General features: G+C 42.2%; 3 protein-coding genes across 6 annotated transcripts in view; 2 read left to right on the plus strand and 1 right to left on the minus strand.

Annotated features, from left to right (window-relative positions):
* Positions 1-10,573: 10,573 nt before the first annotated feature.
* Positions 10,574-42,744, plus strand: LOC137258533 (ras-responsive element-binding protein 1-like). Its single transcript, XM_067796243.1, has 18 exons — positions 10,574-10,649; positions 18,375-18,460; positions 19,713-20,036; positions 20,627-20,834; positions 21,180-21,664; positions 21,981-23,001; positions 26,190-26,367; positions 27,304-27,709; positions 28,189-28,401; positions 28,759-29,005; positions 29,804-30,228; positions 30,526-30,682; positions 30,923-31,096; positions 31,433-31,578; positions 31,720-32,380; positions 32,672-32,836; positions 33,792-33,856; positions 34,340-42,744. The coding sequence occupies exons 1-18, from the start codon at positions 10,574-10,576 to the stop codon at positions 34,514-34,516; spliced, it is 5,214 nt and encodes a 1,737-aa protein (XP_067652344.1). The 3' UTR covers positions 34,517-42,744.
* Positions 42,745-52,282: 9,538 nt separating this feature from the next.
* Positions 52,283-53,257, plus strand: LOC137257578 (FMRFamide receptor-like). Its single transcript, XM_067794901.1, has one exon. The coding sequence runs from the start codon at positions 52,283-52,285 to the stop codon at positions 53,255-53,257; it is 975 nt and encodes a 324-aa protein (XP_067651002.1).
* Positions 53,258-55,127: 1,870 nt separating this feature from the next.
* The window catches only part of LOC137258038 (carboxypeptidase B-like), a 48,313-nt gene continuing 31,818 nt past the window's right edge, over positions 55,128-71,622 (minus strand). For 3 of the 4 annotated variants that reach the window (XM_067795578.1, XM_067795577.1, XM_067795575.1), the window contains exons 2-12: positions 67,403-67,492; positions 64,612-64,681; positions 63,626-63,753; positions 61,745-61,844; positions 61,314-61,418; positions 60,656-60,763; positions 59,124-59,219; positions 58,345-58,450; positions 57,067-57,272; positions 56,235-56,307; positions 55,128-55,447 (exon numbers count right to left, since the gene is read on the minus strand). In XM_067795578.1, coding sequence (XP_067651679.1) covers positions 55,152-55,447; positions 56,235-56,307; positions 57,067-57,272; positions 58,345-58,450; positions 59,124-59,219; positions 60,656-60,763; positions 61,314-61,418; positions 61,745-61,844; positions 63,626-63,753; positions 64,612-64,681; positions 67,403-67,479 — 1,365 coding nt within the window. In that variant the 5' untranslated portion in view covers positions 67,480-67,492 and the 3' untranslated portion in view covers positions 55,128-55,151. Of the gene's footprint in view, positions 55,448-56,234; positions 56,308-57,066; positions 57,273-58,344; positions 58,451-59,123; positions 59,220-60,655; positions 60,764-61,313; positions 61,419-61,744; positions 61,845-63,625; positions 63,754-64,611; positions 64,682-67,402; positions 67,493-71,620 lie in introns of all 4 variants that reach the window. The other variant, XM_067795579.1, reaches the window with a different exon arrangement.

Raw genomic sequence — 71,622 nt, forward strand, 5'->3', positions numbered from 1 at the left:
ATCATATGGGGTGGGAATAAAATCAGGTGGTGTGGGGATGGAATCATGGGATATTGTAGGATGGAATCGTGGGGTGGGACTTGAATCATGTGGCATGGGGCTGGAATTGTAGGGATGGAATTATGTGGGATGGGGGTGGAATTGTGTGGGGTTGGGATGAAATGTGGGGTGAGGGTGGTTGAGGAGGGTGGATGTGATGGTGGTGGGCTTGAAGTTGGGATGATGGATGGAGGTGGAGTTGGATGAAAGAAGGGGGTGGGGTTTGCGTGATAGTAGGGGGTAAAATTTTTTTGATTGAAGAGAGTAAATTTGTTATGATAGCAAAGGTAAAGGAATGACAGAAGTTGTAGGCTTTAATAGAAAAGGATAGAAGTTCTAGTATTAGTATATGTCAGGGGTTGATGATAGTAGTGATGGCGTTTGGATGATATTGGGGAGTGACGTTTGGATGATAGTGGGGTGGAGTTCTGATGATAGTAGGATAGAGTTCTGATGATAGTAGGGTGGAGTTCTGGTGATAGTGGGGTGGAGTTCTGATGATAGTGGGGTGGAGTTCTGATGATAGTAGGATAGAGTTCTGATGATAGTGGGGTGGAGTGCTGATGATAGTAGGATAGAGTTCTGATGATAGTAGGGTGGTGTTCTGGTGATAGTGGGGTGGAGTTCTGACGATGTTTGGGTGGAGTTCTGATGATAGTAGGATAGAGTTCTGATGATAGTGGGGTGGAGTTCTGATGATAGTAGGATAGAGTTTTGATGATAGTAGGGTGGAGTTCTGGTGATAGTGGGGTGGAGTTCTGATGATAGTGGGGTGGAGTTCTGATGATAGTAGGATAGAGTTCTGATGATAGTGGGGTGGAGTGCTGATGATAGTGGGGTGGAGTTCTGATGATAGTAGGATAGAGTTCTGATGATAGTGGGATGGAGTGCTGATGATAGTGGGGTGGAGTTCTGATGATAGTAGGATAGAGTTCTGGTGATAGTGGGGTGGAGTGCTGATGATAGTGGGGTGGAGTTCTGATGATAGTAGGATAGAGTTCTGATGATAGTGGGGTGGAGTGCTGATGATAGTGGGGTGGAGTTCTGATGATAGTAGGATAGAGTTCTGATGATAGTGGGGTGGAGTGCTGATGATAGTAGGATAGAGTTCTGATGATAGTAGGGTGGTGTTCTGGTGATAGTGGGGTGGAGTTCTGACGATGCTTGGGTGGAGTTCTGATGATAGTAGGATAGAGTTCTGATGATAGTGGGGTGGAGTTCTGATGATAGTAGGATAGAGTTTTGATGATAGTAGGGTGGAGCTCTGGTGATAGAAGGGTGGAGTTGCATATGTATAATGGCATTTGACATAAAAATCAATCTCCATGATGTCACTTTCTGAATGTTACCATACTTTGCAGCTTCTGTTATGTCTTCTTGAAGCTGTTCAAGATATGATTTTCATGTCTCTGAAGCAACTAAACTGATCATCAAAACACCAATTCTGATTTTACATCCCTATGGCCGACAATATGTTCACAAGTCTGCCAAATCACAATCCAATATCTTTGTTCTAAAGCATGGTCCAGAAACTTTATAAAGTTTCAGACATGCGTTGTTTCCCCATAATGGAATCTTTAAAGAAGCAAGTGTGTAGAGATATGTCATGTGGATATGAAGCAGTCAGTAGGACAAATAGCAGGGCAGCGAGAAGCCAGGAGATCAGAACATAATACCCTGTTTTGAAGATGTCTGAACCAGTCATGCCTAGGCTGTATCTAGAACCGTGAGATTAGGGCTCGCCAAAGTCTACCCGCCAACCCAACCCGTATTGGCAAGCGGCTGGCGGGTAGGCCCCAGCTTATACACGAAGGCTGAGAGGATTTCACCATGTCCATCAGCAAAGATTAACCGTACACAATCTATTACATACACGGTTCTTTGTCATGGGATGGCTTGTTATCAGAGTCTCCAGGCAGCACTGGCAAATGTTCAATAGACGGTAATGAAAGGCAGACTATTGATGGAGGTGCCCCAACTTAAGGAGGCAGTTGTTGGTGGAACAAAGCCATGGTCGGGTTCATCGCATACACATGCATGTGTGGTGTATACTCGCCACAGAAGAGCCATGATGACGGCAATTAGGCCTGGGAGCTGCATTCTACCTAGGGCAGATAATCTTTCCATGGCCACGGAAGCCGGCTTTGCTTCAGCGAGCACAATGTGATCCGTTAACCGGGTAGCAGTTACATCGATGAGAAAGCCAGCCTCAACATGAAATCACTATAAATACCGCCACAACAAAGATGTTTTCTTCGCGGTTTATTTCCCCATTGACAAAAGTAACGGGACTTTTCATATAAAGCACAGCCTGGTGAATAAAGTTTTTACTGCCAGAGCTGTGTACACACCGACAAAAAGATGGGTTTTTCGAGACACAGCTAGATGTTTCATGAATCCCATTTTAATCAAGGTGGTCTGGTGTTGTTTGTTATCAGGAAATCACAAATCCCTGCGTATTATTTAACTTGTATCATGCTATCTGTACGTCCCCGCTGTCATGCCTGACAGCAATTATGTCATTATCTTAGGGATGATTTCTTCAGTAAAAAATATTTCAAAGGTTGAGTTTCAATTGAGGTGGGTGTGTGGTTTGTTTTACACATTCAGTGGCGCCCCGGTCATTATTGAATGGATCAAGCATTGAAAAGCAGAAATGAGACAAAGGAGTGTTGTTTTTGTATTATGAAGTCACCAGACAGAATGTGAAATATCTTGCATTGGGTTGAAATGGTCTTGTCATAATGCTTATACAAACAAAACTATGCCATTTTACGAGAACATGTAATGTTGTCATCTTGTCACTTGTCCCAGCTTCCTCTCTGTCACTGACTTTGCAGGAAGACTTAATTATGTAGGCTTATTATAAACTCTTACTTTTTTGTTGTTGAACAATGACAAATATGGGAACATGAATATGAGAAATTTTAGACATGCTTATTTTTAAGAAAGGAAAAAAATATTTCTTAATTTTATTTGAGAGTGGTTTCATTTTGACCATAATTTGCCTAAACAGATATTTTCTGTAGTGTGATTTTCTATTCACTGAACATGAATGATGAGATTATGCTTTATTGAATTTTGTTCTGATGTTGTAAGAGATTTCTGTGTCCTGTATGCCATCTCTTCTTACATGTAATTAAAGAGATTTTTTTGCAAAGATACACATGAATATGTGTATAGATTGTTATTTCAGTTTTGTGGAAGCTTTAAATTTTCATTTACCACCGTCACACACTGCAGGTAATGACTTTCTGATCCATACAAGCACATGCTTTACTTCAATCTATAATTCAGCACAGAGGAATTCTGTATTCCCCATGTTGACAAATAACCACCCTGGGAGGTCCAGGTAGCCGAGATTCTGATCTTTGTTTGCGTGCAGCATGGAGGCAGAGGAGACATCTTGCTTCTCTCGTGTGCCCTTCTCCGTTAGCATCTCAGGTGTAAGTTACAAGATGGTTGAGATGCACCCTGCCACCTGGTGGCTGCTCAGGCGAGACTAGGCATGACAAATGAAGATGGATGGATAGATGTGGAGTGGGGTTAGGCAGGTGTTGCTCAACTATCTCCTGGTCAGATAGGGCCAGCAATCTGGGGCTGGGTAGCAGTATGAACTGGGATGCTTCTGCAAGATGTGATAGGAGGCTGGTGGCTGCTTCATCTATCTCAGCCTGACAATTAATGATCTAGTTACAGACAACGCTGTATTTACAAGTTCTAAGATTTAACATTGTCCCCACATTTTTAACAGTGCCTAACGTTTAGGTCTGGGATGGCGTGTAGAAGTCATGCTTTAATACTAACGACACTGACCCTAGCTCTGCACAGACATCTTAATCCTCTTGACAGCCTAGAGGGGCAGTGACCCAGGCCCTAGGAGTTTTTCAGTTCAGGCTAGTACACGTCTTGGTAGTTCTGAATGGAGGAGAGATAATCTGAATAGGTGTGATGTCGGGATGAGGGTGGTGAACTGTTACAGCAGCAGCGTTGTAAGACTAACATATTGTCCTGAAATACATTTACACATACAAAGGTTATTTATGCATGCATAGGTTGAACACACATAATTGTGTAAAGGAGCCCTCAAGTATTAGGGAACCCTGAAGTGTCTCTTAATTCAAGGAGCTGAAAAAAGGAAGAGAATTTGCTGCAAGAGCTGAAGAGATGAATAGAGGTGAAAAGTGTGTATAGACAGGAATGTTTGTATATAGCATGCCGCCATGTGTCCCTACCCTCCCTACATGTGTGTATAACCTTCAGATAAACAGTATGTCAGCAGGTGCCTCTACCCCTTAATGAACCTTCAGATATACAGTATGTCAGCAGGTGCCCCTACCCCTTAATGAACCTTCAGATATGTAGTATGTCAGCAGGTGCCCCTACCTCTTACTGAACCTTCAGATATACAGTATGTCAGCAGGTGTCCCTACCCCTTAATGAACCTTCAGATATGTAGTATGTCAGCAGGTGCCCGTACCTCTTACTGAACCTTCAGATATACAGTATGTCAGCAGGTGTCCCTACCCCTTAATGAACCTTCAGATATGTAGTATGTCAGCAGGTGCCCCTACCTCTTACTGAACCTTCAGATATACAGTATGTCAGCAAGTGCCCCTACCCCTTAATGAACCTTCAGATATGTAGTATGTCAGCAGGTGCCCCTACCTCTTACTGAACCTTCAGATATACAGTATGTCAGCAGGTGTCCCTACCTCTTACTGAACCTTCAGATATGTAGTATGTCAGCAAGTGCCCCTACCCCTTAATGAACCTTCAGATATGTAGTATGTCAGCAGGTGCCCCTACCTCTTACTGAACCTTCAGATATGTAGTATGTCAGCAAGTGCCCCTACCCCTTAATGAACCTTCAGATATGTAGTATGTCAGCAGGTGCCCCTACCTCTTACTGAACCTTCAGATATGTAGTATGTCAGCAGGTGCCCCTACCTCTTACTGAACCTTCAGATATACAGTATGTCAATCAGGTGTCCCTACCCCTTAATGAACCTTCAGATATATAGTATGTCAGCAGGTGCCCCTACCACTTAATGAACCTTCAGATATAAAATATATCAGCAGGTGCCCCTACCCTTCAGGAACCTTCAGGTAAAAAGTATATCAGATGGTGCCCCTACCCTTCACGAACCTTCAGATATAAAGCATGCCACCACATGTCCCTACCCTCCACGAACCTTTAGATATACTTTATATCAGCAGGTGCTCCTACCTTCAACAAACCCTCAGGCCTACGTTTTCGAAGCTCTCTTAGCACTAAAATAGTCGTAAGTCAACTTAGCTCTCAGAGAGCTTTGAAAATCTAGGCCCAGATATATAGTATATCAGCAGGTACCCCAACCCACCTCAAACCTTCAGATATATAAGTTTTCAGCAGATGTTAACTACTCCCCAAGAACCTTCAGATATATAGTATTTCATCAGGTGACCTTACCCCGATAGTATACCAGCAAGTGCATCAACCTTCCACAAACCTTCAGATATATAGTGTATCAGCAGGTGCCCAGATGAGTATATGGACTTAGAGCTGAGACAGTGATTGTATGTATGCATGTTCTATGGTCAAAGGTAAGTATTACGTGCAATAGCTGTCATTAAGGAAATATCAAGTTTCAGGAAACTGCTCTTTTACTGGTCGATTACTTGTAAAATCCATTGATTTTGTTCTTGATAAACAAATGTTGGGTCTCCTCAACTGATAACTGGTCAGAGATGAAAAGTTACTGGTATGGGTAGGGGAGAGGGGTGGTAATAACGGGAAAGTGGTGGGGAGTAGGATGGATCATGAGGGAAGGGAATGGGATTGGTAATGGGTGGGAGAGGGGCGGGGATTTTGAAATCGGTTTGGAGAGGGGTGGATGTGGATAGTGAAAGCGGTGGTTGGAGAGTGGACTTGTCAATGAAGGAGACATAGGGGTGGGTAATAAGTTACGTGGGAACTGAGGGAGAGGGGTGGGTAATGAGGAGGGAGGTGTGAGAGAGGGGGTATTGGTGTGGGTGGGAGAGAGAGAGAAGGAAGGTGGGAGAAAGGGGTGGTAATGGTGTGGGTGGGAGAGAGAGAAAAGGGAGGTGGGAGAAGGGTGGTAGTAGTGTGGGTGGGAGGGAGAAGAGAGGTGGGAGAAAGGGGTGGTAATGGTGTGGGTGGGAGAGAGAGAGAAGGGAGGTGGGAGAAAGGGGTGGTAACGGTGTGGATGGGAGAGAGAGAAGAGAGGTGTCAGAGAGGGGGTAATGGTGTGGTTGGGAGAGAGAGAAAAGGAAGGTGGGAGAAAGGGGTGGTAATGGTATGAGTGGGAGAGAGAGTGAGTGAGTGAGTTTAGTTTTACGCCGTACTCAGCAATATTCCAGCTATATGGCGGCGGTCTGTAAATAATCGAGTCTGGACCAGACAATCCAGTGATCAGCAACATGAGCATCGATCTGTGCAATTCGGAACCGATGACATGTGCCAACCAAGTCAGCGAGCCTAACCACCCGATCCCGTTAGTCGCCTCTTACGACAAGCTGAGGCGCCTTTTATGGGGTGGTAATGGTGTGGGTGGGAGAGAGAAAGAAGGAAGGTGGGAGAAGGGTGGTAGTAGTGTGGGTGGGAGAGAGAGAAGGGAGGTGGGAGAAAGGTTGGTAATGGTGTGGGTGGGAGAGAGAGAAGGGAGGTGGGAGAAAGGGGTGGTAATGGTGTGGGTGGGAGAGAGAGAAGGGGGATGACAGAAAGTGGTGGTAATAGGGTGAGGGAAGTGGGATAATGAGAAAGATGGGTGATGGAGGGGAGAGATAAGGGTAGGTAATGAGGAGGGAAGTTGGAGGGAGGTGGGCTATGAGAGGGAACTTGACAACATTAATCATGTTTGAGATGCCTGGTTCTCAGAAGACCGGATGAATGGAGGGATGATGGATTTGAGATGAAACAGTTCACAAATTGATTATGTCTGGTCAGTGAGCCTAGATGAACATCTGCATCAAAGTTGACTCATTATTGATTTGAGTGTCATAAGAGGAAGTACTAGAGGAAGTATTGTATCTTGATTCATCACTGAACTCCCGCGGAATATCTTATGTCGGGATGTTCTCTACTTTACTAAAAAAGAACATTGAAGAGCTCTTTTATTTCATGTGACTAAAGTTAATCTTTGCTGACATCACAGAAAAACACCAGAAATTTGAGAAATAGAGTGTTTCCTACTTCTTTTAAGTAGTATGTTTTGCACTCATTTGACCATGGAGATTGTCTTCCCTCAAGGCATACAACAAATCATAACAATGTCGTAATCCTGGTCAGCTGACCACAGGTTGGAGATTAGCAAGATTAGACTAGACATGTTTAACTTCCTTGATGTAACTGACTTATTGAATGTACATACTTGAGATTTGATGAATTGATTCATTGTTTATTAATAAATTCATATGATTAGTTTACACGGAAGAAGAAATGTGAAGATCGTTATTTTTAAGGTAGAAGAATTGTGAAGATCGTTTGTTTTAAGGTGGCATGGTATTAAGCATGATTGATATGAACAAACAGATCAGGTACCTGCATAGCTGTGTTGTTGATTTCTCCAATACTAGTATTTGAATTGTATATGGAAACACCTTTAGTGTGTGGTCCGTGCCTCATGTAATCATCATGCTACCTAGTATTGTGTAACATTCATCACTTACTTCTGGTGGTGCTCAAGAAGTTTGGAACTTTGGTTTCAGTTTTCTGATTGCACGGAAAACGGCATGTAGCCGAAACGAAAAGCCTCATGATGCTGCCTACTTTGGGTTCAGTACAATTCATGCTGTTCTATAGCTCAGTCAGCTTTTAGACATTGAACCAGGTTGCATGATTGTATAAATTCATGTTAAGATTGTTTGTTTAACCCCACAAACGGCCATAGTACCTCTTTGTGACATTGGTCTGTAAATAACAAAATCTGGACCAGACAATCCAGTGACTAACATCATGATAAATGCAGTATGATACCATGCTGTGCATGGACCATTTAGTAAGTCTGACCGCCTGAGACACTTAGTCGCTTCTTGTGATGAGAATGTCTGACAAATGTCCAATTTTAGCACACATTTTCATGGGTCTGTCTTGATGTGTGTGTCACTGTGTGTATCACTGTGTGTATCATGCAAGTGTCAAGGCTGTGGAAGGAACGTATTCATTATCCATCAGGTTGAATCAATATATCAGAGTTTGTTTCGGTCTTGTTAACAGGTGTGTAAAGGAAGCAACTTCCACTATCTGATACAGTAATGTTTAATTAATGTATTCTCACTAAACCACCACACATGTTAACTGCCAACATAGTCAGTGCTAGTTGTACTCTGGGATAGCTGAAGGAAAATACTCCTTACACAATGTACAGCCTGCTTGCATGTAGACAAAAACCTTAAAGAATGTATTTCATTGAGTGTTACTAATTGTAGGAAACATTTGAAAGACCATCATCTTAAGTGGGAGAAAGAAAGTAGTGTTGACAAATCAGTAGTGGGAAACGCTAAGGACTAACTATTTTTTTTGTGTGTCGGGGATGAGACAGAATTGGTGGGTCCCTATAACATATATATGGCAGTCTCTTGGAAAGGTCATTAAGATGACAAACATATATGGAGATTGTCCTGGTGAAGTGCACATCTTATTGTTGAAAAGAAAGGGATTTGTATTTTGTCTTTGTAGGAAGGGTTATGAAAAAAATTGTACATGTTGATCCAGTAAGTTCAAGTTTCAGAGACATGGCTCCTTCACCCCTCCTATTCCCCTTAAAAAGTGGCCAGGCGGGTTTATTTTGATAAAGTAATGTATGAAAATGCAATTACATATTAGTTGACGACGACAATGGGGCTTTTATAGTTTGTGACAGATTCATTGTCCCCAAAGCCATGTCCTGTGAACGGCTGAAGGAGATGAGCTCATGCAGGAGGATGTCGTTTATCGTGGTATGTGCATTTAGAAGCATGATGCATGCATCTCCTGACGGAAGTTTCAAAGCAGATGTGGCAGAACATGCAAGCGACAGTTTGTGTTGCAGTCAGCAGTGTTTGTTAGTTGATGTAGGGTTTATGATGATGAGGGTATGAACTCCATGTCAGAGCCAGGAAGTGCTTGTACACAGAGTACCAGTGATAACCTACACACAACAGCCCAAGTTGTCGGTGTTGCATGAGGAGGGAAGATGATGAATTAGGATGATGAGACCGATGCTGCTAGGGGGAGCGCACACATGATGACAGGACACCCTGGGGCAGCTTCTGCTCGGGTGAAGGAAGTCAGGGATATGAATCTGCTGCTTCTGCAGCTGTCAGCCTGATAACAGTTTATGATGTCTGCCTTCAGCCTGGAGCCGTCAGCAGGCGTCTGATGCGTGAGGATGTCGGGAGTGATGAGAGGAGAAGTGTAGGTGGCTTGGGGCACTTTAGGTGGTGACACAGACAGGGTGTAGATCCTCAGAGGAAAGGACAGAGGGTCAGATGGTGTACAGATTGAACATATGTACTGGAGGAGGAAGATGAGAGAACTGTAATTCACCATAGATACAGTTGAAGGAAGATTGATTGATTGGAGACACTGGAAACAGAGCATGGCTTAGAAACCTTAGGGTGGAAGGTTCTCATTGCTGGGATGCAGAATGACGGACTTTGGAGAAACTGGACATTTGAGATTCCAGGTGTGATCAGGAGCACTGTAACTGTAGATATACAGGCACATTGTAGAAGGGAACTCAGCTGACAGGACTGTGGATGTATGGATCATTTGGTGAAGGAGATGAGGATGCCCTTATGTATATAGACTAGGGTGGATCTGATGAAATATTAAAAACAAGACACTAAGAAAACTTGTGTAAAATTCCGAGGACAACAGATATTCTGACATTTTAGACACAGCTGGATGAACAGACATTGAAATGGGATATGTACTATGCACAGTTCTCTGAATAGCCAACCAAGGTGAGAACGTCGTTTTACAAGCTGACTTTTTTAAAAGGAAAGATGATAGGTTGCAGCTCCATCACACCAACAACAGAAATGTGAAATGCAGTCTTTTGAAATGTTAGTCCGACTTATTCCATCGTTGAATCAGAGATGCAGTTCAATGGACTCTAGTGTTCATTGAAACTCCAGGGCATGGCTTTGTGTTCTGTTTTCTGAGCTTCTTTATTAATGTTGTGGGAATTTGAAGGGATGTTTCTGTCACTACTGTGAGAAGGGTGCAGTCAAGGTGAGGTCATTGGTGTCTACATCCTTGCTGTACAAGTCCGGGTCCTTTCACTAGTCATCCCACTCTTTACAACTCAAAGCTGTTCACGGAGAAAAGATTGTATAAGTGCCTCAGCAGTTGCTGTGTTATAGTGGAATTGAATCAATTTCAAATACAGCAATATTAGATTAACATTGACAGTGAATGTTGCAACATACTATCTGTCTCTGGAGACACATGACAGGCTTGACCCAGTGATGTGACCTGCTCCCCCTGACTTCATCTGTAAGTGATCACTGCAGCATCTGGTGTGTGTAGTGACAGTAGCCTGGGAGCATGAGGGGAGTTACAGCACAGAAACAGATGCATGAAGCAGCCAAGAGGAGTCCACGGTTGAGATGGAGATATACAGGTAGGAGGTGCTGTTGACCACGCCAGGGTGCCACTCAGCACAAGGGATGGGTTGGGTCACACCCAGGGTTGTGTTTGCTTGCAGGTGTTGTCATATTGTCGTTGTCCAATCTCTTTGCAGTACAGCTCACTTTCCCACAGACAACACTCACCTCAATCCAGCATCCACAGTCCCGGCAACCTCCTCCCTGCCCTTGCCTGACCCCAACCCTGGCTTCCGTCATCCCCAGACCTAGTCCCCTCATTCCTACCCCTCAGACCCCTCATTCCCACCCCTTATAGTCCCTTCATCCCCATCCCCAGTCTCCTCATCGAAACCCTTAGTCCTCTCATCCCCACCCAATCCCATCATCTTCCTCCTAATCCCCTCATCCCCACACCCATGTGTATTGACAGCTGATTGTCTCAGAGTAGAACCCTTGTGTTTGACATCTTCCATCAGACCATGCACAGTCAAGTGACAGTCACCTACTCCACATCCCCTTGCTCTGCAGCTAGACAGACTCCAGTAGTCAACAAACATCTCCTGTTTCACCCTTCTATCTCCATCATGATTCAACACTTTTACCTCCCCCCACCCCACATTCCACCCCTCTTGATAACACCCTACACATCCTGTATACTTCAAGCTGTCAGTCACAGTTCTTGTGAGAGCCTATATTCAAGTGATGATACACCGGTCTGTGTACACCTTCACCTAAGACGATGCGAACATAATGGATGCAATGTTTATCCATACATAACACTACTTGATAATTAGGAATGTACTCCTTCCTGAAACCACTCTCATAGTCAACAAGACGGATGTACCCAGACTAAACCCCTCCCCCTTCTCACATCTCTCTGTTTAGATGCCAGCAACCACACCCATCCAACCACCACTGTGGTCAGTATGATTGGTTATAGCAAGTTCCTTCTGTATGCCTACTGGTGAATACCTTGACTAATTTGTTACTTACTATATGTGTATGATTTTTTTAATGTAAAGAAAAGTTTATAAATTGCACAAATGAACTTAAGTTGTGAGTATATTTATAAGCATGTCACCAAATGGCCCCATATATGTCGTGGAATCTTTCTGTGCTTGGATATAGGAGTGGGGATGAAATATCTGACTGGCTGACATCATGCATCACTGCAATACCTGACACAGGTGAGCACTGTGGATGCCAGCCCCACCCACTATCTTTGTTCTGCCTGCTGGCTCGAGTGTTTGACTTGTGGATGGAGGGATGTGTGTGTTGACTACTATCATGTTTATGGCCCCCCTCAAGGGTGTTGAAACTATATGTGCACTGCCCTGGATGCTCAAGAGGATCCTGTATACTGAGTTATGCTGGTATTGTTATGATGGCTAAGGATTTATAATCCAGTTGACAGGTTCTGCCTACTTTAGTGGATGTCCTTCAAAGCATCAGGTTTATGAAGGAAATTATCCCAAGGTTCAGAATGTTTTGTAAAGAGAAGCATACAAAAATTACAAATAGACACAAAATAATAGAATCTATTTTAAATATATGATTAATTATTAAACAGATGTTTTACATGAAGTACTGGGTGATAATGTGAAAAATGGGGACTGCATTGATAAACCTTTTGCCTGAGGCATATGTTCAGCATTTAGCAATCCTTTTAATGTACCGATTAATGAGGATTAATGTAATAAGGGACAACTGATTGTACATTTTCTGGTAGTAGAGGTATCTTCCTTCTGTATGGTCTGATCAGATTTGAAATGCTTACGTTTTACTGGCAACTCCATAAGTATCCACTCGTTTATTTAAAGTGAGATCATTGAAGATCTAAGTTAAAATTGGCCATTAGCAACCACTGTTTGTCAAAAGAGGCCATTACCGTGATTGCGTAGTCTGACTCCCTGACTTGGTTGATTCATGTAATTTCCCATTTGTGTAGGTCTTTGCTGATGATGTCAGTCACTGGATTGTCAGGTCCAGATAACTACGGGTTGTTGTCATAGAGCTAGAAGATTTCAAAGAGCACCGCAGACAACTAGGAATCCGATGATGTCACTGAAATACCCTTCAGTCTAGCATCAGTTCCTTGCTGACTTACATGGACACCCGTACAAAGGTTTTGGTCATGGTTGTCAGAGCAAACAGCTTAGTGGGTGTCATATTCGCTCAAGACCCCTAACAACCAGTTTGATTCCCCATATAGGCATAGTGAGTCACACTGTTTCTCCTGTAGCATAGTGCCTCAATATTGTTTATAACAGCGTAATACCATATGGATTCCCTCACTCCCTCAATACAGACTGGATGTTGAGCTATATTAATTACTCTGTTTAGAAATAATGATATAACATTATAGATAGTCAGGAGGCAGCATGTTATTGCATGACATTGCATGACAAATAGGCTGAATTCCAGTAAACGCATGAATATTCATGAGTCAACAACTGTGAATGCGAATCATTACCAGTGTATCCTTCTCCTTTGACTGACACGGATAGCACATGCATTGCGCATGCAAGGCAAGGTGTTGGCTGCCAGTTGCGTTCCAGCTGACATCAACTGTTCTATCATTTGTGTCCCATCAATGTTGTTCTGCTCGTGACATACTGATGTTGATCATTATATATCATTTTAAAGATATTTTACACAAAAACAGTTGATAAGTCAGAAAAACTACTTCTACTCATGTTAAAATTGAGATTGTGAACCCTGAGAGTCTGGAACCTCCCATGCCACTTTGGGTCCTTGATATGTTCTCTCTGTACAGGATATTACCGTCCTCCTGTGACTGAGGATCACACATATGTATATTATCCTTCTCAAGTGTCTGTGTTATAAAGGAAATAGTAAGCAATACTATACATTGTATACAATTGTATGTTTCGCAGCCCTTGCAAGAAGCTGTGACTCGAAGCAGTTGTATAATATGGCAGTGTTTCCCGGAGAAGGCTTTCTGTGGTGACTTCACTGTAGATGTATGAGTTATGCAGCAGGGTTGCCGAGGACAGCAGGAAGTGTATACATGGGATTTCACTGCTGTCACTGACGGCAGTCACTCACAAATAAATTGATCAGTAATGACTCTGTAGTAGCGTCTATTGTCAATATGAAAGTTTAAACACTGGTAGTTTACACTTACACTCAGTTTGCTGATGGGAACTTGATATTCTTCCTGTCAGTTTGCCCACAAACTGTTCATGAGAAGAGAGAATGAGTAAGGTTTTATGTCACTTTCAGCCAGCAGTATCACGATGGGCAACACCAGAAATGAGCATCACACATTGCCTAAAGTGGTGTAAAACCATACTCACTCATTCACTCCCTCCCTGCTGTCAACAAAAGGTAACTTTGTTTGTTTAAGAGGCGACAAATGGGACCAGGTGGTCAGCCTTGGTGACACGACATCGGTTCCCTGCCATCGCGTCACTGTATTGTCTGGTTCAGACTTGATTATTTACAGACCACAGCCATATAGCTGGAATATTGTTGAGTGCGGCCTAAAACTAAACTCACTCACTCACCCTTACTGTCATATTTGAAGAAGCAAGTGCAGGTTTCCCACAGATTCAACAACCCCTTTTCATCTTGTATGGTGATTTTTGTTTCTGTCAAAATAATATATTTTAGAAATGAAGCATTAGTCTAGGTTATCCCTGAAATGCAGGGTATCCAGACTGAGTGAACATCAGTGTCGGTACAGATAGTGAGTCAAAATTTTCATGTATACTTAGAGGTGGTAGGTAGCCTAGTGGATAGAGCAGTCACTTGTCTTGCCAAAGAACCGGATTCGAGTGCCCACATGGGTACAATGTGTGAAGTGCAGTTCTGGTGTCCCCTTCCTTGATATTGCTGGAATGTTGATGAAAGTGGTACATGACTAAAGTCATTCATGTGTGATTGACATGTCATTCTATGGTGTAAGGTTTTCTATATCTGAGCAGTTGTCAAAACAGCAATCTTATAAAACCAGACTCTGGTATGAGTGTTCTGTGGGGTGGAGCAGTAAGAAGGTACTCTGGTATGAGTGTGCGGTATGGTGGAGCAGTGAGAAGTTACTCTGGTATGAGTGTGCTGTAGGGTGGAGCAGTAAGAAGTTACTCTGGTATGAGTGTGCGGTACGGTGCAGCAGTAAGAAGTTACTCTGGTATGAGTGTGCAGTACGGTGCAGCAGTAAGAAGTTACTCTGGTATGAGTGTTCGGTACGGTGGAGCAGTAAGAAGTTACTCTGGTATGAGTGTGCAGTACGGTGCAGCAGTAAGAAGTTACTCTGGTATGAGTGTGCAGTACGGTGCAGCAGTAAGAAGTTACTCTGGTATGAGTGTGCTGTAGGGTGGAGCAGTGAGAAGTTACTGTGGTATGAGTGTGCAGTACGGTGCAGCAGTAAGAAGTTACTCTGGTATGAGTGTGCAGTACGGTGCAGCAGTAAGAAGTTACTCTGGTATGAGTGTGCGGTACGGTGGAGCAGTAAGAAGTTACTCTGGTATGAGTGTGCAGTATGGTGCAGCAGTAAGAAGTTACTCATCTGTTTGTACCACAACTGAAGTTTCGCAGTATTATGGTGACTTATCAGACAGGACCATGGGTCAGTCCCCAACACATCCCAACACATATATCTTCTGCTTTGACATGCTGATTTATACTGCATTACATGCATGGGTGCTTGTCTGGTGACTTTTTTACTCTACAACAGGTCCTTGTGTTATCTTGTATCACAGAATAGGTAAACAGACTGATGTGTTTGTGATAAATCAGTATCTCTGGGTAATTATACTGTGTGCGATGATCACCAGATAATGACAAATTGTGAGGACATTCATCATATGGTATTAGTGTACTAGGTCTTATGTTGACTTTAACAATGATGGTGACATCTGTCCGTTTAGTTGTTTGATACTTGACAGATGTACATGCCTGTGGTTTTCATCAGTTGAAACCAGTGTAAGCTTACAGTTCCTGAGTCTCAATACAGTTCTGGCTTAAGGGCATTTTGTTAAATGGTTTCCAAACTTTTCTAGTCTATCAGGCTAACTATGTCTGAATGTTACTAACCCACAAAATAATTCACAGGCTCAAAATCTGAATGCAGCATCTATTCAAAAGATTACCAAAATTGATGAAAAAAGTTATTGCTGGCTTGACTCTGATCTCATCATTAAGCTACTAATATTATGAATTGTTTCATCGGGCCATAATCTTGCATGATTTAAAAGTGTCAGAGAGAATGATATGTTTACAAAATTAACACATGCAAATTCACTAGACAGTAAGGCCAGGGACTGTGGAGGATTTCTGGCCCGATTGGATTTCTACTAGCCAGAGGCAAGAAGGCCAGTGGCTGTTTCACACACTGTTTAAGGGGCATACAACCTGACTCACTGCAACCATTCTAGGAATAAGGCTGCCTTGGCGTCTGCACCTCATGAATTAAAGATCTGAACAGGGAAACAGTTGTAATGAGGAGGGTTAGGATATGTTAAACTTTCAATGAATTGCAATTGTTTGCCCTACGTTATCAGTGTGTCCATAGGAGTGTTATTGTTGACAGTTCATATTATAATTGCTGAATTACAATAGTTACAATTTGTCATAAATATAATGTCATGTAACTTTCAAACCAGGCTCATGGTTTGCATGGCTAACTAAGCAGATTAGAGTTACTCCCCCCTGTCGAAAGCAGGCTGCAGCTGCAGATATGAATAATTATTATTATCATTATCATTATATTTATTATTTTTTAGAATATTTATATGGCTTGCATATCCACTGTGCTGGTATTTATTTTCTTAGATCTTTGGATGTCAGTCTCAATGGCACATAGTATTATCAATCTCAACTGCTCGGGGACCATACAACTGTTGCAGCTGTATAATAAAAATAACAATAATAATAGTAGATCTTTAATAACATTGAGAAATATCTTAGCAAATGCAAATCAAATGTGTCTCTATACTAATAATGCACCGTACTGGGGTTCATTATGAGGAAAAACTGGTAAGCTGTGATAATAAGCTCAGCCAGGTGAACTTTAGTGTGTTTGAGAGAGTTATAGGTGAGCAATCTATTCATCAAGATCGTATGTCATTCCGTCCCATTTTCTGGCTGCTGTAGATGATGTTTGTCCCCGGGGTGCGAACTCCTCCCCAGTCCGGACTGCTGTCATGGATGCATCAATCACAACATCGCTGACGGAACTTTTTGTCTCTGTACCGTTTGATCATCAGCGATTAGTCTCTTGGTGTCATCTCGCAGTTCAGCAGACACAGTTTTTATGTAGCTTTGTGTATGATGATTCATCAAAACAGAAGCAGTTTGAAGGAAAATATGATCGTTGAGTGATGGGACTGGCGGGTGCTGGGACAGAGACTGTGTGTTGAGGAGGATGTGTTGGTGGAGGGCGATATGACAATATTGACATAGGAATTGATACGTGTTTTATTTCAACATCCAGATGATATGGACTACAGCATGGCTGACAGGACAAATGACTGGTTACCGGGATGCATTTTGACAGGTTGATAGGTCTTATGGGTAGTTATCTCAAGACACAGAAACCATGTAAACTCTGATGAACCTGCCAGATTGGCGTTTCTTGATCAGTGAATATTAGCTGTCGCTTAAATAGGACGGTGTGTTTGCCTTAGTGTTATTTAATGGTCCAGTTGCCTGTCTTTGCTCTGTAATTGAGTCTGGATCAGACAATCTTGTGATTGATCTACCCAGCTTGGACAAAATAACATGCATAAACCAACTCAGCGAGCCCAACCACCCAATCATGTTAAGATACTTCTTACAACAAGCATGGGCTGCTGAATACTAGCAAGCACCTTCTTGAGTTGAGATGGGTGATAATGAATGTGGGATGTCCTTATTAGATGCATCATACCAAGTGTCAGGTATAGGCTTATTGGATGGGAGTGATGGATGGCTGCAAGATGTTGGTGATGGAGTCTGACGCTCTGTTACTTGATGGAGATGAATGTAGAGTTATGATGGATGCCCTCACAAAGAGTGGGAGGAAGAGATCAACTAGAAAGCTGGCTCAATCTAAGTCAGTCAATTAGTATATGATCAGGAATGTTTCCTTGTTGTCAGGATGAGAGACTGTTTGGCTACATGTCCCAAGATAAATCCCTGCAGTGTTGATGTTGAGTCATTCAGATAACATGTTACTCCCTGCATCATAACTCCATGGCTCATCAAGACATGGAGGAATGGCCATTTTGTGTGTGATACTTCTTGTATGTGTGGGGTTCATGGGTGTAACCATACAATGACTGCATGAATACAAGAGTTTACACTTATGAGTATGTATGTGTGTGTGTGTGTGTGCTTGTGTGTGTGCATGTCTGTGCGCATGCATGCATTCCTGAGTGTGTATACATGTGCGGTGGTTGATGGTTATGCATTGTTGTGTATATGAAGTGTTATACATTTGTTTGTATGTAGTGTTATACAATTGTTTGTATGCAGTGTTATACAGTTTATATGTACTTTATATGGTTGTTTACGTGAAGTGTTATATGGTGGTTTATATATGGTTGTATATATACAGTGGTATATGGTTGTATATATTCAGTGGTGTACATATGGTTGTATACATGCAGTGGTATATGGTTGTATGTATGTAGTTATATATATGCAGTGGTATAGGATTGTTTTGTGTGCAGTGTTTTACGGTTTATATGCAATTGTATACAGAACTGTAGATGCAGTGGTGTATGTTTTTTGCATGCAGTGTTCTTTCTTTCCAGTGTGTGCTGACAGGGTTGGCCAAAACCAAGAGGAAGAGTCTGTTGATCCGGTTGTCCTGGCAACCGACACACTGCAGAACGATCAGGTATTCACCCGAGGAAATGATTGTCTCATAAAATCATACATCATACACTTCCGAGTACAAGTTTGAATTCTTCTATTTGGCTTTGTCTTAATTGACAGTTTATGTAAAGAACACTTGTTGTAAAGCACTTATAGTTCGGCACAACAATCAATTCTTACAAGCAGTGTGATATTTGAATATTGACTTTTACCAGATGGGGAAGTAATGCTTTGTGCATACAGACATAGCAGTGTTCATGGTTTCCTTCTGTAGGACAGAACGCCTTGAACAGATAAGGAACTGGCTCGTATCATTTTTATTACTTGTTCATAACTGTCTTATACCCAGAACTGCTTCATCTGATGTGACAAGTTGAACATTATTGACACGAAATGATGACATATGTACTCAGGAGTAGGAAAATAACAATAAATAGAAGTAAAGATGTATTGCAGGGTTTCTGCCCTATGACTGATTATTCAACGTGAATTGAATTAGATATCACATAAACATAAGTTTGAAAAGTGAAGAAAGAGGTGTGGTCACATTGAAAATAAGATCAGTATCACCAAAATCAACTCATATCTGTGTAATCCACAAATGTAGGCTGTCAACAAATTTTATATTTAAGACATTGGGTACAACAATACATGAGATGTCAGGTTAACAAGAGTTTGAAGAGTATTCAGAGACATGGTGACCTTGAAAATAAGGTCAAGGTCACCCAAGTTGACTAGTGCCTGTATAATCCCCTAATGTAGGCTATTACCACAACTGAAGACATTGGGTACGACAGTTCATAAGATATTTCATTAACAAGAGTTTGAAAAGTGATCAAAGAGTTGTGATGGCCTTCAGAATAAGGTCAAGGTCACCAAAATGAACTGGTGTTTGCATAATCCCCCAATGCAGACTGTCACCAAATTTGAAGACATTAAACACAAGAGTTCATGAGGTATCACGTTAACAAGAATCAGGAAAGATGGATGGACAGACAGACGGATGGACCTACAGACACTGCTGAATACATAATCCTCCATTCCGCATTGTGGCGGGGGACAATAATGTATGAGAAAAGTAAGTTCAGGAAAAACTCTTAGGCACATGCAAATTGTTTAAACAAAACATGCAAGACAGCATTTCTTTTCCAAACTGAAATACTCAGTCTGAACTGAAGCCTTTCTAACAAACTAACATAACTACTTTTATAAATATACCAAGGCATTCATTTTCTTCACCTTGTCACTTATAATGACAATCTTAAATCTTGCAGAGTTCAGAGTATGATAGTGAAAGTGCTCTGACAATCAACACTGACTTTCAAGACGAAGACAGCGAGAATCCTCACACAAGCAACACAGATTTCCTCAATGAGGAGATAGCGAACAAACTGTCCAATCAGCTCAGTCCACATGTTCCGCCAACCAGTATTAACCACCTTGAGTCACTTAGCGGCCCTCCCAGCGAGACAGGGTCGTCGCGTCCTCCGTCCCCAAGCAATCCGTCCAGCTTATATTCCGCCAGCCAAAGCTACCCTGTGTTCCCGTCATCTTCCAGGCCCAGTAAGAGGGGGGCAAAGGTCAGCGAGGAACAGAAGGTCAGAAGGATTCTCTTCTCATCCAGTCTTGTGTAAAATGAAGTCATGATCAGTGTCGTGTATCTTCTATATGATCATCATCGTACTAACTTTGGTATAGCGCTGATATCAAAGCTCAGCTGCTCAAAGGTGCTTTGTTTTTCACTTGATCACTGGATGTCAACCTCAGTGGGACATCGTTTTTATCAATCTCAACTCCCTGGGGATCGTATAACTCTTACTGCCACTAGCTGCTCAAGGTTCATGTGACTTTCCCATCCATATGAGGTACCCATTCGCAGTTGAAAACTGTGTTAGTGACTTTCTGTATTTACACCGTTGTCAAACCAGTTGAAGTAGAAAAAACAATTATACATGACATATTCCTTATTGTCCGACTTGACAACTGAAGGAGCATCTGTGTACTCAAATATTGTTTGTATTTCAGTATAACAATGAATTTGTTATCTGTATGCATTTGTCCCCTTACCTTAAACTGTCGCGGAAGTTTAACCAAATTGCTGAATATTTGAGATCTCTTCCTTCTGCAGTACTCTTTATGACATTGCTAATCCCCAGCTCACTCGCTCACTCACTGGCTCTCCTTCCAGATTCTTCCAGTAGCAGGTAAAGATGGCCTTGCCAAGTTTGTGTGCCCTGTATGCAAGGATGAAATGAGCACACTACATGATCTCACTGTCCATATCCGTCAACACAACTCTACCGCCATAAGCTCCAATGCCGCCAACAGTTGCACCATCTGTGGCAAGGTCCTCAGTTCCCAGAGCTCGCTGGACAGGCACATGCTGGTCCACTCAGGTAAGTAGAATTAACATCATTCCTTTAGTCAGAAGATGATTCCAGTCTGAGTGCATCATGAGCAAGTGTTGATGTTTGTTTGGCACTCAGCTATGTCTGTAAATAACTGAGTCTTGACCAGACAGTCCAGTTGATAACATAAGCATTGCTGTGCACAACTGGGATATGATAGCATGTATCAAAAGATGTCAGCATACCTGACGACACAATCCCGTTATTCCCCTCGTGTGACAAGCATGGATGGCTGAAGACCTGTTCTATCCAAAGTATTCATGATTGTCAGGCATGGTGATGTTTCTGTAGTTTCACAGTGTGGATGTGTGTAAGTGTAGTGTTCTATTTCAGGTGAACGTCCATTCTCTTGCCGAGTATGCAAAATGTCCTTCACTACCAACGGCAACATGCACCGACACATGCGCATCCACAGCAAGGAAGCAGAACTTGGGATGATGCATGGCGTCAAGGCTGTCTCTCGCCGTGGCAAGGGAGGATGGCGTCCTAAGACAGTTGTGCACCCTTCTATGCAAGACCTTGATCTCAGTACCCCTGCAGCTGCCTCAAGATTTCTTGAACGGCCACCACCTCAGTTTGCATTTCATCACATGGCACCCTCCGACTTGCCGCCGTTTGTTAGCAACAAGAGGCCCTCAGAAGAATCGCAGTGGGACCACCAGCTGTCTCTGAAGATGCCAATGATGTCTGGTGTTACACTGCATCCTCCGTCCTTGTCAATGACAACACATCCTGCAGTGCAGCAACAGCAGCAACAGCAGCAGCAGCAGCAGCCGCCCCAGAGGCAGACTGTAGAAAGCACGATTGGTCAAATACCTGTAAGTGACAAAGTATTCTTTGTGTAAATGAAACTTTATGATAGAGATGGTACTAATTTGAAAATTCATGCACATTGTCTTTGAATTGTAATACAGAATAAAGTTTGTCAAAGTTTCAGTACTTGTAAGAAGACAAGAAATTTTGTGATGTATTGTCTTTTTGTATCATTATGCTACAGGGAACTGTAAAGACTATATGTGTAGCAATAACGGCCACATTGCATGGGCATTTCGCTCAAGTGTAAAAATATGAAGGACTGTTTGATGATGATGATGATGATGATGATGATGATGATGATGATGATGATGATTGCAGCCTCAATCTGGCAAGGTATGCATGAAGGAAGAAGATGAGCTAATCATTCCTCTGCCAAACTCTCGGACCCTCATCTGCCACAAGATGCTTGACCCAAATGCTGTCAAGGTTAAAGATGAACCCAACACATCCTCCACTCCAAATCAAGACACAAATGATACCGGAATCTCAATTGGGTTTTATGATTTGGACTTTGTTGACTTCACAAGCAACAAGTTTCCCCTCATAGCCAAAGCATGGTGCGAGCAATGTACACGCCAGCCCAGTAGCAAGTTCCATCGATTTGACTGCAGTGTGTGCAAGAAGGCTTTCCCTTGTAAGGCTGCCCTGCTCCTGCATTCTCCTGTCCACACTGGAAAACAGTTGACTTCCTGCCCGTTCTGTGACTGTGAGTTTGTGGAACAGGATATCATGCAGACACACATGGTGAAACACATGTCAGAACGAGGTCTTGAAGACTCACAGGCTGTCGACCCTCATGCTGTATCACAGCAAGACTTTCTGGCACAGTTCAGCCTTGCCCCAAGGCAGCTAGTTAAGGGCAAAGAATCTCATGCCAAGAAAATTGCAAAGATTGAAAAGAGAGAAAACAATGAATATTTCCCAAGACTTGGTCATGCTTTTGTACCATCTGACATGCCCAAAGCTCAAGTGTCATTGGACACCAAAGCCAAATTAGCTAAAGAAGTCGAGGATCTGAAACGTATCTACCCACAAGCTATGCTTGTACCAGACAGGTTTGTTTTCTCCCAGGTGAACCAATGTCTGCTTTCCCAACAACTGGGTCAGTCAATTCTTGCCGTCCCCCAACAGCCACGAAGTCAGAGCCCAACCCCTTTGAGTTCAGTCACCCCACCCCCAATGGAGTCCAAGCCGTCCGAACCCCCTTTCATTGAAGCAAGTCCTGTGACAACACCTCCACTATGGGAGGAAGGTCAAGGTGACTTGGACATCAAGGTCAAGAGCGTGTTCACCTGCAAATACTGTGATCTTACCTTCAACAACCAGAGAAGCCTGAAGGGTAAGTGAGCCTTCTGATGCTTTTGTCTATTTTTATCTATGGAAACATGAAATATTAGTTGCCAATATGTTTCATGTTGAAGAAATTTGAATCGTTTAACCTCATGTCGTACTACCTTAGGATAGAATGATAGATTTATCATTAATAGAGTAATCACAGCTCCACTCATTCTCCAAGATAATCCCCTTACTGAAGATAGAATTGTATGGGAGATAAGTTCTATTTTACCTCGAGTAACTGTAACTATGTTAAAGTCACTGTCATTCCATTTGATGAAGCCATTGCTGGCCAAGTCTGCAAATGTGCAGCAGTTCACCCATTCGTGTTGCTTTGTTTTACCAATGAGAAAAACATCTGTGGCATGAGTCACTCTCCTCCTGTCGCCTCACGCTTATAGAACAGGAATACTGTTCACAGTGGCGTTAAACCCAAAATCACTCACTCACTCAGCAGTTGAAGTCAAGGAGTTGATGATACATACTATACATATGGAAATTAATTAAGCAACACCAAATTCAAAGACACATAAAAACTTAACAAAGTTTAACGAAGTAATTTTGATGATTGATTATTCAATTTTGATGTATTGACATACAGCATGAGCTTTTCATGGGTTGATATGACGCGCGTGAAGCTTGCACAGCGCACGTGCATTGCTTTAACCTCAACTTTCGAAAAATGCACTTTTTCCCTGGGGTGTTTACAAGCGCAGGTTGTCGATTGCATTCGGTTTTTCATTCATTTCAATGTCATGGCACGTAGGAAATTATCAGAGGCCACTCGTTGGCAAATAATCGGCATGAGGAATGCTGGTATGTCTCTAAGACAAATCGGGACTCAAATCGGACGACATCATTCCATAATTTCAAAACTTTTGAAAAAATACCGGGCCACTAATGAAGTTAAAGACCTGCCTAGACCAGGAAGACCCAGGAAGACCACAGTCCGGGAGGACAGAGCTTTACTGAGACTTGTACGGCGCAGGTCCTTCGACTCGAGCTCTCGGTTGAGACAGGAGTGGCTTCCAGGGAGACCCATCTCGAACAGGACTGTTCGGAATCGTCTGAAAGCTGCAGGATACCGGGCAAGGAGGCCAATCAAGCGACCCAGACTGTCTCCAGCCCATAAGGCAGCCCGACTGGCCTGGTGTAATGACCGTTTGCACTGGAACATTGCCTCTTGGAGGAAGGTCCATTTCTCAGATGAGAGCCGGTTCTTGCTGCACATGGTGGACGGTCGTACTCGGGTCTGGAGGCAGAGGAACACAGCAATGGCTCCACGGAACATCCAGGAGACTGTGGCCTTTGGGGGAGGTTCCGTTATGGTATGGGGGTGCATTTCCATGAACTGCAAGTTGGATATCATTACCATCCGTGGCAACCTTAACGGTGTTCGTTACCAACAGGAGGTTCTTGACAGGGCTGTGGTACCTCATTTTGAGAACCATCCTCTGGCAACGAGACCCATATTTATGGACGACAATGCTAGACCTCACAGGGCGCATGCTGTAAATGATTTTTTGCGGCAAAATGCAATTGACAGAATTCCATGGCCTGCCATGAGCCCTGACCTCAACCCCATTGAACATTTGTGGGACTTTCTTGGCCGTCGTGTGAGGCAGAGAGACCCACCAGTCCATAATCTCAACGAATTGACGGCTGCCCTGCATGAGGAGTGGAACAGGATCCCCCAGAATCAGATCCGGAGACTCATCCAAGGAATGAGGAGGCGTCTGGAATCGGTGGTGCGTGCGCAGGGAGGACACACTAGATATTGATGAAAGTCGGTGTGCAGACTCTCAGATGACTGTTCTTTCTTTCCATGTGACATTTGTGTTAATACACCTGACAACAACGTCTGTGGATGAATAGTAAATTGTGTCCATTTTTTCATGAATTTAAGACAGTTTTAAGAATTTGGATTTCGTTGCAATAAAGCAAAGTCTTGATACTTTTTCCCTTTAAGTTGTTTGTCAGAGATCGTCTGTTGAATAAAAAAGTGTCAAACTATATCAACCCGGCATATTTTGATTGTCAGAACACTTCAAAGTTGCTCCAATAGAAAAAATTGGGGTGTTGCTTGATTAATTTCCAGGTGTATATTTTAACCTTAGAAACAGATCAACTTCCCAATGCCATTGGAATGTCCCTTAATATGATTGCATCTGAAAACATGCATATGAGAGTATTAACCAGTGTTGAATGCTGAACTTGTTCATGGAGACTAGTTATTTACTGCATTTGTTTAACTTTGCGGAAGGAGAAAATCAGGTAAGTGTGTTCGGTGTCTGCATCTTGGCCATGTTTCTTCTGTGTAAGTGTGCATGTTGTGCATCTGTTAGTACACTACCCAAATTATTCATATTTTCATCAATTTATATTTTTTTTGTCATTTTGCTTGTGTTTCTTCTGTTAGATCTACTGTATAGCATGTATTGGTTTTGAACAAAATCGCTAGTTGCAAGGAACACATTAGTGGTATGAATCTACTTTATGTATTATGTTGATTATTATTTGCATTGGTGTGTATGGTTAGCTTTGGCTGTGATGTATCCCAAAGTAGACTTAGTGGTATTTAGTGGTCAAAGATCTTGCTTCTCACACTGTGCCCCATTCTACAAACCAACCAAAGTGCTACGACCATCATATCTCTGTACCTCACATAGACTTTCAATAGTCGTAGTGGCAGAATCACATTCTGGAACTGGGCTCGGGATATGATGATTGATACCCATTCTCAGTCTCCCATGCAACCCATTGCCCAAAGCTGAATTATACCTCAAAATTTCATGTTTGTTTTTTAAAACTTCTATTTCAAATGTAGATATTGCACAATATTCAGTGTGTAGTAGTAGATGCATGTATACACAGTTCTCAGACTTGTTCTCAACTGCAGTTTATGTTTTCAATATATGACTTGTCCTCAGGATTGTAAACTGAGAGTTGCTAGGGAAACCATCCAATAATGGCATTCTCGTTATGATAAAATTAAACAATAAATGTGAGCTATCGAATACAGATTACTGAATTAACAGAGAATGTACTACAGGTCATATCTAATGTTCAAAGATTAGGAACAAATGTTGTAAACAATTAGTTTTTTAAAGTAATTAGAGTAACATTGTTCCAGAAATGAATGAGGTAATGAGTCAGTACATGGCCACTAATGTAGGCACTCTTCTTGTGCAGGACATACACGTACACACCTGGGTCTGACACCCTACAAATGCAACTTGTGCAGCTACTCCAGTGCCGACAAAAGCACCCTCATCCGACACCTGCGTACACACAACGGAGAACGGCCCTTTCAGTGCCTCATCTGTGACTTTGCCTTCACCACAAAAGCTAACTGTGAGAGGCATGTCAGGTGAGAGGATTTTCAGACTTATCAGGTCAGAATAATCAGGGCCTAGAATTTAGAAGCTCTCGTAGCGCTAAGATAGATGGAAGTGCCGTACGTTAACATTGATCTGTGACTAGCTTAGCAGAGAGAGAGCTTTGAAAATCTTGGCCCAGACTTTTACTCTCTGCCCTGAGAGTCAGCAGAATACCTGCAACTAGACCATCCTCCACCTTTCACTGGTCATTACATTAAAGGGTCATTCATTGATTCATCCCTACTTCCATAACTTGAATTAATTTGTAATAAAGAAATTATCCTGTTTGAAAAAGAAATCCCAACAATCTTCGTCATACGTCTATGTTGTATTGCTGGAAAGATAGTCTGTAATTGCTGTTTCTGGTCTGTTGTGTTCCAAACATTTGATAGAACTTTTGTCTTGAGATGTTTTATAAAGGCTTGATGATATTCTCTTCTGGAAACCAAAATTCATGGTATGTTCTATCAAGATGTGATAATCTTCATTATTTACCAGAGTCTCTGTTGATATATTTTGTCACAGTGTGTCTTGCTCACAAGGCGAATAAATACTTCATCCCCATTGTCTCACAATATTGGGGAAACAGATGTTTGGATGGGATGGGATGTATTGCATTGTTGCAATGTGATGGTGTGTGTCACTATTGATAATAATACCACTGCAATATGAAGACTCGCGTAGCAGTTGCTGAGTACCATGATGTAGTCAGACCATCAAGGTTTGAGCTTATTAATGTGTCAGGACTTCCTTGTTAGACTTCGGGTAGCTCAAATTGGAAGTGTTGATCATGATGTTGGAAATCCCAGGTTCTATTCTCCACATTGATACAATGTATGAACTATTTCTAGTGCTCCTGCTCCAGGATATTTCAGTAATGTTAAAAGCATTGTGGACACTCAATCACTCTCTTCTTCTTATGACAGAAAGAAGCATGGCAAGCTAATGAAGGAAGACATTGAGCAGTCCATTGGCTACAACAAATATGTGATGGACACAGCATCAAGTATGGATGCCTTCCACTCCCCCGATACAGTCTGTAAGTACTGTGGCATTGACTTCAAGTTCTTCCGCGCCCTCAAGCACCACCTCCGGTCTCACAGCAGCTGCCGCCAAAAGCCCTTCCTGTGCCAGAGATGTGATGTTGGATTCTCCACCAAGGCTAACTGTGTCCGACACATCCAGAAACAGCACTTGGAGGTTGGCCAGCACCAAATTGAGGGCTTGATCCACATCAATGAGCCTTCCATGATGGATGAAATAGAGCGAGTGACCAGCGACAGTCAGGAGTCAGCCAGTCCAGCTAGTCTCTCCAGTACTGGTAACTTCCAGGTGAGGAAACAAGATGATTGGGTTCCCTTGGAGGTACATTCTACAGAATGTATTTGAACAAGCAGTAGACTTTCAGGCCCAACACTGTTCAATGCCATGTTTTGACCAGAAATGATACATGAAAGTGGTGTTTGACATCCATACTGACAAGCCTTTTAACATTGAGTCTCCAAAAATATCTGTTGTCCTTACAGTGAGTAAGAAAGTAGAGAATACTAAACTATGTCCCTTGTAATGCCATATTTATGAAACAAGTGAATGGTTTGGTATCTAACCTGCCAACAGGTGTAAAGTTATAGGATGTTATAAAGATTATATATGTGTGTATGATGCTACTATTGTGATGCTGACCTCCCGGTATGTGTGATGCTACTATTGTGATGCTGACCTCCCGGTATGTGTGATGCTACTATTGTGATGCTGACCTCCCGGTATGTGTGATGCTACTATTGTGATGTTGACCTATCGGTGTGTGGCAGGTTTCCCCGAGTCCCCCTGCAGCACACAAGGTGGAGCCTGTTCTCCCCCACTCCTCTATGTTGGTGAAGCTGGAGCCACACCTCACCTGCACCCAGCCTCTAGACTTCAGCCTGATGAACTCTCCCTTCACCTCCACACCGGGGCTCAGCCGCAGCGACCAGCCAATGGATCTGTCCATCAAGAAGAGGTCACCTTCACCAAATGCATCTGCGGTATGTCTTATGTTGCTGTACTCAGAACTTGCTTCTACAGGAATTATTTCTTGTGTTAGACTTTTCTGTTGACTTGAGAAGATGTGGACCTCATCGACACTGACTGTGATTCGCATTATATGTACATACCCAGTACACCATTAAATGAAATTCACTTGCTCACACTCATAATTATTATACTGAGTATGTATAACAAGCATTTCCAGGCTTCATATCGACACAGTCTGATGAATATTCATCTGGATAACATAAATGGCTTGACACATTGCAAAAATACAGCGTTTTTTGTTTTCCATTTTGAGACCATACAATAATTTTATATTCCATCATGACAGTTAGTAATAATTCTACTTTCAGCACTTAAAATCAGCCCTGCAGAGCGGTGAGCTGCCCAACAGGTCCTTGCAGTTTTCCCCTCCAGGGTCTGACCATAGTCAGAAAGACGAACCAGACGAGGATGACTTGGTGCTTGTCAGTGACAACAACAACAACAATGACAAGCCAAGCTGGGAGATGTCGCCACTGTCCATGAAGGAGAAACGCAACAGGGAGGCCAAGAGGATAGCATTCATGGCCAAATACAGGATGCACTCCCCCAACTCAGGTACAGCCACTTCAGAGAGTGAGTGAGTGAGTGAGTGAGTTGAGTTTTACGCCGCACTCAGCAATATTCCAGCTATATGGCGGCGGTCTGTAAATAATCGAGTCTGGACCAGACAATCCAGTGATCAACAACATGAGCATCGATCTGCGCAATTGGGAACCGATGACATGTGTCCACCAAGTCAGCGAGCCTGACCACCTGATCCCGTTAGTCGCCTCTTACGACAAGCTGAGTCGCCTTCTATGGCAAGCATGGGTTGCTGAAGGCCTATTCTACCCTGGGACCTTCACGGGTCGCCACTTCAGAGAGATATCTGTCCTACTAACACAGAAACAGTGACAGCCAATAGCAATCTGTGAAAGGTCATGTCGCGATTACTACACACTTTAAAATGGGGGGCTTTTGTGTCTGCCTTAACATATTAACAAAAGTGTTTTCTGTGAAATATTTCATTTTCAGAGTCTAAGTTTCAGTATAGAGAGAAGTGTACTGTCTTGAATATGGATAAATCAGTACTTGCTCAGTTTTAGCCAGAATTGAAGGCATCTAATTTGTGAAATTAAGTGTACTGGATATCCACTGCATTCACTATAAACCATGGAATTCAGCATAGATGGCCTAACCATAAGGCTTTTTAACATGCCAAAGGTGGATTTTTTCAACACATCCTGACGCTTACCTCATTTGATTTACAGGATGTTGTGATAAAACTGGAATGATGCTGAATACAGCATCATGATCATCTTAGTGACTGCATGATGTGAACATCTACTGAATGTAATAATGTCTTGTTTCTAGGTGGAGATTCTGTGTCCGACCTTGCATCCGTCCACAAGATCCTCAACAACACGGGAGCCTACAAGTTCAACATGTTCCTTGGAGCCAGCTGTGAACCTGAGGAGGAGAACAAGATGACAGCCTTCAGGAAGCAGCTGATAAACACTGCAATCCACAAGCACACCTCCCCGTGTGATTCTCCAACTGCCGATGCCAACAGGGGGTCCCCGAACAAGGGCTCAGCAGAGTCAGATGTGCAACTCCTGGCTCAGTCATACAGAGAGGATGTCAGGAGCAACATAAAGGAGCTGCAGCAGCAGGACGAGGAGGACGATGAAGAGGGGAATGTGGTTGACGAGGAAGAGGAAGACGAAAATGGGGAGGAATCTGGGTTCATTGATGACCAGGGAGAAATGGATTCCAGCAAGCATGGCTTGGATCTCGATGTAAGTTCAGGTTGAATGCATATCAGCATGATTTCATCAACTATTGTGTCTGCTAGATCTAAAACATCAGTGCTCATCTTATTTATCTGCTGAAACCGATTCTGTCAAGTACTAAAGGCAGTATAAATAGTGGAACTAACAACTCACAACATACTATGACAAGGTTTTGGTCTTGCATGTTCATTTAAACTTGGAGCTTTCTGTAAAACCTGAACACTATCATGAATATTTTGTTCCCGAAGACTGTTTTTCAAAGCTAGAGATAAGTTGGTCCTGAAGTTGTTAACTTTTTCTCAGGAGGAACACGATCTTAGCAATGGACTGTTCCCTGAAACGCCAGTGAAGAAGAAACGTAATTCCTACGCCGACTCCCCTCACAAGCTGGCCTGTCCTTACTGTCCTCGGTCTTTCCCCTGGGTCAGCTCCCTCAACAGGCACTTGCTCACACACACAGGTGAGGAATCCTTAATTATGTAAAAGCACCTGCTCACACACACAAGGTAGGTATCCATGTTAACATCCATGGTAACTATATGACAAGCACCTGCTAACACACGTGTGGAATCCATGGTAACTATAAGACAAGCACCTGCCAACACGTTTGGAATCCATGATAGCCATGTGACAAGCACCTGCTCACATTTTTGTCCCGACTACACAGTTCAATGTCCAGTCTTATATGTTGATCCTCCAGGCCAGAAACCATTCAAGTGTCCGCGATGTCCAGTAACCTTCTCCACCAAGTCCAACCGAGAACGACACCTGATACGCAAACACGGGGTGAACATGTTGGACCCAGCTTCCCGACAGACCATGGACAGACCATACAAGTGTCATCTTTGTGTCTTCAGCTCCTTCTCAACTGAAAGTAGGTCCAGGAGTAGCTAGATTTGTTTTTATATGTGGGAAAAACATTAAGTTTATGAATATATACTTCTGTAATGTTTGTATCTTAAGGAATTTGTGGGCTGAAGATATATCCCGGAACCTGTACATGGCAGTATCTGTTGTGACATTCATGGAATGTTGCGAAAAGGTTTTTTGGGTGCATTAAATTACAATACCCAAAGAGATGAAACTGAGCTTTACATTAATGGCTGTGAAGTCAGTTCAGTTATCAGATGGCTAGCAGTTGTGAAATTAGTTGTAAAGAAGCAGTACATTGGTGTTTTGATTAGACCCCTCATTGAAGGTCTTGTTCCAGGCAACTTGTTGAAGCACTATCAGGAAAGACACAACGGGGTGAAGCCCGAACCAGTGCCAGAGGGATACCCTGTAGAAGGAATGGAGAGTGAAGCAGGCAAAGGCATGGACAACGATGATAGCTTCTCTGATGATGACACAAACATGGTGAGGAGCACATTCAGATACTGCAAAGAATTCATTTCTGACATCACTGGAAATTTTATCAACACATAGCAAGACTGTATTGTATGTTCAATTTGTCTGTTTAATTGTACACAAAATATATATTTCAAAATCGTTTTTCAGATCTCTGTCAAGTCCCATGATGCATTGCCAGGTACCAGTCCTGTTGATAGCGGCTCTGATCTGGAACAGTCAAAAGCTGATATGTCCGACTACAGTTCCTTCATCCAACAGTACACTTCAGCAGAACTCGAAGGTCAAGGTCAAGGTGACGATGAAGATGATGATGAAGACATCATTACCTCAGCAGGATCTGGTGAGCGACAAACAAACCCAGAGCGAGACAATTACAATGTGGACAAAATCAAACATTGCTGGAAATGTGGAAAATCCTTCCCATCACGTAAGATGCTAGTTCGTCATCTGAAGGAACATAATATCGACCTGCCCTTCAAGTGCTATCTCTGTGATGCCTCATTCGACCACAGGAAGGAGTGCCTGCTTCATCAGGAGAAACACCACTCTCGGGACTGGACCATCCTGCGGGAGAAGAACAGTGTGGACGACATTGACTGCTTTGCCTCCAAGATGGATGTGGTGGTGGAGCGTCATTGCCGGGCTGGGAATGGAATCCTGGTGGACGACAATGACGAGGAAGATGGTGGCGAGGAAGCCATTGAGTCTGTCACATCCGATTACAACCAGAGGAAGGTCTACTGCTCTCTGTGTCCGAAACGCTTCTGGTCACTGCAGGATCTCCGGCGACACATGCGCTCTCATACAGGTGAGTCTTAATTTCAGGGTGTTTGATTTACCTTTTAGTTCAGAGTGAAATTTACTGGTACATTGTACTTTGTAGAACCTTAGGAGAATGGTGAGTTGTCTCCCTTAAAAGTTCTTGTTCAACCTATGTTGAATATAGCATCCTGTATGTTCTTGTATACCACGATGTCCTTATTCTTATACAGAAAGGGGAGTTATGTCCCCTGAAGGTACTTGTTTATTCCAGTAATGTTTAATAATTACTACATGACATATGGTTTCTTATGTACCGCCTTGTATTGTGCTGCTGTAGGAGAGCGCCCCTTTGAGTGTGACGTATGTCAGAAAAGGTTCACCCTGAAGCACAGTATGATGCGACATCGCAAAAAGCACCTGCCTGGCTCTCTTTCCCGCTCCCTCTCGCCTGCATTCAGTGACGATGAAGACAGTGTGCATAATGAGGAAAATGTTCTGCCTGGTCAGTGTTTATGTAGATTACCAACTCATTCTTTGTATATCAAGATCACCATGCCTCACTAACTGTATATCATTGAGCCCCACTGTATGTCACCATGTTCCACTGTGTGTCATTTGCCCCACTGTATGTCATTGTGTCAAGAATTGATCTTCAGCAACCCATTCTTATCATAAGAGGCAATGAACAGAATTAGATGGTCAAGCTCTCTGTCTTGGTTGACACATGTTATCGTACCCAAATTCCATAGGTTGATGTTCATGTTGTTCATCACTGGATTGTCTAATCCAGTCTTAATAATTTATACAGACTGACGCCGTATAGCTTTAATATTGCTAACTGTGACGTTAAACACCCAATAAACAAACATTGTGACCCCGTTTTTAGTTACTGGATCCTTGAGAGTGTTATCGAACCCTAGTCTAGTCACTGGCTGTAACTTCAAACTTAGGATTATTCTGCAATTCCAGTTTTCTCAAATCAAGAGGTATTTTACCATTGTCATGAAGTATTACATTCAATACATCAACAGAGCTCTTCCTCTTTATGTTATAAGTACAATAACTAAACATACCGCTACTAAGTCTGCAAGTTAGTTTATCTATACAGTTAGATCCAATCTAGGATTATTGTCACCAGTGGAAAAGTTAACACCTATAATCAGTGCATGAAACTCTTAAAAACAGTCGGGAAGCCCACAGGGCATACAAATAAAAGCTGTTGCTGGCCCTGTCAACATGTAACCAGCCCTGTATTAAATATAGGAAACTGAGATATGGTGTTAAAATAAAGTAATTCATGAATTACTTGTAGTGAGGTAAGCTTCAAGTTGTAAGCCCGCCATGAAACTAGCAATCAGCAGGCCGCCGGGCAGACTCTATTTCTTACGCTACTATAACATTGTCAGCTGAGCATGTGGACATATTGCCTGGAAGTAATAACAGCCATTATATTTCAGGACCTGGTCGAGGGAGAAGTGCGCTTCGTTACCATCTGACCACAAACACAAGGAGAGACAGCCCTGTATGTACATGTTGCCTGAAACTAAACAATCTTTCAGTTACACTTTGGATAAGATGATGAAAGCAGGCACTGAATTTCATTTTAAAACTATTTTTGAATTATGAAAGTGTTTACTAGCTGTATTTTTCATTTTGTGCTGTGTCACAGTTTGTTTTTTCCTCATAACCTTGATTCTGAGATAAGTTTTTGAAAGCCTCTTTGACCCTTAGAATGGATCTTTGGTAACCTATGCTTGTTGTAGGAGATGACTAACAGGATTGGGTGGTCAGGCTCGCTGATTTTGTTGTCACATGTCATTGTATCCCAGATGTGTAGATCGGTGCTCATGCCGTTGATCACTGGATTGTCCATTGATGGTTATTTGCACACTACCACCACATAACTGGAATATTGCTGAGTGTGGTGTTAAACAACAACCCAACCAAACCTAATTGTTCAGTTTCTCTTTGACAAATGTCATTGTTACACTGCCTTTTGCTGCAGGTGTTTGTACCTGAGAGGACCTCCGCCAGCATGGTGCCTCAAATGAACGGGGGAAGCGACGACGGCCATGACAGGGATGATGACATTTTGCACAACCTCCTGGGAGTAGATGAGTCCACCATCAACACTATGTTGGACTCTGCTGACTCTGCAGCCAAGATGCTGGGCTTCAAGTGAAATAACATGAAAATGAAGACTCCATGTGGAGAAAAGTGTGTTCCATGAAAATTGTCTGAACTGGTTGAAGCCTTTTTGAGAGACAGATAACACAAGTTATCAAATAACAGATCCAGTAATTAAGCAAGTGAGGTCATCTACCAGGAACTACATCCAAAAGACTATTCACTAATATATCTGCGTTGGGGTTTTCTGCAGTGTGGGTGATGTTGTAGACAACTCATTTGGGACTATTTGACATTTCAGGCAGTTTAAATAGCAGCTCTATACAGAAGCATTTTGGAAAGTTAGCTCTTTGGGAAAAAATATGACTAAAACATTAATTATTGCCTTCATGTGTTTCTATAAAGTCATCATAAAATTCCTATTCCTTATCTTTTCACACTTGTTTACAGAGAAGTTACACTACAGGTTACAACACCTGGATGTCAGGTGACTGACTTGACTGAGAATGCCATAATCTACCCCTGCTGAATATAGTATTTTTTCTTGGCATAATTAAACCTTGGTGAAGCTGGAGTGATGGGGGGTTGCCCTCGGTATTGTCACCAGTGTACAGAGTTAGAGCTGGCAGGTCAGATGCCATCTTGAAACATCCCAACCTTCCATAACCCGGACGGAATTGTTTAGCATTAGACAAACTGTTTCCCTGCTGATTTAAACCAAAGCCAGGATATGTATATCTTGCAATATGCAAATATTATCAGTTGTATGCTTTTTACATACAGAGAATTTTTGCTTGTACAAGTTGAATGTAACTCTATGAGTTTGGGAGGAATGTGTCTTAGAGTATAAGCTGAATTATATACCAGCATTATGATGTGGTTACAATGAATCTTTATAGCATGGTTGAGTGTGCAGCATTACTAACTTGTTACATTGTAATACTGCTGTTGATACATTTTGTTACTTTATATCTGTTTACTATTCGGGACAGTATCCTACTTGGTGAACTTGTTATGTGTGTATATATTTGTATGGACTTGTGAAACATTCCCTATTTACTACTGGTATAGTGTATATTGTGTTATTATGGTCCTTGTCTCATGTGAATATGCCTTAAATTCGTCCAGTTAGAGATAATCATTGAAGAACTTGTTAATTTATACACTTGATAATTTCCCAAGGAATATATATTTATTTGGTTATTATCATCATACAGACATCATTCCACAGATTGTGATTTTATTACTGTAAATATTTATTTTATATTTTCATATTTAATGAAATTGTCACTTTTACAAATATTTTTGTATTCATTACACATATGCTGTGGATGCTGGGAGCATCTAGATATGTCCGTGTCAGAGAAATGATCTGAAGAGTAGACTAGGTTGTCAAAGTGCCTTGAGACGTACAGCTGTGTCCCTATACTGTTTCAGTGTGTCTTACACAGGGCACTAACCTCAGTTGTCGTTTCTTCTTTTTACTACCTAGATTGTACCTAAACTTTGCATATGTTCAGGAGGGATTTAGTGCTATAAGGTTATCCCATCAAATTTCAAATTGGTTGACTGTTCCAAGTTTTGCTGTGGTTTACAATATGTGTGTAGTATGAGAAAAGCTTCACATGTTTCATATGTGGGATTATCTACGTTTGGATTAGCTTCATCAAAATAGCGTAGAATGGATAGAATGAATTTTCTTGATTTATTTGTTTGAACTGCAGGTTTTAGGAATTGCCACAATCATATTTCATGCAGTTCTAGCGCTGTGTGTCCTGCTCTCCCAAAGGTTTGTCACAGAGTGTGATTTGTGAATGATTGAGGTGTAGGATCAGGCCCAAGTATTTCATCAGCATTACAGGAGTTTTCACACTTTGTTTATAGATTTAGTATTGCTCATATTTTGGGGATGTCAAACTCAGTTTTGCAATAATTTCATCTTTTTTTCATCCCACTTTCCTAACTTTTTCAAATAGTATTACAGTTTTTACTCCTCCGACGGTCGTTACAGACAAAACTAGATTTAGATGTTTTGCGTTTTATAAATGGCTTGAAGATAGTATTGGAATATGCATAATGTATGGGAGTGTTTTTAACTTATCACACAAGTGTTCAGTGCCTATAGTGTGGCAGAAGATTAGCTTTGTATTGTCAGCATTTACAGCATAAATGAAATTCTTCAATCATAATGAAATATATTTTTTTGTTTTGTAGGCTACTTTTTGATTGAGAAATTCATGTTAATATTTTGCAATATGTGTTTGATCTGTTGTGTATTTGTTGTGTTTTTTACAAATTTAGAGATCTGAGACTTAGTATTTGGCAAATGTTCAGTGTCACAATTAGACAGTTATTGACATGGTATACCAAAGCCCCCTGTTTTTCACCTCCTATATAGTCTGAATTTTGAAAATTGATAGAATGGCCAAGCTGGTGTCAGTTGTCTCATATTCAAGCAGTTCTGCCATTGAATGTTTAATTTTCATTTTGATGACAATTTCCTTATTCAAAATTGAGAAAAACTTATGTTTGTGTTAATGCTTCAAATACAGAGTGAACGTATATTTATTGGCTGGAGTGATCGGTTTAAGTGATGCATACAGTTGTACCGTGTTTGTTTATTATAAGTGTTTTTGTGAAGTAAGTAGCTGCAATTGTGTGTCCGTTCTTGCCGAGAGCGCAGTTGCCTCAGTCGTCTAAGGTGCCCTTATCCACTGTACTGAGTTGAGTCAGAGACGTAGGGTTTTGAGTTCAAATCTGATATCTAGGTAACTGTACTCAAGGGTTTCACCCCATAGTCATCTCAGACTGGTGTGAGTTCTGGCCGCCGACACATAATTTGACTAGAAAACTGTTCAAGGTGGCATTAAACTCAACTCACTCACTCACTCACTCACTCAACAACTGCTATCTGTAAGCTGTATGGTATTCCCAATATAGTTCCTCTGTACGGCTTCAACAGACTACAGCAGACATGTGAGTGGAGGTAGACTGGTATCTGGAGTGGTATAACAGTGATGGTGGCCCTGCTGAGGTTACTGTTCATTGGCTGAGTGGAGGTAGTTTTATGTCACTACTGTTACCACATACAGCCAACTGAACAGTGATTGTACACCAGTTGACACAACTATGGAAGCTTTCTGATCAGGTTTAATACAACATACAGTATGATAGCTGAAACATAGGTTTCTCAACGATACAGTATGATAGCTGAAACATAGGTTTCTCAACGATACAGAAATGATAGTGGAATTAGAATTTACAAGGGCAATAAAATGAAATACATGACAATTTGACAGTACAATGAACAGTGAAAGCTAAAACTGTGAAAATAGAAATCTGTCACACAATTAATTAAATTGTGTTTTTTTAAAGTGTTTTTTAAGTATAAGGATTGTTTAGTATACATATTGAAGTTTATGCAGAAGTGGAAGATATGATAATCATTCGCTAATATTGAAGCCTAGACAGTTTTATTAGTTGAGGCTCAATCCTGGGAGTTTGTACTAAAGTGTTCTTTACCACCAAAATAATTCACTATTCAGTGTCCATCACATGTCTGTGTTTTGTCAGAGAGATATGTGGCGTATAAATCAGTTATCTACCTTCCAATCAATCAATCAGTGCCAAGCCGTTAACCAAATATTTTTATACCATCATGTGATCTGATCATGTGACATATTGCCACGATGTGTTGTCATAATTCTCGCAGTTGTGTTGGATATTTGTGACCAAATCACCATTAATTGATTTTCATGACCAGGTTTTGAAGAATAACCACATGGTAAGCTCATACCTGAACTTGTTGTTCAGCGTCGCATTCCAAGGGCCATAAGTATTCTTGTCATATCACTTCACAGATGCAACTCAATTTTTAAAACTATGCACAGATAACAAATTATCTACCATGCACTAATATTTTATTTCCTTTCAACCTACTGACCAAATGATTCACTGTCCAGCTCCGTTACCCTAAAATTCCCATGTGACTGGCCTTAGTCACATACTCATGTGTTTGAAATCTTAAAATTGAAGTGAGTTAACTCTTAAATTTATACAGGAGAGAGTGTTAGGGAGTTTGCAGGTGATATAGATGACTGGTGAACCACAGTATAAGCAGTCAGTAAGATTTGACATGCCATTTTAAAGTATTATGCAAATTATACTGCTCAAGATTTGATGAAAATACTAAGATACTTCATACTATATGATCTTTATTTTATACCTTGATGGTGTTGAGTGTTGCTCATAATATCAAACATTGGGTTGCCAGAACTTGATTATTTACAGACCTCTGTCATTTGGCTGGAATACTGCATGTCTTGTGTTACAAACAAACCAATCATTTGAACAGATATAAATGGATTAATTACAGAATATCAGGGCTTGATTCAAGAAATGTTCACCTACAAGCACCAGGTGCAACCTGAGATGAAAACCTACTTACACTGACCAAATTTCAGTTGTGCTGCTTGGGTATGGGATGAATGAGATATGTTGTTGAATTGTTTAGATGCTTTATTCAGAGTTTTACCCACTCAGAAAGTGACTTGCACCTGGTGCAAGTTAGACTAATATCTAGGTTGCATTTTGTGTCATTGGGTTGCACCAGTGCAAGTACCAAAGCACTATATCAAGCCCTGAATATAGTTTGCGCATCCCGATTGAAAGTTAAATAGTGTACTTAGATATTTTGTCATTGTAACAAATGTACATTGTGATATTAAATCTGTGATTTAGGGCAAATTGACACCATAATTAGTCTAAAGCATGTATTGTAAACATTATTACCACATACAAAAACCATTTGTTAATGGCCAGCGATGGTCAGACAGTATTTGAGCTGTTTCACATACAGTAAACTTCTAAAATATTCATCTGTTATTCATTCTAAGTATTGATAACCTTCCTTAAGTATTCACACCAAAGATATTACTAGAATACAGTATTAATATTGACCAATGTCAAGTTGTGAGCATGAACTGAGTGCTGTTGTACAAAGCGATCTTACGGCAAAGGTGATTGTGAGGCCTATACCTTAACATAGACTTTGACAGTCACAGGGTCATAGGGTTAAGATGATCATAAGTCCTGTGCCTTAACATAGTCTTTGACAGTCATGGAGTTAAGATGATCATAAGCCCTGTGCCTTAACATAGTCTTTGACAGTCATGGGGTTAAGATGATCATAAGTCCTGTGCCTTAACATAGTCTTTGACAGTCATGGGGTTAAGATGATCATAAGTCCTGTGCCTTAACATAGTCTTTGACAGTCATTGGGTTAAGATGATCATAAGTCCTGTGCCTTAACATAGTCTTTGACAGTCATTGGGTTACGGTGATCGTAAGTCCTATACCTTAACATAGTCTTTGACAGTCATAGGGTTATGATGATCGTAAGTCCTATACCTTAACATAGTCTTTGACAGTCATGGGGTTAAGATGATCATAAGTTCTGTGCCTTAACATAGTCTTTGACAGTCATTGGGTTACGGTGATCGTAAGTCCTATACCTTAACATAGTCTTTGACAGTCATGGGGTTAAGATGATCATAAGTCCTGTGCCTTAACATAGTCTTTGACAGTCATTGGGTTACGGTGATCGTAAGTCCTATACCTTAACATAGTCTTTGACAGTCATAGGGTTATGATGATCGTAAGTCCTATACCTTAACATAGTCTTTGACAGTCATAGGGTTATGATGATCGTAAGTCCTATACCTTAACATAGTCTTTGACAGTCATTGGGTTACGATGATCGTAAGTCCTATACCTTAACATAGTCTTTGACAGTCATAGGGTTATGATGATCGTAAGTCCTATGCCTTAACATAGTCTTTGACAGTCACAGGGTTATGATGATCGTAAGTCCTATGCCTTAACATAGTCTTTGACAGTCACAGGGTTATGATGATCGTAAGTCCTATGCCTTAACATAGTCTTTGACAGTCACAGGGTTATGGTCATGATAAGTTCTATACATTAATATAGACCTATGACAGTCGACAGTCGTAATGGTGTTACAGCATTGCACAGCAGCACCCAGATGCTTAATGCTTGCTACTTTCTACATATGTGTCAGAGTATTTCCTATCTGAGTCTATGATGTTTCTGATGTTCACCTTATGACAGTCTTCACTGTACAGAGTGTCAACAGCAAGAACCCTGTACAGGTTGATTTATCCTAAACAGAAAAACTGAAGATAACTGTTTGAGGGATGTTTGTGTGTTTGAGACTTAGTAGACAATTTTACTAAACCTCCCCTATAATGTTCATGATCCCTACTTTATTGTTCAGTATGTAGAAACCTACACAATGCTGTTCAGTATATGTACTATTCCAAGCACAGGTAAGCATCTCTTTTCATGTAGGATGATGTGCATCTATTGTACATCACAATGCAAGAATCAAGTGTCTAGTTATGAGCAGGTTAGTTTCTTTGTAAAAGTGTGTAGTAACAGTTTGCTTTCATTCTAAAGCTTAGTGATTCACTTAATTGTGAAGAAATGGACAAGATTGACATGCTTGTCTTGAATGTTGTTTCTTCATCATCAGTGTGAGGTGGCAGTTTAGTGGTTTTGATTCCAGAACAGATAAGAAAGGTGCTTGTACCACCTGTAGGCTGGTGTGGAGATGCACACTTATCTCCCTTCCTCTGTCTGGCAGCTAAAAACTACAGAGGTTATCTGCACTCGTCAGGTTGTGTTAAATACAACAGTCTATTTTCAGTATATTACCATGAAGATGTCTGACCTATTTACACACAGTCCTGTCTTTGCCAAAAGCCAAATATAGTGTTTGAACTACTTTAAAATTTGGAGATCAGTTAGATTTAAAGTTGAAAACACAAACACACAATGGTATTAATCTTTTGTTGTAAAAGTAGTGCATTTAGAAAGTCCTCCTAACATCTGTTTAAAATATGTTTATAGTTCATTGACTAGGTTGCTTTTTTTCACTTCAATGAAAAGTTTGGTTTTTTTAGTTTATTGTTTGAAAGAGGTGTATATTGTGCAGCCTCCTGGATGTGTGTGTTCCTGCCAAGCTGCTGTCTAACCATGTCACTCTGATACAGTCCTATAACAACACAACACCATTGTGACAGGTCTTGCTATAACACTGTCAAATCTCACAGTCCAGTATAGTATAAGTGATGATCATCCTTAAAAAACCAAACCATAACACCAAATGGTGGTCAAGTGCAAAACCTTGAGTAGCACCAACATAGAATTATATAACCACTGGTTTCTGATTTTGAAGACTTCTTCATCTATATAGAGGTGTAGCTGTGTGTGTGTTAACTTAATTTATGTGTATCATTCTGCTGAGTGACCTGTTATTTATTTGTTGGTTGACTAGTCTAGACACAGTATTGTTCCTTTGTTGGCTGTAGCGTTAACCATTGACTGCCATGTTACAGGGAGAGACATTCCTATACACCTTCAGCCTCTGTTGAGGCAGTTAGACCAATGGCTTGTCCAGAACCAGACTTCAGGTGTTACCATGGACACAGGCACGTGATGCTGAAATACTGACCAGATAATATTGTAATGATGGTATGGATAGTGTGATCTCATTTCATGTATACAAACTGTGAAATTACTCCTAATGACCTAATTGTGATGATGGTTTACACCTACAAAACACATATCAGATACATAGGGATTTTATATCAATGTTTAAATAAATATTTGTCATTTTATAATTTAGGTCATATAAATACTTTTGATAATCATATTTACCAGTGTTTATGGTACTTTTTCCATATCGTTTCTGTTCATTATTTGCATCAAGTGCCTAAAGCTAGGTATTGGTCCAGATGGACAAGTATTTTCGTTCTGAAAAAGCATATTTTGTAGATCATTTGCTATGCTATCAGCTTGACAACATTCCCAGTGACAGCAGAATCTGTCGTATTGTGCTGATCACCTTGTGTTGATGAAAGGTATGGAAATGTTGAGTAAAAACATGGATTCAGGCAACAATTGTTGACTTATTGTCTTGTAGGCAGATTATGCTGTGTATGAAATTACATTCCAAACTATTGTTAGGGTTTTTGATTGTTTACATTAAAAATGTATCAGTTTTTACACTGACGAGATTCAGTTCCTTCCTGTTCATATGTTACTGATGTGTATTACGCCATGGTTTGGATCGTCTCTCGCTGCAGTATTTTGTACTGTGTCATAGATCAGCGTTACATTGGAGAAGAGTTCAACCTGTCTTTGTCCAGATCCATTGTCTCTGAAATATCCCAAATCATGAAGTAAATTCTTAACACAGCACATTCATATTGTTATTTCTTCCCATCAGTATGCATGACAAGGAAGGGGGAATCACATGGCACATCATCTGTCATAACCTTGGTTGCAGTATTCCACAAATATGATGGCAGGGGACACCAGAAATGGGCTTCACACATTGTAACCATGTGGGGCGTCGAACCCGGGTCTCCAGCATGTGTGAATGCTTTAATCATTAGGATACCTTACAACCCCTGTACAATCTGTACAGATTTGTCTTCTTTCGTGATGTCGGAGGCTCATTATCCAGTCTGTCATATTGGTCATATATTGCTAAGTTCTGTGTTAAACACCACACCAAGCCCAGAATGATGATGGGTCAAATCCCATCTTCCCTTGTTTATGTTGGGTGTGTGCCACCACCATGCAAGACCTGTCTTTCACCAAAGTGCTAAACATCTGAGATATCATTTAGAGCTTTCCTCTCACATTAGAAGAAGAGGAATTCAAAGCCTTGTGCAGCCCAGCTCACTCGCAAAGGTTGTCCACACGCAGTTTTTGGACTTATATACATTTAGATTATTTGATTTATAATGATCACTCAGTCCTTCACAACTTAGATGAAAAAACAATTTTTTTCCACTGATTCAAAACATTTTTGAGGAATTTCTGTCACAGATAGATACAGGCGTTCTTTTAATGACTCTATCGAAATGTAAGACCACGCTACATATCATCCCCACTGCAGGGCTGCTTGGTTTCAGCATCTACATAGGTGCTTGTGTGGCCAAGTGGTTAAAGTGTCTGCTTGTCACGCCAAAAGCCTGGGTTTGATTTCCATACCGAATTACTATGTGTCCACCCATTTCCGTGGCCCCCCGCCGTGAAACAGCGGACATTGTGCTAAAACATCGTTATATCCAACTAATTTACCCATGCAGCATCTACACCAGGTTCTGTTAAGAAAGCACTCCGTGGATGACCATGGCAAAGAGGCGCGCCGAGTAAGTAATGTTTGTTCAATGAGAACATTGTCCAGAGTTGACAGTCATAAAGTGACACGTCTGTAAAGGCAAACACACCATCCCTTCGCGGGTATTGCTGACCTCTATATCCAAGTACAATCCTCCCTTTAGAACGTCTATGCATATACAGGGACACTCTAGGGCACTTGGGTTTCCCGAACTTTCCCCATTGTCGGTCTAATCTTCAGATATTGGATGACTTATCACGAGAGGCAAATATAGCAGGTGCTTTATTCGAGACCAGTATAGGCCTTTACCCACAGTTACCCACATTTTCTTTTCAAAATATTTCTTTGTGTTCGGAAGTCTGAAGCATATTGCTTGTTGAATGTATTAATGCGTTTAATATTCACTCGACTAATATTTGTTAAAAGCCAAGCTTTTGACAATCGACAGACTGTGTTGGTGTGGTTCTATGTTTGTTCAAGTGTATGATGTACTCATTGGGTAGTAAACAATGACCATTGCAAGAAAGCAACATCACACAACGAATGACTGGAACTGATACACTGGCACCAGTGCCTCAGTCGTTTGAAGACGTGTAAAAGTTGTTACATCCTGTTGAAAATGCTGACTTGTGGAGAGAGAGAGGTGATGGGAAAGGTGGGGACGGGAGAGATATGACGCCTCAAATCATTGACACGTGACTATGTTGACAGGAGTCACCAAAATACTGAAAAACTAAGAACCAAAACGCAACCATGGGATACCATTCTCACCCGCGTCCCCATTACCAGTCATGCTAGACAATGGTGTCAGACTCCGTGCCATACCGAAACGTCGTATCGTATAAAAATAGTAGTTCTTGTCCCTAAAGGATTGCACTTTATCATTGCTCACCAGCTTCTAAGGCGTCAATCAAACAGATTATCTCACCTTTTGTTACGGTGATTTTTAAACAGTTTCGTGGGCTTTTCCAAGCAGCATTTTTATGAGGAAAAATTACTTATTGAAAAAAGGGTGGTGCGATATTTATGACGAGGTGCGCATTTACTGAATATTGTACATCATGGAAACTTAAAATCAACGTTGAAAACTGTAATCTAGGTATGACCTATAATTTTATGTATCATCCAAGATTTCTGAATAATATTATACCATATCTTGGTTAATGCCTCCCATAGATGACCAGATGATAACAAGTGGATCACATGTATACATTACATTTTAGTTCCAACCGTAAATAATGACATATGAATGCAACAGTGTTGTGATACTGTAGAGGGGATAAAGTACACGGTAGGCAATAGTCTCATATTCATAGAAGTGACATTCGTAGAAGCAGCATCTCACGGCAGATTCCACAAACCTAACCCTGATATTGAATTATGTTTACAACATTTACCTTATAAGCATGGAATTGTTATAACATTGTTTGGACTGTCATGAAATCGATTCCCGACAGAGATCGATACGTGATACAAAAGTGATATTGATTTGGTAAGACATGTACGTTATGTGCATCAAATGATATTTGGGGGTGGATACCACTACTTATTTAACTGTCAACGATCTCAGAAAGAAACGAATACCAACACTGCACATCAAGATACCATCTGTATTCATAACGATACTTTATTTCAAAGTAAAATATCTCGGATTTGATTAATATGTCAAACTTTTGTCGCTCCATGTTATGCAGTTTAAAATAGACTCATATCGCCACTGGTCATCTTATGTATTGACCTGTGTAAACCCCCATCATGAAAGATAGCCTTGAGAGAAATAAAGTTCCGCAAGATTTTCAACGTCACCTCGTTAAGCAATGGTGACGTGTTCCTCGGGGTATGTTTACTAACGTTTTACAATGCACGAATGGACGTTGTGGCTGTAAGAGCCGCTAGAGGAGACCAAAGCCTGTTAATTAAGACCCCAGACGAACTGCTCTCTTAGCTGTAAACTTTTTTGAGGGTACCTTGACGTCATGATCTGATCGTTGATAAAGAGTTTCGGCGAGACTTTTTCTAGTTTTCTGGATGTCAAGATGTTCTGTGCACAGCAAGTTTCGCTTAGTACATACCCTTGTCAGACATATTGTCAGTATTTCGAGACTGTCACTGGACGTTCGCTAGACAATGGTTTATGCCCCGTTCAGTATGGCACGTGCAGAAGGACAGGTGGCTGGCATCCACATGTTCATGTAAAACTAGCTAGTGTTTCACCGTCTCCACGCGGTATTCTGTCTACCTCAACTCGTGACCAGCACTGAAACAGTGACAGATACCTCTATCTATAAGGTATCTATACACTTATGTACATAATTGACAAACTTAGAATGTACAGAATCGTCGGTATGGACAGATTGTTGGTGTATGGACACGGAAGTGTCGTTTTTCTCTTCATCTGCATCTTGACATACTCGTGTATATTTGTCACTTTCTCTAAACCGTATGGTGAAATTGAACACATTTTCTAACCTTTACTTGTTTTGGGTAATATCAGTACTTCATCTTGAGCTACGTTTGGCGAAGACGCTGAACGTCGTCAGATGGTGATGACGACTGGAGCCGTATTCTGTGGTGGCTGATTAGGACCATCGCTTTCTCGGCTTATAATTCAGAGTGGTGAAAGTGAGAAAACGATACTACAAGACGAGAAACATAGTATACAGCAGCACCAACGACAGGCGTACCGCTCCGTACCGTGTACAGCCGCGTGAACATGCACAACATGCGGCACCGTGTCGGCAACACTCGGGATGGTACAATCTCCAGATAACGGATGTGTAAACCTGTCTCACCGTCTCATCACCAAACTGAGGGATATACAACATTCTGTTTGAAAGGTAATATAGTGCTTACCAGTAATAATGTTACTCATTTTCATATGTTTAGAAATATGTGTTCTTTTTCTCGAGTAGTTTATTAGTTGTTGGACAAGTCTTTAAGACATGCACGATGCCCACAGCATAGCGGTATCCCCCTATGTGGTTTGGTGTATGTAACTGCACCATCTTAGGGACGTATAGGTCTAGTGAGATATTCTGCAGTAACCTGTGTGATCACGGACATCTTAATTAATTGAAGGCAACGTTAGATGTTGAATATGTGACATGTTTTTATGGATAGCAACTTGTTTTCAGTTTTTGCACGAGGTTTTCAGAGGTAATTTGTGGTCCTTGATCATTTGCATGATGAATGGTAAAACTGACCTTTACTGAATGCTCATCAGTTGTTATGTTTCAATCTGTATTACGTTTCCGTCACAAATTATATCTGCAATCTGTACACATCGTGTTAATGTATATATTTCCATACAGTCGAGTTTTCTGGTGGCGAGATGTGTATTGTGAAACATGGTAATGCGTTCTAGGACGCTGCAGGACGTGATTGTTTCTGAGCCGTCACGCTATCTCATCTGTCTGTGTCCACGAGATAGTATACTTAGCGCCACCTAACGGCACTCTCCAGGCGGATCCTAATTTACGTGCACACGAAAGGCGTCCTCCCACAACGAGTTTGAACATACCAACAGCATACATCGCTGTTTTGTAGGGATGTGGTAGCATAATGGTTGAAGCGTTCGCTCATGGCGCCGACGACCCGAGTTTGATTCCCCAATGAGGGAAACCTATCTCTGGTATCCGTCGTCGTGATATTGCTGGAATTTTGCTAACAACGGGGTTAAATCAAACTAACCTCCTCACTCGCTTTTTTTATTATATATTAATTAATTACTATTATTATTATTTTGTCAAATTAGTGCTTCATGTTACCCGTATGTTTTATACAGCCTATTCGTCGTGTACAGAATGAAAGTCGCTGTCGTTCCTGCATCTATATGTATGACTCTTGTTGTAGCACCAGCAGTTTATTTTATCTCTGGATATTTATCATTAAGGAATTCAGTCTCGTTATCTGTGATCCGAACCGTACCCCTTTGCGAATTCAGTTCATTATTCCTGGTCATTAGAACTGAACATTTACCAACATGCATACCATGGTGTCCTAATCGGAATGAGGGGTTTTCTTAAGGGCAATAAATGAAATATATCCAAGCTACGCAGTAATTTTGTGTCCCTAGACAGGAAGTGACACTATTAGCGATGTATTGATCATTTGCTTTGCCAAAAATTATTGAAATGTTCTAATTAAAGCATTTCCATGATATGTTTGTTATTTTAAATTCCTTGATATTAAACACGAAGCATTCATGAATAATTACTCGTACTGGCCACTGTATGTTCGTTAAACATCGTATTCGCCTTTTGGTTTATTCTTATAGTGCATTCTTTTAGTTTATTCGTGTAGTGTATACTCATAGTGTATTCCTATAGTGTATTCTTGTAGTGTATTCTCACATTGTATACTCATAGTGTATTCCTACAGTGTATTCTTGTAGTGTATTCTCACATTGTATCCTCATAGTGTATTCCTATAGTGTATTCTTGTAGTGTATTCTCACATTGTATCCTCATAGTGTATTCTTCTAGTGTATTCTCATATTGTTTTCTTGTAGTGTATTCTCATAGTGTAGTCTCATAGTGTATTCCTGTGGTGTATTCTTCTAGTGTATTCTCATAGTGTATTCTCATAGTGTATTCATATTCAGGATATGAAATCTGAGAAACCATCGTGTAATACTGTGCTATTTTCAAGTTTCACTCCTGATGGGCGCACAGGTTTCAGGACCATATGGTGTATTTATATTTTGTGCACTTACCCCTATTTCGAGATACTTAATCATTAATCGTTCTGACCCGTGAAGGTCAGATTATCAAAACCAGTTCTTATTGAGATCCGTGAAGGTCCCGGGGTAGAATAGGCCTTCAGCAACCCATGCTTGCCATAAAAGGCGACTATGCTTGTCGTAAAAGGCGACTAACGGGATCGGGTGGTCAAGTCCGCTGATGTCATCGGTTCCCATTTGCGCAGATCGATGCTCATGTTGTTGATCACTGGATCGTCTGGTTCATCCTCAATTATTTACAGACCACTGCCATATAGCTGGAATATTGCTGAGTGCGGCGTAAAACTAAACTCACTCACCCAATCCATCGTTTCCATGTCAACCCAAACAGACTATATGGATCTACACAAGCAAGTACTGAAAACAAATATCTACACTTCTAGTTCTAACTAAACGTTTTTTTATTGTTCTCATTACGCAGCCCCTGTATACAGCAGGCTCTAGTTATACCTCCCCATACACATTTCAGTTCGTCTCGCCTTAATACACACGGCGTTCAGTGCATGTCCAAACTACCTGGAGATCCGCCTTCTACATAATCGTTGACGTAGTCGTGACCGGACCAGATGGTTTCTCCGTTACTGCCATGCTGCTTGGCAGCAAATTCTGTGAGCTGGGTTGTTTGAGTATTTCCTCGATGAGAAGAAGACAGGTACTTAACTTACAAATGTAGTAATTAGCGGGATCAGTCAGACTCGCGCTCGCTGCCCGGGGGTAAACACGCTGTAGATGACGGGTTGGAAAGTCAGGCGTGGAGTTAGTGTACAATTTGATTAGACTGAAATAGGGATCGGATCGGGTGTCGGAACGGTCAAGCCCGCAAACTAGAATGGCGCCTATTTTCACTGTTTCTCATTCAAATGAAATGATTTCCCTTACTGTTATTAACCGCCTGTCCAGTTGTATTTTGGGATGGGTTAGTTACTGCTGGTAATGAACACAGCATACATCGCACTGCATACCGTATACCGGATACAACATACAGAATACCGTTTACAGCATACCGTATACCGGATACAACATACAGCATACAGAATGCCGCTTGCAGCATGCCGTATACAGCAACACGTGGAAAGTATACTGTATACATATTGGGGACAAGGACCCCAGGGGCTTTGTTTTGTTTGTTGAACCAGACAATCCAGTGATTGACATTTCGAACCACAATTCACGCCATGGGGAGCAGATAGCACGACATGAGCCGCAGTTGGAGACCCTTCATACATGACTTCCTTAGTGGTATGCGTCACCAGACAAACTGTATCATCTGTCACGTGGTGGACATGTCCGATGACTCTTGTCCGATGACCACTGCTGTGATACCCTGTTCAGTTCGACATGTTCCTGATGAGGAAGACTCGTGGGTCTGTGTTGAATCGTTTGTCCTCATTAATCAGTGGCATACCTCCCGATATACCAGACACCTGGTACCACGTGGCATAGGGGATGTTGTCGATGTTGGCTTTGATTTCTGTAGGGAGGGCGAACATTCTGTCTCCGAGACTGAATTTAGAATACTAAATAATGGAATGAATGCAGGTCACGTCTGAAATATTTGGTAGTGCAGGTTGCCTGAAGTCAGTTCTTCACTTCGATGAGATGTATATTTTAGATAACGCTATAACTACATGTAAGTATAGAGGATAAAGTGAATGGGTTTACCGTCTAGTTCTCCACTAATATGGTGACGCCCATGCAAGTGTGTGTGCGTATTTGCTTGCGTCCGCTAAAGCCAGTAATATGTTGGTGGCGGAGCACCCATTTTGGGAATTGAACCCTGGCTTTGGCGTAACGATCTAACACACTTTTCCATAAGGCTACACCATTTCTCCCCGTGTTCAAGGAGAAACGAATCATATCAGCTGTAGAAGGAACCACCAAGATTGTACGAAAGGAAGTGTATCCCATCTGTTAGTGAGATCTATATCGCATATGTGTTAGTTAGATGTGTATCTCCTGTGTGTTATTAGCTGGAAAGGATTGGCAGGAAGCTAAATGGTCAGTGGAATCTTGCAACCACAGGTCATGAATGTTGTCAGTTTATGCTCGAAGTGAATGCGTAGGTCAACACCGTGCAGTGGCAGCTGATGAGGGAATTTGGGATGTTGTTGTCACTAACTCTCGCGTGTTTGGCGTTATGAAATAAGTAATGATGGTCGCCTCTGGGTGTTATAACGTGTCAGAAACATCTCTCAAAATGGTTTGATGGTAGGGAACCCACTAGTGAATCCTTGGGAAACTCTTTGTCTTGATTACATACCCTGAAACAATTATATAAAACACTTCTCTTTGTATGGAGCTTGGCAAGTTTGGCAAGATTAATTCAGTTCAAATATGAAGAGAGACTCTAAGCTTATTTTATTGTGTTTAAACAACGGTGGTTTGTTTTAGATGTTTCCGGGTTAAAATCAGTCTAATCGTCAACCTCCGGATCAGAGAGGTGGGCGCAAGACTCCATTATGGCCGCTCCGATGGAAGCAGGCAAACCAAGCAGCACCATCTCATAAAACATGACGGTTACCTAATACTGGACCTTAATGGTGCAATAAAACACTTCAAATGTCTGTGATTGTACAGATGATAGAGCACTTGTCCGCTATGTGGCGCTCTGCGGACGTCTTCTTCTGGTTGTCTTAACAGCAGTTAAATGATGGCACGGACCGGTGGATTCACAGCGCATACTTGGTGTGTCGTGCACCGAGGGACTGATATTTCAACGTATGCGTGTGTACCAAACGGAAATAACGATGTCGTGATATACCATCCAATAAACAATGGCCATCGGGAATAAAACACCAGGATAACTTGGTGCAATATTTGAAAGAAATCATAACCTAATTTAAAATTACGATGTTTTATGAAAAGCAAGCTATTGAAACATGTGTTGTAAGGAGTGTTGTTTTAGCAAATATTGATATTGTCTTTTGTCGCTTTCATACCAATCTCCGATAAGACAGTGGTCGTGAGGTTCTCACGAATTATAGCATTTGTCTGATGTAATTCAGTTAAGGAGTACTCGATCCCAGCGTTCTTAACTTTATGTGTGTTGTATCTATGGGCAGAATAATGCCTTTGATAGGCAGGTTCGATCGTCAGTATCGTCTCGGCGCTAGTGACACAATAACTGTAATGGCGGACATGTTTCTGTTTTTGTATCTATGTGGTTTCTTAATTCATGTTATTTTTAAGGGTAGCCTTGAAAACAAAAACTGGCGTCGCGATATTCCAGTTACTATAACCGTTACAATGAATATATACAATTTTGTGCATTTTCCGTTCCAACCACGAATGTTTGCCATGTTGCAGACTGATGCGGCGTCAAGCAATATTCACTCAATAGCTTACAGACTGTTGCCTACGTCTTCAGCTCCTCAACATCACTCAATCTGGTCGCTATCGCCACGACATTGATGCGACTGTACCAAGAAAATCGATTTAATTACCTTAATTGACACAAACGTAAGACCAGAGACGCAGATTCCATTCTAACTAGCCTCCTCGAAATTTGCTCAGAAATGTGTTTCCTACAAGTAGTTTGGAAAAATACTGTTTTATATTTTAATTGGATTTGATTGTTTTACAGATTACCTGAATTCTTTGGTGGGGCGGATTTAGAGGACGGTGGAGAGACTCGAATGTACCTGTGTGAGATGTGGAGTCAGAAAGCCAGACGAATGTTCATCATTGTTAAAGAGAAGAATGTCCCCAGTGATTACCTTCCCCGATGCTTTGTTGTACGTGTTATGTATGGCAGCGAGTCACGCTAGTCCCATCTACTGACGCTGTACTGCGTTAAGGCGCTATAAGACAATAACAAGTGTAAGTCAGAAGGGAGAACTGGGCGACGGTCTGTTCGTAAAGCCATGGCGTCTGTTGACCACGTGGATGACGAAATGCTGTCCTACTCCTTACTCACCTTCTTCATTCTCGGCGTCGTCAGGATTGCTCTCGCATGCTTCGGCATCGTCGCCAACATCGTGTCAATCCGGGTTCTCACTCACAAGTCAATCTGGTCGGCTACATCCATCCTCCTCATCTCCCTCGTCGTGTACGACACCCTCTTCCTCATCACCGGCGCTGTCGTCATCATCGCCGGCCTTCCAGAGTACGAGGAGGACCACCTGTTTATCACGGTCACGGTGTTCTACCCCTTCCGCTACATCTCACAGATGGGGTCTGTCTACTCCCTCGTTGCCGTCACCGTTGAGCGGTTCATCGTCGTCGTGATGCCGCTAAGGGCGAGGTCAATCTGGACGATGAACAACGCCAGGAGGGTAACAATCGGTGTCTTCATCTTCTCGCTGGGATTCAACATCCCCCGATGTCTGGTCTTCCACCAACTGTCGTCAACAGACTGGGTGGAGAATGGCACTCTGACACAATCCGAAACAGCCCACGAGTACCTCTACTCGCGAGTGTACGAGGTTTACCTCACCATGTTGGTGTTCTACATCCTCCCCTACACCATAATCATTGTCATCAACATCAAGCTCGTCGTCCACCTCCGTAACAGCGCCAGGGTAACCAAAGCTATCAGTACCCGCCATGACGCGCGAACGTACAACTCCCCAACTGACAAAGAAGATGGTCTGACCATCATCGTCCTCGGCATCACTACCTGCTTCTTTGTGTGCTGTGTGCTCCCTCTCACGTACCACATTCTGTTACTAACCGACCTGGATATGTTTTCCACGCCCCACAAGGTCTATCTCTTCGCGGTCAGCGACACCATGCTGTGTATTAATTCAGCTACAGACTTTATTTTCTATTGCCTGCTGGGACGCAGGTTCAGGAAGGTCTTCTTCAAGCTCTTCTGTCCATGCATGTGTGCAAAGTGAAGTATCAATGCTAATCAGAACTGACTATTTCACCGCGGAAAGAAACTCCGTGTTCGGGAACTGAAACGTTCTGGATCGGAATACACACAGAAGTTTCACCCAAGTGTCAGCTGATAGCAACACGATTTGACAAGGTAACAAGTATCCGAGGTTTGCCGAGGATATTTTTACCTTCATCAACGAGTGTTGATATAACTGATGTCAGTAGACACGAGGGTGAGATTCTATTTATCATATCTATTTATCAATGAAAAATGTACATCTCTGAACACGCACACTGCTCTTAGATTTGCAGTGCAGCGATATCATAGCATTGTGACGTCATCAAGTTCATGACGCCATAGCATTGTCAGGGCAACGTGCAGAATCTGCTGTCAAAACGATATCTCCTATGAGATATCGTCTGATCTCACACAGGCGATATCTCCCGAGGAACACAGTTTTGGATGATGAAGTGCTGTAGTTGAGATTCTTGGGAGGCATTTAGAAGTGTTTGAATATATAGGACGAGTATATGGATATCAATGTCTTTATTGTATAACACGGCTTTTCTGGTCTACATCTTGTCCCATCTTCAGGTGCTGTAGTTATATCGCAACATGGACTGGTGCTGTTTGAAGAGTTGGTATGGGCAGTTATCGCATGGGCAGTGAGAAGGTTTACTAAAACGACGCTAAAGAAAATCTGATGTATGATATAAAGTATCATCTCATGACAACATACTATTTAAATCTGTATGAACATGGAGTCATTACAGTGTTTTCAGGAGGAAAGTGTCCCTGTTTATTTGTCAATACAAACCAATATCTGGAACGTAAGAAGGAGGTTATTTGAAAGAGAACTATCTCATAGTGAAAACCTATAATACACAATGCCATTTACACAGTGGCCAAATGTAACACATGTTATACACTAACGGAAAAAAGAAACTAAGCATAACATGAAATTGCATAAATTGAAGTTACCGTAAATACGCACGTAGTAACGCAATTTTCACGGAATGTGATGTGACGTATCGCTCGGTGCACGTGTACTTTGTGCACAATGACAGGGCAATGATGGCGATCCTGAACGGTAGGCTGACACGTCAGTTGTTCAAAGTCGACAGTTTGGTAGAGAAAGCGTTATGGTATGGAGCAACATCACATTTCGCGGTCAGTGACAATATCACTGCGATGCAGGTATGAGATGATATGCACAATATAATGGTAGATAATATGAACGCTGATTCATGTCAGAAGCCGAACCCCATACGTCAGCTGGAATGCTGGTCAATGTAGAACGTACTTCAGTGCAAGACTGTGTACCGTTGCTTAGGCCGTCGCAATATTCTCCATGTGGAGTTGCGTCCCTTGGTCTTGACTGACACCTTTGACACCAGGATTGACTCACAGATAACGCCTCTCGGTCTATCTGCACCGCCATAGAACACGTGGTTGTTCAGCGTCAGACCTGATCACTCCATGTTGTCGTCCCACGTCTAGCTGCCACACCACCATGTAACAGAAGTACCACTGAAAGTTGAGTTTCTTTCGTGTTGTGTAGGAGTTGCCGTGCTATGTTCATCTCCGTGCCCGTTTGCGCTCAGATACGTTTCAGTCGTGAACATGGCCCAGAGAGGGGTACGAGTCGCCATCCGGCTTGCCAGTGACAAGAGTCGTTACCAATGCCATATTAAACTGTAGTATGACAGAGGACAATTGCTATACAACCGACATTAGCTAGTGAACACACACGTACATGTACGACACTGAAACCCCATCCCACCTCATCACCACGAGCTGTCTGACACATCTATACAGATGGAGCATTTCATATACTTCCAGAAGGGAAAAATCAGCTCAAGTTATATAAAAGACAAACCCATCACTGGCACTTCTACCTAGCAACCATTTTATTTCCCCAAAATAACACCCTGGTCTTTCAGCCACTGGTACAACCAGTAATACGGAGATTGCTCAGGGATCGGTTTCCGTGTTGTTGTAGTTGTCGCGATCGTGGCTACTTTGGCCAGTTCCCCGACCATAGCTTTGATCCCGTTCCAGGCCTCGCTGGCGTAGTCGGTGATGGTGGATGCAGGTGGGGCGAAGTTGTATCTGCTGCCCATTCCAGGGGGAAGTTCTATGGTGTAGCTGAAGTCGATCTTAGAGCCACCCTTAGCGTAGTCATCTGACCCCCCAGCCGCCACGTCTGGAAGGAGACAAAGATTACTTGTTTTGTCATGCCCATCCTTGACTGACTAGGGTGTTGTAAAAGACACATAAGAAGCACACATCTAACACGTTGGTTCGAGACTGAGGATTGGTTCGGAGCCCGGTTATGTCATATGGCCAACCAGTGAAATTACTCCCATGGGCGACAGACATTCGCTGCAAGTTTGGAGAGGGATTGTTTTTTGTTTCACGCCGGGAGCCAGTAATTTCGGCAGTTAAATACAGTTCTGTGATTGACCACATGGGCATCGATCTACAGGAATACGGTGACATGTCAGTCAACTCAGCGATTCCAATAGCTGCCATATACGTCAAGTATGGGATGATGACCCGTACCCTGCAGTAGGAATGTTGGAGATGGCGACGTCACTGCCGACAAAACGCCAAAACTACGTTGATAGTGAATGAGTTCATAGAGTTCATCTTAGAAATAGAGTCGAGAATATACCTGCTAATCGAGGGTGTGTTCTCATCGAGTTTGTCTTAGAAATGGAGTCGACAATATACCTGCTAATCGAGGGTGGGTTTCCATCGATGATCTTAGCGCTCTCAATTCGGGAGCGGTACATAAATCGGGTAAACCGTTTCCTTATTCCTTGACTTAAGAAAATGGCAAGGGCAAGTTAGATTCCCCCTGTTGCCATTAAGCTCTCCCAATCAGTCACGCCCGGACAACACTACACACATAACTCATATGCATACATTGCTGTTTGTACAACATGGCTTATTGATGGACAATGTGGAGAAAGGCATGGGCTACTCACAGAGTGCTTTAGCGGAACTTCCGGTGGTATAGTGATGACTCATGGCGCTGTTGGCGGCCTGAGCCACTCGCTCCTGAAAACATGACAGAGTGAGTGAGTGAGTGACAATGGAAGGGAAGGTGAGTGTCATGCTATGTCATCTGTACATCTCCGACCTCTGAATACTCAGGGCAGGGAAATATCTGTATGGAGTGAGTGAGTGAGTATGGTTTTATGCCGCATGTAGCAATATTTCGGTACGATCACGGCGGGGGACACCAGAAATAGGTACATGCATACATAAATTGTACCCACGTGGGGAATCGAACAAGGATCTTCGGCGTGACGAGCGAACGTTTTAACCGCTCGACTACCCAACCGCAACTAGCTGGCAAATGGCAATGAAGCTTACACTACTGATCTCACAGGTCGTTACAGATGGCGTCCTGTAACAACACACACGCATACAGGTGACATATCATGGAACCATATCTGAATCAGGCATAAAGGGCACGGAGCCGCCGTGACATTGTGTAGTAACATACATTATATGTAATGAAGACTGTAAGTGAATGAGTTTCAACGCCGCTTTGAACAGTGTTACCCTTATATCAAAGCGCGTCCACATGTGGGGGTTGGAGGAAGGTCAACAGGTTACTGGGGGTTGGGGGTTGAGGTTGTGTCGTAAAGCTCACCATGCACTACTAAATGCACTACTAAAAGATTTAATCAGATGCAATGTGTACACCGATTAAGGTTAAACATTAAATGAATTCGAACTAGCAGATTCTTGTCTGATGAGGTAAGCGCGGCATGTTATGAAGTACGGCGGGCGAGGGTAAGCCACACCTACCAGCTCGGCAGCATCAGCTGGCGTGACGGTGCGGTTGTATCCCCACGGGTAGAGGATGTAGCGGCCGAAGGAGTGGAGGCTGAAGTAGGCCACGATGGTATCGTTGTGAGTGTCAAGGTAGTCCTTCAGAGCTGTTGACTCGGGGGCGCTGAACCTGGAACGACCAGAGTAGATGTCGCTGCAGGGGTTGCGGCTGCCGCCAGCGTCTGCAACACAAATATCTAGTCTCATACATATTGTGACGGGAACTGATAAAATTCCGTATTTGTGTACAGAAGTAATCATGTGTCCATTTTCATATCGTCAAACTCCACACTAGATATGCTAATAGCGATAACAGTCAAAGCACAGCACATTATTACCCGTGTAACCCAAGCTGCCTGTTCGACACTAGAAGGTTATAGTCACATGACTTATCACATAGGGTGCCCATTTGCTGCAGGGATGAACAGAGGCGATTTTGAACAAACTCACTTGCCTATGGGTAGACCACGTGTCACGTGTGCTTCGTAGTGGGGCACGACGGAAAACCGTGAAACTCGCAACAGTCAACGCATCAATGCGTCAACTCAAGGCTCTGTTCCGTACAAATCCGTACTTGTGCACACACGCACGTATCGGTGTACGGACTCCGATGACGGAGAATACTGTTCGTTTTGTCGTGGACGCAGTTAATGTAAGTATTCGTCCAGTCATTGTTTGAGTTGTTGTTTGGACGTTTCAACATTTGAACATTATCCACCGTTTGTCATCACAAAATCAACCATGCACAGGAAACAGGCGAGAAAGTGAAATGCGTCTGTGTCGTACTATGTCTCTCAACTATGTATGTCCCACAAATCTGAACCATGTTTGTCCCCTACTTGTGAACCATATTTGTCCAACAGGTCTCAATCATATTTGTTCCCAGATATATGTACTATGGATCTTAATCTTCCCATGAACTGAGATATATAAGTATATCATAAAGGTTTATATGAGCCTGTACCGTACACTTTTGAACATGTGTTCAGTTATCTCATGCACATGCACCACACAGAGCTCACTTGTCGTCATAAATCGCCTTGAAGCCCCATTCAACCAAACTCATCCGAGTAAACACTTTCAAAATGAACTAACTTCAAGCAAATTGGCAGCCTGTGCAGGTTTTGTTTAAGTCATCCCAACACAACATTTCAACATTTAGAAGGTAAAAATGTCAGTTACAAACGCACGCACACACATTTGACACTTCCCGATTTACACATGCTGCTTGGGTGGATAAAGACAGACACTCACCGGGCATATGTTCCGGGTAGCCGAAGTTCCTGTTGAGGTCAGTGCCTATACACTTGCTGCCTGGGTTTACTTGGCGGTTTTTCCTCCAGAATCTGGCCTCGATGGACTACAAATAGAAATGTACAAGTATTTACAATGTGTTTAGTCTCCCTTGCCTTGCACAATGTCGACAGCCACTATGCTTGTTGTTTGACGCCGCACGAAGTGATAATAAAGGTACATGAGGCGCCCAGTAACCAATTCCATCTGGACCAGACAATCCTGTGACTAATGGTATGAACAACAATCCAAGGAAGGAGGATGAAACAGCATCAATCGCGTCACCAGCCAGACCACCTTCAAGTGATTGCTGTATTCATCTGGAACCTACGCGGGGTCTCAGACGAATGTTGAATTTGCTCAAAGTCAGCCATCGCTGTGAGATTTAGTCCACAGTGTGCAACATGGGCGAGGTCCGACATTGTGTTCATCCGATCCACACACAGTCAGCTTACGTTGGACACCTTGGGACTGAAAAGCAGGTTTGATCGATTTACGGTGTGTGGGGCAATCATAGAGGGTGTGGTCATTTGCCTGTGTGTCAAACAGTTGAAGTGGGGGTGCCCTCTCAGTTGCCACATAGGGCGTGTTTAACTCACCGTGTGACCCTGCCACAGAGGGCGTTAACTCGCCGTGTGTGACCCTACCACAGAGGGCGTTAACTCGCCGTGTGTGACCCTACCACAGAGGGCGCGTTTAACTCACAGTGTGTGACCCTACCACAGAGGGCGTTAACTCACCGTGTGTGAATACCTATATCCGTCAGGGTTGAGGACAGGAACAATCTCCCAGTTAAAGTCTCTGAGTAGACTTGCTGACGAGTCGTTGTAGGCCAGCTGAAACCAAACAATATTACAGAAGCATTACTTCCCCTACCCAGCTTCAGGAGAGAGGTCAATACGGCCGTCTGGTGGTCTGTTTAAAACACAGTGGTTGCTTGAATCGACATCCCTGAAGGCAGTAACAGGAATAAATAGTTTGCTTCAAACCTTCAGCCTAATAACTAGCCATATGTCCAGCTTATTCCCTTCTTCGAATACCATTACTACAAAATGCAGTGTGGCTATCTATTACGAATCAAGAATATTTTCTTTATGTCAGAGCAAAGTTAACATGCTCAGGAAGACATGCATGGAGAGCATTAATGATCCGCAGCTGGCAGTTAAAAGTGTGAGACGCTCCTGTTGATGATTTGCTGTGTGGTGTTCTAGAAGTTGCCTGTATAGAGACGACGAAACTTTATGAATGATCGACTTTTATATTTTGACAATGGGGAAGACACGGTATGAAAATCCTATACCATTGTCAAGTATATGCTTGATAGCGGTATAAGAATCTATACCGAAACGTATGCTGCAGAATGGAATAGGATTCTACATCAAAACGTCACCATTGTCAAAATAAAGACTTGATCATTCATAAAGTTTTGTCATCTCGCGCCTACTGATGTGAAGCGCTCTTATGATGTATACTGGCGTCTCCTGTCCTCGCGGTACGTACGGATATCGGCTGAAAAAAATAATACAAACAGTTCGTTTCATATGTATGCTTTTTGTTTTTAAATGAAGAGATTCCTCCTCTAACATCTGCATCTATCAACTGCTTGATCCATCAGGTGTATTATCGCACTTCAGCTCGATGTAAAATATGGTTGTCCGCCGCTGACTTTTCGAGGCTTCTCCTATTCTTGCGGCATAACGAGAAAGTAACGCTGTTTGGTGTAAGGAAGGGGAATCTTATCGGAAAGGGCGGGGAAAAGTTACGATTTTTCCAAGTTGGTTAGAACTCACGAATATTCGTTACATTGCAAAAATTTGATAATTCACAGACGTGGTCCACTTCCTAGTTACCGGTCAATGATGTAAACAACCGCTAAGTATCACGCATCGGCAATCTCGGCAGAAAATGTGTTTCCCGCGAGAATAGGAAACCCGCGAGAATAGGAGACGGCCCTATATCTACATCCACGGCGCGCGTTATTTTATAACATACCATAGGAAGTTTGTTTGGTTGCTGTTTTAGTCGGTAGCTAATCAAATCTGAGCCAGACAATCCAGGAATTGAATATGAGGCTGACCAATAGATACCGTAACAGGTAAATAGATCTACACAAACATCAACACACACACTGATAGATTTGAGGTAAAATCCTGTGATCGATATTGTGAGCAACATTTGGGTACGATGTCAAACATTCATCTAGGCCTCTGAGTATTACCAGAACAGGTTGCTAGCGACTGGTGCTAAGCCGGACCCCCATCGAGCACGTTACCTGGTACAGGATGTAGTTCGCGGTGGCAGGTGCTATCCACTCCCGCGCATGAATACCAGCGTCAATGAAAATAGTTCTCTTCTTTTGTTGAGATGCATCTGCCGAAATCTGGATGGGAAAGAACGTGTTACAACGTCACATGATCAAGTAAACAAGCGTAATGACACAAGTTTAAGGCTTTGCATAAGACCACACAGAAAATGTCGTGTGATAGTCTGAGGAAAGATGAAGCTTGGGTGGCCAAGCTGGTTCCACCAGGGCACTGCTCGCCATGGAGACCTATGTGAGTCTTAGTTCGAATCCTAGATTAATGCCAGTTATTACTCTATACTGGTCGAGACTTAATGATGACCTAGAAGAGGTTTGCCTAAATCACCACTGTCAAAACTCTGGCGCAAAAGAAGCGATCGTAAAATGATCACCTTGTCTTCTGAGCAGGGTACACGGGAATCTCGTCAAACTTTGCATTCCTTTCTTCTGGGCTATTACATAAGTCACAGCGACGTCTCTGCATAAATAGTTTCGTAAACCAACCGTCTACATGGACGGGATGGTCGGCATGCTGTTGAGCAATGGAGCACTGTGTCTCCTCAAGAAGGGAGTTGAATTTTAAAAATATATCAAAATTTAAATCACGAAACAATGCAAGAAGACGTACCCTGATCAAGTTGATGTCTCTGCCTTCTGTTGATCGCCCGATCAGTTCTTTGACCAAATGAACTTTGCTTGACCCAGTTAATATTTTGTTTTGGAAGGCATATTGCTGGAATGGTAATCAAGTTCATTCATAAGAAAGTATTTTAGTGAGTGGGTGAGTGAGTACGACTGCCACCCACTTTCAGATACATTTAAGCAACATCATAGTGCAAGACACAAGATAAACATGCACAAATGATGGGACTCGAACCTAGGTTAGAAACTCGCGAACACGTTCTATGTTAACGTTCATCGATTTTATTTGGGGTATTGGCAACAACGTGATTACGAGACTTGATGTCTAAAAGGGTAATTGTACTCATCGATTCTGGTGTGGTGCTTTACTTTCTGTGAGATACCATATGCACTACTAAGAGCAGAAAGTTGCTCTACCCTGTCTAGATCAAGAAAGTCCAGAAGGTCGTCTTCTTTTGATGTGGTGGCTCGTCTCTGTCTGTGCATCATCCTCTCCCGATACTCCTCCTCCGCTACTCTGTAACACATTGTAACATACTGTAACATTGTCATCAAACAGAACATTGAAGCCACTGGTACCATTGTTACTCTGTAACACATTGTAACATACTGTAACATTGTCATCAAACAGAACATTGCAGCCACCAATACCACTGTTACTCTGTAACACAGTGTAACATATTGTAACAATGTCATCAAGCAGAACACTGCAGCCACTAATACATTACTCTGTAACACAGTGTAACATATTGTAATAAAGCATCCAAGCACAACACTACAGCCACTGTAACACAGTGTAACATATTGTAACAATGTCATCAAGCAGAACACTGCAGCCACTAATACATTACTCTGTAACACAGTGTAACATATTGTAATAAAGCATCCAAGCACAACACTACAGCCACTGGGTACCAGTGTTACTCTGTAACACAGTGTAACATATTGTAACAATGTCATCAAGCAGAACACTACAGCCACTGGGTACCAGTGTTACTCTGTAACACAGTGTAACATATTGTAACAATGTCATCAAGCACAACACTACAGCCACTGGGTACCAGTGTTACTCTGTAACACAGTGTAACATATTGTAATAATGCATCCAAGCACAACACTACAGCCACTGGGTACCAGTGTTACTCTGTAACACAGTGTAACATATTGTAACAATGTCATCAAGCAGAACACTACAGCCACTGGGTACCAGTGTTACTCTGTAACACAGTGTAACATATTGTAATAATGCATCCAAGCACAACACTACAGCCACTGGGTACCAGTGTTACTCTGTAACACAGTGTAACATATTGTAACAATGTCATCAAGCAGAACACTGCAGCCACTAATACATTACTCTGTAACACAGTGTAACATATTGTAATAATGCATCCAAGCACAACACTACAGCCACTGGGTACCAGTGTTACTCTGTAACACAGTGTAACATATTGTAATAATGCATCCAAGCACAACACTACAGCCACTGGGTACCAGTGTTACTTTGTAATAGTGGAGTATATGTGAAGTAAACAACCCAAAGACAAGAGTAAACCCTGTGTTGGATTCTTCACTTTGTAGTCACGAATTACCGTCTCTGTTTTCGACGCTGCTGTTATGCTATTTTCGTACTTCAAAATTGATTTCGGCCAATCTCTTGTGGCTGAGAGTGCCTTAAACACCTGTTTTTCAAATGTTCGTAGCCCTGCGAACTTCTTAAGCCCATTCGTAAAGCAATCAAAGCTAAGAATTAAGAGTTACGAAGTTAAGGGACCTGTTGTCATCTTTCATTTTCAGCAGCCTGTCCTGTAAGTTTCACAGGTAGTTTACACTATTGTACCAAACGGAATCCGTGTCTGATGATAGTCAAGACTAGGTGTAGTTCTACACTGACATATACGATTTTATGTACTGAAAACTGTTTGTTAAGCATGACCTAGATACCAGATGTTGCAGCTAATTGCAACTGCGAACGTAGACTCTGTGTCGAAGACTCAGTGAAGTCGTCATTAGAACGATACGGATTATTGATAGAGCCGCACTCAACAATATCCCAGCTATATGGCATCGGTCTGTATATAATCGAGTCTGGACCAGACAATCCAGTGATCAACAACATCAGCATCGATCTGCGCAACTGGGAAAAGATGACATGTATCAACCAAGTCTGCGAGCCTGACCACCCGATACCGTTACTCGCCTCTTACAACAAGAATAGTCGCCTTTTATGGCAAGCATGTGTTACTGAAGGCCTATTCTACCCCGGGACCTTCACCTTAGTGAAGTGGTTTTGCTTACTTTTCCATGTCATCGTGTATGACAGTGATGTCCCCTCCGTGACTCCTGACAACCTGGGTGAGTACTCCCAGCAGCTGGGGCGGCACCATCGCGGTAAGACTCGACCCTTCCCTGCCGAACACGTCCACCTGAAACATCGAGCATCGAGGATGATCTCGATATATGCGTGAATCTGTAAATTCACGTTGTCTGTATTTAATCGTGCGTGTTAACACGCCCGTTACTAAACACCCAGCCAACAGTTCCGTCAGGTTAGTATTTGGTGAGTGAGTGAGTTAGTTGTATTACATGTGGGTGTTGGTTGCGACCAAGCAAAGGTTAAACCTACTTAATGGGTGAGCGAGTGAGCGTGTGACGTCGTTTACAAATGATGGTGTTGAATTAACATAGGAAGGTGCTCTATGGACATGGGAAAGAGCCTTAGGGGGGTGTTGTAGGAACATATGAAGGTGCTGAAAGAACATAGGAAGGTGGTGTATGAACATAGGGAGGTGTTGAAGGAGCATAGGAAGGTGTTGTAGGAACATTGGAAGGTGGTGTATGAACATATGAAGGTGCTGAAGGAACACATGAAGGTGTTGTAGGAACACTGGTAGGTGCTGAAGGAGCATAGGAAGGTGTTGTAGGAACATTGGAAGGTGCTGAAGGAGCATAGGAAGGTGTTGTATGAACATATGAAGGTGCTGAAGGAACACAGGAAGGTGTTGTAGGAACACTGGCAGGTGCTGAAGGAGCATAGGAAGGTGTTGTAGGAACATTGGAAGGTGCTGAAGGAGCATAGGAAGGTGTTGCATGAACATATGAAGGTGCTGAAGGAACACAGGAAGGTGTTGTAGGAACACTGGCAGGTGCTGAAGGAGCATAGGAAGGTGTTGTATGAACATAGGAAGGTGTTGTATGAACATAGGAAGGTGTTGTAGGAACATACGAAGGAGCTGAAGGAGCATAAGAAGGTGCTGTATGAACATAATCTATTCAATATTTACCCAGTCTCGACCTCTCACTATATTGTTCAGGTGCTCCAGCGATGCTGCATCCACTTTCACCAGTTTGTAACTGAGGAAGAAACAATATTCCATCTCAATGTATATCTGGTATCAGCATCTTGTATGTGCGGGGATAGGGTGTGACAGGGCTCCCGTCTACGATTAGGACTAAAGGCGTCAAACTGGCCTTGCCAATCAATAAAGAAACCAGTCTGGATAGGAAGACACACAGTCAAAGACATCTTACCCGGTAGGCAAGTGACTGTGTCACGTGACGTCCTGTAACAGGATCCTGAAAACATACTCAGTTATGACAATTCCATGTTAAAATGTAATAACGGTTTCCTTGGGTTTTACTATGACTAATCTAAACACCCAGTGGATGTATATTTTATCATAGTTCCCACAGGGTGAGGAAAATTTCCGCGATACTAGTAACTGGGCAGGGTAATTCTTACTTCACGCTGATTAGCTAATTAGTGACAATTTTCCGTTGCTCGGAAGTTAAAAACAAATGCCTCAGTCGGAACAGATAATCTGTAGTAACCCCGTCGGCTATTCTCTAATTTCTTTACAACCGCTCAGTTATATACGACATTAATTATGACGTCACAGGTGACGCACTCGTAAATCGACGCACTGTTGTGTGTTATCATCTTCCATCTGACCCAGGGCTTATATCCAGCTTGGGACTACTTTTACGACGTGTTACGTAGTATCTTGTAAACATGCACTTTTTTTATCTGACCCGAGGTCACTATATATGGGTAAATATACCCGCGTCAGTAGTCTATCCCCTTGTTTAAACGTCACACTGAGTCAGATGGGCCGTAAACAGTGTTCTCTCTGTCTTCCTGTTTCCCTCCAACTTGCTGTAGGTATATAAGTCTGAACACGAGTAACTCATACAGTGAAACCTCATTAATGCGAACAATAAATGCAATAAGACCTTAGCAACACGAATAGCACATACAATGAAACCTCGTTAAAGAGAGACGTTATTCTTTCCGACGCTGTGGTTGTGAAAGTTTGTGTCAATGCACCTGACAATAATCATAGTCATGGCTGGAGAGAAGGATGGATCCGTATTTGGAAATGTCATGCTCATTAGAGGATGGTACTTATTGTTACCGTGCCTTTCACAAACTCTAGATATATGTCTGGGTGTGGTTGACATGTACAGCTGCAGCTAGCAGCAAAGGGGCTTGTAAGGACACACACGCAGGCAAGTTTTTCATTTGAAATACCCTCGCCGTATTTCACCTCTCTGGTAATCTGGAATGCGTTCATTTGGGAAATATTCGGTAGAAATGGCACAGTTCGATTCAACGATAACTATTCCATGAATATGTAACTGTTTGAATTTAATAACTGGTGTTTTAAGATGAACCACAATCCATCGTCTTAGATAACACTGTCAACTGTCATCACAACTGCTATTTTCGTATTTTGTTTTTCAAAAATGGCGACTAACTGGATCGGGTGGTCAGGCCCGCTGACTCGGTTGACACATGTCTTTGGTTCCCAGTTGGGTAGATCGATGCTCACGCTGTTGATCACTGGATGGTCTGGTCCAGACATGATTAATTGCAGGTAGCTGGACTGTTGCTGTGTGAGGCGTTAAACAACCCCAACCAAAGAACCAATCAAAAGTAGCGTCCACGTCAACACAAGACTTCATCTGCTTAGCAACAGAGGGGTCTCAACGTCGTCGCTTGTCCAACAGAATGGTCAGAAATCACATTGGCCGGATACAGCAAGGCGACCTGGCTGACGTAAGTTGTTGTTCCTAGAGAAAGCAGTGCGGCAAGTTCTTTGACAAAACATTGTTTCGTTTTATTGTTTTTAATGTACGTCACGATGAACAATTACATGTTTTTTATAATGTGCCTGAAGACCTTCCACATTTCTACTACAAACTCGTTCCAAATGAGTATTTTTATATAGACTGGACCTCTTTGAAATGCAAATCACGTCATCAAAGGGTTGATGGACGATTATGTACAAACCCACTCGACGCTTTACCTTACTACAGAAGCATCCCTACACCCATCGGCATTTACCATGCAGGGTCCTCCACAATGTAATTACTGTTTAAAAAAGACATAGTGTATTAGTCAGCCAGCTTGTTATGTGCCGCCGCCGAATTTTGTCTGTGCTCAGAGTGAAAGGATATTAACAGGTGCTAGGTGGCAGAGCCGTCATAATTCGCAGTGCACACAGAGTTGTCTTCCCTGGCTGTGCCAGGATCCTGGTGACATGGTCCGTGGATTTTACCGAAACTGAAAATGCAAGAGACCTACACCACCTTGGTTTTTTTCTAGATACTATGACGCGATGATCAAACCAGTGATGAAGTATTATAACTTAACATATGTATTAAAGGCGTTTGGTGCCGCCGGGCTGGGTGGGGTTATGTTTATTGTCTAGTAGTATGTATTTACTGTCGCACAATGAATGTCAATATACGTGTAAACATTAGAAAATCAGTGCCATATAGTTTACTTCAAAGTAAGACTTCATTACAAATGTCAACAGTTCTTTAAACTTTTAATCATAATATCAAGGACTGAATATTTTGTTGAAAATTGTAGAAATAATGAAAGCAAAGATAAAGCTCAAACTGGCAGAATGTCATACACTGAAAACAAACGACTTCACCTCCTTTACTCTTCTCTATTCTATGAAAGAAAAAAGATGGCAATTCAGAAGCCAGATATTTCACCCTTGGTAAGTGAGTTATTCATATGCCACTGGGGGAGGCTTCTTACACACAGGCTACGTAACTCACCTGCTGTAGCCCTCCTCTACTCCCCACACCGTCTGCCCGAGGGTCAGGGCCAGGATAACAGACACTCCCGTCAGCATCGCCACACCAAGTCTGAAACAGCCAGGATATACCCGTGAGTCTTCCATGAATATACAGAGGGTCAGGTCACCAAGAGTCTCCTATGATTCTCCACGGTGACCCATAGTACCCCACAGTCACCCTGAGCCGCTTATTCCCCGAGGGTCGGGTCTCCACGAGGCAAAGGGAAGACATACCCAGGGGATGTTCGTATCTCCAATCATCGACACATCCAGTGTAAACAGCAGCTCGACATAGAGGATCATAATGGCATTAATGTACATCCGTGGTACAGATGAATTACCGAGATTAAGAATGAGTCTGTAAAGTGTCGGTACGTAAGCCTACACATTTTGTATAAATTCCTGTGTTTTGCCACAGAAATATTACACACATTGTATTATCCCATGTTTGTCACACAAATATTACACACATTGTATTATCCCATGTTTGCCACACAAATATTACACACATTGTATTATCCCATGTTTGTCACAAAAATATTACACACATTGTATAATCCCATGTTTGCCACACAAATATTACACACACTGTATAATCCCGTGTTTTCTGTCACGTAAATATTACACACATTGGATAAATCCCTTTTTGTCACTCAAAGCCCACACAAATCTATGTGTATTGTTACACAAAGTATCTGCTCTATACACAGAATGAGAGCTTTAAATTAAATACGACCTTCAACAAACCTTTAAGATGCATTGCACAAGGCAATCACTTTTACTGCACTTGCTATTTATTTTCTGAAAATCGTTTCTTTCCAGGGACAATATTTCCAATCTATATTGGTACACGTATAGTTCAAAAGAATTACCATCCACATTGACATTTAAGAAGATAGTAGAACTCATCAGCTGACTCGTGAGTCATCGATTACTTTCGCAGTTAGCTTGCCAGCAACCCCTGGGTGAGCATTATACATCATGTTCAGATGTTGGTGTTACGAGTGAGTGAATTTAGTTTTAGGCCACGTTTATACATACTACAACAATATCACAGCGGGGGACACAAAAGGGCTTCATACACTATAACCGTGTAAGGAATCGAACCCGGATTTTCGGCGTGACGAGCGAACACTGTAACCTCTAGACTACCCCATCGCCATGGTATGTATTATAATATCCACTGACCACTAACTGGTGTCAGTTAATCACGTTAGATGGTGACTAACTAAAAAGCACACTATAGGAGATCCGATTACTAGCAAACACCTCACATAAAACACTTCCCTGGATATTGCACTGGCTTCTGACGGCGAGATGGCGAAAGAAACATGAACCTTGTCTGATATTCAGTTCAATATGTGGAACATATTATGCAGTTACATATTACAACGAGTAAAACGGATGAGGGCTATAAAGTATACTGTGAGTTTAAAGGTATAAATGATGCAACATATTCAATCCAATCTGGAGTTAGAAGTTCATGCCAGGTGTGACCCGGTTCGTCCATGTCTGTTGTAGTGTCGGGGTGGTGCATACAGCGTCTTTGAACAGAATACCGGCAACCATGTCGTGTCTGTTTGATATGGGAGGAAAACCCGAAGTGACAAAGGTCGTAACTACATGTTCTTTGAGGGAAACTCATCAACACGAGTGCGATATTTAACGAACGCCGATTATGATGAAAAAACACTATATGAGGAAGGGCGCTCTGAACCATTTAGCCAGGAAGATCCGCGATAGAACTGACCCTCAGTAACCATGCTTGTCATAAGAGGCGACTAACGGGATCGGGTGGTCAGGCTCACTGACTTGGTAAACATGCTCATCTCATCGTACCCCATATGCCTACTTCGCTGCTCATCTCATCGTACCCCATATGCCTACTTCGATGCTCATCTCATCGTACCCCAGATGCCTACTTCGATGCTCATCCCATTGTACCCCAGATGCCTACTTCGCTGCTCATCTCATCGTACCCCAGATGCCTACTTCGATGCTCATCTCATCGTACCCCAGATGCCTACTTCGCTGCTCATCCCATTGTACCCCAGATGCCTACTTCGATGCTCATCTCATTGTACCCCAGATGCCTACTTCGATGCTCATCTCATCGTACCCCAGATGCCTACTTCGATGCTCATCTCATCGTACCCCAGATGCCTACTTCGATGCTCATCTCATTGTACCCCAGATGCCTACTTCGATGCTCATCTCATCGTACCCCAGATGCCTACTTCGATGCTCATCTCATTGTACCCCAGATGCCTACTTCGCTGCTCATCTCATCGTACCCCAGATGCCTACTTCGCTGCTCATCCTGTTGATCACTGATAGAATAGGCCTTCAGCAACCCATGCTTGCCATAAAAGGCGACTTTGTTTCTCGTAAGAGGCGACTGACGGAATCAGGTGGTCAGGCTCGCTGACATGCCATTGGTTCCCATTTGCGTAGCTCGATGCTCATGCTGTTGATCACTGGACTGTCTGGTCCAGACCGCGCCATTTAGCTGGTATATTCCCGAGTGCGGCGTTACACAAGAAACATACAAATCATCTATACTTGATAAAGTAATGATCATGCTATGTCATTGTCATCTGTCAACATGGACGGGAGAACCTAGCTATTCTCGAAACGTTCGTAGCTCTACGAACTTCTTAAGCCCATTCTTAACACATTGGCTACGATCAAAGTTAAGAATTCTTAGGGCTACGAACGTTTCGAGAATAAGGGCCCTGGTAAACACAGTCTTCCATTCGCCAGTCTTCTGTGATGCGTGTGAGCGGTGCACAGCTTGTACTACTCCCTACATCATAAAATGTCCGTGGTCTCCCACGATACGTCAAGTGTCATCATTTTGTCAATAGACATGCTGATGACAGAATAATATGTCACATGACTTCATGAATACAAATATACAGTTTATGCAAAATTTAGTTTTAATTTTAGTGTGATGACCTCACACGCTATGAAGCATAAAAGAAGGGGAACCAAATCATGCAATACGCCCATCTCTCCTCGCCTTCTATGGAAACAAGTGATGTACATTTTACACCAGCTGACATAACATAACAGATGCTCATGTCAAGCCGTTAAAAAAGTCCCGATTGTCAAGTGGATGAAAGTCACTATGGCCTTCTTACTGCGGCAGATTTCCAGTACGTTAGCTCAGGAAACTATGTACACTTCTTAAAGGTAACCCTATTCAGATCACATGAGATATTTAATGATCACTCGTAGCTGATATAAATTATAACGACGATGGTAGAGATCACTTGGTTTTGCCTACAGAGAAGCCTCCCGAATGTGTAAACATCACGCAAGTTGTTAATGGATCAAGGTGAATGTTAAGTAATGTCGTTATGCTAAAACAACAACGTGTAAAATACCTGCAGTCAGTGCATTCGTAATAATTGACGGTGTCCGTTTCCAGCCAAGCACAACATGCCACTGGGTTGTGTTGAGGTTTCCATTGATGTGAGTGGGTGGGTGGGCGAGGTGGTTTTACTCATTACTAGCACGATACTGCTGCGGCGTAAAACCATATTCATTCACTGACCTCCCGTCAGCTGATCGTTGGAGTAAAGGCCAAAGTGTCACCCGTGTTTGACAGTTAGGTAAAGCAACGAATAGAAATATGGTTGTGTCAGATCACGACACCCAGGACTGAACTGGGATTCGAACCTACACATCTCCGTCATGGTTCAGCAGTATGGGGTGAAGTCATGTCCGTCACGTAACACCACTGCGTGATAATAACATCCCGGTGATGTTGATACTTGTCTTTAACATCCCACGGTTATTATAAACCAAGAACCATCGATCGAAGCCCCATACCTAAGGTGGGACGTTGTTGAGGGCCATGTTCAAGCCATGTTCAGGGCCATTCTAAGGCCATGTAAAGCTGCGATCGCGTTGTTGAATCTATGCTTTACTCCCAGAAAAAAAATAAGCATTTGTCGAAACAACTTGATAAATGAAGTTTTTCTCTTCTCTGTGTTATTTACCCTCGTGAATACTATGCACGTAATTTACAGACATGTCAGCCAGACTTAAAGTCTTATTGTAAAAGAAACAAACAATTTGTACCAGTAATATATCAGCTACATGGTAACCAGAAAGATCATTTCAAATGTTCAGTTATAAGAATCAGGCATAAATATAAATGAACTCAAACTGACAAGAAAAGTGAACGTACCT

The sequence above is a fragment of the Haliotis asinina genome, chromosome 12 (genome assembly GCF_037392515.1).
Source record: "Haliotis asinina isolate JCU_RB_2024 chromosome 12, JCU_Hal_asi_v2, whole genome shotgun sequence".
In the NCBI taxonomy this organism is placed as follows: Eukaryota; Metazoa; Mollusca; class Gastropoda; order Lepetellida; family Haliotidae; genus Haliotis; species Haliotis asinina.

Coding starts and splice junctions, on each gene's coding strand:
- LOC137258533 (XM_067796243.1), top strand. CDS start 10,574: ATGAGGGGAGTTACAGCACAGAAACAGATGCATGAAGCAGCCAAGAGG. Junction 10,650..18,374: donor GTTGAGATGGAGATATACAG/GTAGGAGGTGCT, acceptor CTTTCTTTCCAG/TGTGTGCTGACAGGGTTGGC. Junction 20,037..20,626: donor AGGTCAGCGAGGAACAGAAG/GTCAGAAGGATT, acceptor CTCTCCTTCCAG/ATTCTTCCAGTAGCAGGTAA.
- LOC137257578 (XM_067794901.1), top strand. CDS start 52,283: ATGGCGTCTGTTGACCACGTGGATGACGAAATGCTGTCCTACTCCTTA.